We start from the raw sequence: 72,089 nt of genomic DNA, 5'->3' as shown, positions 1-72,089 counted from the left end.
AATATTGTCATGCATGAACGATATTGTATAAATATAAGAAATATCTACACTAAAAAACTACAGAATCTAAAAAAATCGAGAAAATCTCCAGCAAAATGATAAATCGAGCAAAATCAAAAGTGAAATAAGTAATAAACTTCATCCAACCTTTCTTCGATGATGCTTGAGCGTTTTCCTTCGACATATTCCAGAATCGGATGATTTTTCCTTCGATTCGAAGGCTTTGAAACGCGATTTAGAGGGTTTGTTTGTGAGAGAAATTGAATGCAGGGTTTGAGTGTGAGAGAAATTGAATGGAGCGTTTGTGTCAAGTTTCCTTCTTTCCCACCAAATTTTAGAACGAAATGACAATTTTTTCCCTTAATATATCCGAAAATGATATTTTTATTTGATAAAATGATAGTTTTGTTAGATTAAATCTAGACCACATATTTTAAAAATGTGTGGTGGAGATTTAGTTATAGGGTTATCACACAAATTGAGGTTATCATTATAATGCACCCCTATATATATATATATATATATATATAGGGGAGCGTTAGGGTGCCACCATATTTAAAGTGACAACATACCACTTATCATAGCCCTTAGATCTATAAGATGGACGCCTAGGATTGAATTAATGAAATAGAATTCGGATTGCAGTCTTATCTATTGGATATTGCAGGCGTGGGTATTTTAGTCATTCCATAATATTTTGAAATCAAAATTGGGGATATCCCCAACAATTGCGATACTCTTCACATCCCCTCTCTCTCCCCCGATTCACAAATTGAGAGAAAAAGTTCACAAAATCCCGCCGGCTCCGCCTCTACACCGTGAATCAGCGATTTCCGGCCGCCACTACACCGTGAATCAACAATTTCCGGCTAATTTCAGGAATTGCGAACCGTACATTCAAAAATCATCAAACCTGCAACCACTAAACTGTAAATCAGTCCACAACTACAAGATTTTAGGGCTTTTTCATCGACAAGGTACGTTGATCGGAATAGGTTTTAGGTTTCTGTTTGGTGTTGATCAGAATAGGTTTCGAGAATGTTACTGTGTTTGCGTATGTTCCTTGATGTTGCTGCGAGATTTAAGTATTATTCATTCAATTTCTGCCATGTTTAATGTTGATTGGTGTTTGTTTGCTAAATTTATTGTTTTAGATCTAAGGTTTTTGCGAGATTTTGGTTGATGTTTTGGAAAACTTAGAGGAACTGAGATTTTGGTTGGTTGTGATGTGCATTTTGAAGTTCCAGATTCATATATTTCATCTTTTACGAATTTGTATAGTTGCATGCCCAAACAACAACTGAGTTTGCTGGTTATACATGTGATACCGATATTGCAGTATTGCTGATAATATTTTGCAGTGCATCATTTACAATATTGCAGTATTGTTTATCACCAATTGTATAGCGATTTTGCTCGGTGTAATGGTAATTTTGCTATTGTATAGCGATTTTGCTTGGTGTAATGGTAATTTTGCAATTGTATGGCAATTTTGCTCCATGTATTGGTGATTTTTGCAATTGTACAATGATTTCTTATAGTTTTTATTGCGATTTTGTTATGTAAGTTTGCTGGTTATATATGTGATACTGATATTGCAGTATTGCTGATAATATTTTGCAGTGCACCATTTACAATATTGCAGTATTGTTGATCGCCAATTGTATAACGAAATGGTAATTTTGCAATTGTATGATGATTTCTTCTAGTTTTTATCGCGATTTTGTTATGTGGATCTGAGGTTTTTCCAAAATTTTGGTTGATGTTTTGGAAAACTTAGATGAAGCTCGGTTAGGAAACCCTAGATCAGTGAGCTAAGCTATTGTAACCAAGCCAAGTGAGATCGTTTTTTTGGTTGATTTGGGTGATTTGTGGATGATTTGGTTGTATCTGCTTCATTTTGGATGTTGCTTTATTGTATCTGATTCATTTTTTTGAATGTTGCTTGATTGGTGGACAATATTGATTGATATTCTTGGTTTAATGCAGTGTCAGATAAATTAAAATGGCACAAAAAAAGAACAACATCACAGGCACAGGCAGAAGAAGAGTTTGAACGAAACTCTAGAAGGGAGATACATGAAGAAGAAGCTGAAACCAACACTAGTCATCAAAATATGAATGAGGAGGAAGCTGAAACACAGGCAGTAGAATAAAGGATCGGGAGGTTTAGGTATTGTGATACATCTTGCAGTTTTGCATGTTATATATTGCAGTATTGCTGATTATATATTGCAGTGCATCATTTATAATATTGCATTATTGTTTATCACCAAATATTGCAGTGCATCATTTATAATATTGTAGTATTGATTATCATGATGGAAATACTCTTTTTTTTTGTAGGGGGTGAAGGCCCTGAACGAAGCCGGAATTGTTTGCGAATGTCATGGATACTTAAACTTGAAGCAGAAGAAGGATATTATAGAAATGGGCTTTGGTACCCATCTCAACTTCAAAATGAACTACATACCTCGAAGAGGGGAAAAAGAAGGGACCAATAGATGTGGAGAAGATGGTTGTGGACTACCACAAACCGTGACCAATGAATAAACTCTTGGTGTTTTGAACATGAATTCTGATTTGGTTGATGTTTTTCTGGGTAGCTTCTTGTACTGAAACATAGTTGTATTATTTTGGCGTAGACAATGTTGATGACGTAATTTGAATTGATTTTTTTTTCTGTAGTTGTTTTGATGTCTTTTACTTATAAAATATTTGCATGCTTATGTTAAATCTAGCTAAGGAATACGTCGTAAAGTTATACAACAATTAATTATTGGGTGCACTGCAACTCATATAGCGGTGTACTGAAATCTCGACACAAATAAAATTATTCTCGTCAACAAACACTAATTATTGAAATGGAATGCAACCTGAGAACAATAGTATACAATTAATAATTAATCCTACTGCAGTGTGAAATTAGTAACGTAATAGATTGAAACAAATAGTGTGGTCTGCAATCGTTTCATTAAACTACATCAGGAATAAAAATTAGTAAATTAAATGTAAACTGCAATATCGTCATGGTAACACTGCAATATACAATGAATAACACTGCAAAAAATTTGTGAATTAAAACTGAAACCAACAACGAAATTTATGAAATTAGCAGCAAAGAAGGAAGAAGCAAGAAGAGATTCACAGAAATGAAAGGGGAAAATACGAAGTAGACTGCTACAAATCGGAGAGTTCAATTACTTAGTAAATTCACGGAGTTCAGTCACATATTAAAATTCATGGAATTCAATTACAGATCACGACTTGCAGAATGAAATTCACGAAATTCATGGATTTCAATTAACAATAAGCTCTAAAATTATGCACAAAATTACAGATAAAACTGAGAATGGAGTCGTCGGCCATATCAGATGAACGAGATTCAGTAAATCAAAAATTGAGTGAAATTGGAATGGATTGAGCAATAGTAAGCAATACCGTGAGAACAAATATGCAATCGTTTCAATAAACTACATCATGAACAAATTTAATAAAGTAATATGTCAAATGCACACACTACGTGTTAACAATGCATCATTCATGACTTTAATTTGCAATCTGGTAAAGGTAAAAAAAATATGCGACTACAATCTTCAAGTACTTCAAAACGAACTAAGTGATCTCTTATTCATTTTGTCTGCCAAAATTTGTAGAGTCACAGGGACACATTTCTCCGCATTTTCCACACTAACACAATGTTTTTATCATCAACTTCACGACCTTCTCCTTCATGGACACCAATCAGCTTGCAGAACTGCTTTCCGAATCTGCAATTGACCATATGTTGGACTGCAACATGTACCACATAATGCAGCAATCTTGTAAGAAACAGAGTATGACCATAAGAACTTAATCATAAGCGAATCAAAACAAATTTGAACAGCAATCAGTAGGTTTATAAACGAAGCAAAACGAATTTGAACAGCAATATTCACCCGATGCAATTGTAATATAGATATGCAATTGCAAGTTCAGAGAAATGCAATTCTTAATACATAACGAAGCAATCTGAAATTAATAAAACATGCTACACTAAAAATTAATCGAATAAACAAATAAGAATGAATAATAATCATAAATCAAATTCAGATCAACAAAGCTGGATAAAAACATGAAGTCGTGAATTCAACAAACATGCAATAATCGATGAATATGCAGATTATCAAATAATCACTAATAAAAAACATGAAGTTTACATATTATCAAAGGAGCAACAATGACTTGCATCAAGTGGAATTCATGAATTTCAATTATAGAATAAATTACGGCCTTATGATTTTCTTACCCCCTTAATAATTGACTCATCTCCATGACAGCGGGATCGTCAAACTCCTTGCAATTCAGAGTTGATTGAGAACGAATTACACTTATGAATTTACAAATTGCAAAAGAGTGGGATCGTCAATCTTCGCACCAATTGAAGTTCAATCAAGGATCCGTTCTAGATTTGATTCGAATTGCACTTCTGGATTCGATTTGATCATCAGAATAGAGAGTTCAATTCGTTCTGGATTTAGAGAACGAACTGAGACATAACTCACTAGTTTTGTTGCTTTGAAGATTGAAAGTGATGAATGAATTGATTGACACAACAATTGCGTGAAATCTTCGTTCCAAATTGAACTCGATTTCGTGAGGGATGCGATCAATGTCGAACCCTTCTTAAAGACCGAACTAGAGACCAAATCTCAACCATGCATTAATAACATCTAATGGTTATTAATAATTTCTGATTTTTTTACTCAATTAAATTGGTAAAGGGTAGTTTAGGAATGTGCAGCTCATCCTCACTTCCCAATTCCAACCAACTTCTCTCTCTACAATTCTTTCTCATCGTAGAGAAGGCGCCACCATATCCTCTTCTCTAGCTCTCTTTCTCTCCCTCATCAGTGCTTCTACGACCACCGCTCCCTCCGCCTCGCTACTTCGCTTCCCACTTGCCACCGCCAGCTTGGCCGCTTCGCTGTTGGAATTCTCATCGGATGCATCCTTGCCTCCGCTCAATAGCTTGGTGAAGGAAGCAACATAAGAAGATTTCTCTTTCTCATTTTCCTAAACCGCCTTCTCAGATCTGGCAATCGAGGTCTCGAAGCTGTTGCTACCACCGACCGCCGCCGGAAAGGGAGAATTGATCGGCGGCAGCTCTGCAATCGAGCTAGCTGCTGTCGCGAGCAGCCACTCCACCGCCTTCCTCGGCTGATCGTAGCCTAATCGGTCCTGCAAATCATAGAATTCGATCGTGGTGTTAACCGCTAATCGAACGCAGCGGTCTCTTAGCCCTCGCGATGTCAGGACCTTGCTGTGGCGGTCCTTCCCGCCGGTGGCTCGAGAAACCCTAACTATCCGCGACGATAGCCAGCCTCCTGGATCGGCCGCGCCTCGCCGCCGATCCTCCCCTTGCTCATGGTTTATTTTGTTTTTGTCTCTCTTAGTAGCAATCGGTTAAGCATAGCCGCCATTGCTGATTTTGAGGAATTAACACGGGATGTGATCCACCTCCATTTATAGTTTGAGTCTCATACTAGTTTTGTGAGTCCCATTTATACAGGAATTTACTTCATTCAACAAGTATACCACTTCATCACAATAGGATTTTACTTTAATGTACTTCAATTGGATTATTACTTTAATCCATTACCTTATTAAATAAGGTTATAATTTCATCAACATTGATATACATCATAATAGAAAACAAATACTTCATTTTGAAAACACTTCACACAGTTTTTACGCTTTAAATTTTATAAAAAGGTTAAACAAATTCAAATTCAAAGTGGAATGAAGTAATTAACTATTGGAATGAAGTAATAAACTATTGGAATGAAGTAATAAATCTACTGAATGAAGTAATAAACTATAAATATAATTTGACAAAAATGACCCTCGGTTGAAGTAATTTGGCTACCTAATGAATGCGAAAATTTTCACTACATCATCTCATCTCATCCTTTAAAAATTAGATCTAAGGGCCCTAATTTGGTTTCTAGTAATAGCATGACTGAATGAAGTAATAAACTAATGGAATGAATTAATAAACTAATGGGATGAAGTAATAGCATGACTGAATGAAGTAATAAGTTCATTACTACTACTTGACGTTTAACACGGTTAACATTGTATTTCAATAAAATGTCATATTTACTTCATAGAATAATGAACTAAATGAACATTTGTTATGAAGTAATTTTTCGCATTCATTATTATAACGAATTTGCTTCAACTGAAAGATAATTATGTCATAACACATTATGAAGTAATAAACTAATGGAATTGAGTAATAAACTAATGGAATGAAGTAATAGCGAAGTAATAAACCAATGGAATGGAGTAATAGCATTACTTTGAGTTGGCATAAATCAAGACAAGAACTATTGATAAATGATTGTCCAACAGAAAATTTAGCACGGTAATCATAATAATATACTATATATTTTATTTAGTAAGAGAGTGAAAGATTCGTACATAATGAAACAAAAAATAAAAAATACTTCATTAGTAGAGTTATTTTGTGCTTTTGAAATGAGATTTTATTTAATGTCCAAATATTTGAAAAGACAATAAACTATACCAATACATCATAATGAATACCGTGAATATGAAAATACCTAAATAATACAGGCACGTGTGGTCCTTCTTACAAATAAATAGGTTCAACATTGACACAAGAATACATCTTAATAAAGAAGCAATACTTTATTCTGAAACACTTTCACATAGTCTATTCGCTTTAAAGTTTGCAAAAAGTTTAAACTAATTTAAATTCAAAGTGGAATAAAGTTATAATCTACTAGAATGAAGTAATTAAGTATTAAAATGAAGTAATAATATACAAGAATGAGGTAATAATTTACAAAGAAATAACACTAGCAAAATGAAGTAGAAAACCTACTAGAAAAATGAAGTAATTAACTAGTTGAATGAAGTAATAAACCTACTAGAATGAAGTAATGAACTAAAAAGAAATAACACTAACAAAGCGAATATCGGCAAAAAAAATGGACTGAAGTAATAAACTATCGGAATGAAGTAATTAACTACTGGAATGAAGTATCAAAACTACAGGAATGAAGTAATAAATTACAAACAAATAAATGTATCACAACATTCTTCTTCTTCTTCTTCTTCTTCTTCTTCTTCTTCTTCTTCTTCTTCTTCTTCTTCTTCTTCTTCTTCTTCTTCTTCTATTTAGTCGCAATTCCTAGAATCATGCCGACAACCATGTGGCATTTGGCAAATCGACTACCAGGCTTGGGCAACTCCTTTATTTCTTCATTTGGCTCATAAAACAAGGCAGTGGTGTATAACATAAAACCTTACTTTTGCTAGTCAAAAATCATAGCAAATATAAACAGTCCACTATGTAATAAACTGAAAAAGAATAAGTTTTTACTTCATTCTAGTAGGTTTTTAGTTCATTCTAGTAGGTTTATTACTTCATTCCAATATGTAATGAACATATTTTTACTTCATTCCTTAATTGTAGTAGGTTTATTATTTCATTCAAATGTGTTTGTAATTCATTCCAATACGTAATAAATTGAAAATGAACATATTTTTACTTCATTCCTTAATTCCAGTAGGTTTATTATTTCATTCAAATATGTTTGTAGTTCATTCCAGTGGGTTTTTCACATATTTCGTTCGAATTCATTGAATTAGGTTTTTAATTTATTAACTGTAAATATACAATTCATTCCAGTGAGTTTATTACTTCATTCTAAACTGTTGTTACTTCATTGGACTAGGTTTTTACTTCATTTTAGTATTTGATTAAACAAATGCAATATACATTCAAAAAAACCAAGTTTTCCTACGTTTTCATGATCCATGAATTAATTACAATGATCGGTTTCAGATTAGACCATCTGTTGTAGCTTTGGTTGAGCAAGCAAATTCATTAAAATGCCCCTGGTTGAAGTAAATTTTGTACCTAATGAAGGAGAAATTTGAGTATAACATCAGCTCATCTCATCCATTAAAATCTGGATCTAATGGCCCTAATTTGGTCTCTAGTTTGGCCTTTAAGAATGGATTTGACAATGATCACAACTCTCTCTCTCTCTCTCTCTCTCTCTATATATATATATATATATATATATATATATATATATATATATAGGGTTTTGATCTATGAAGACCAGATTTAAATACAGAAACGCAGAACACGGTCATACGTAAGGCATTTTTAGGTCATAGTTAGTTTATTTTTAGGTCATGCTAACAAAGCATGACCTAAAATGATCTTAACATGACATAAACCCAAATATTATAATATGACCTAAAACTACTTAATTATGACCTTCCGTGTTTTGGGTTAATTATTGACCATTAGATCATCTAATCCTAGGGTCAAGATTTGGGCTGCATTTCTGAATTTAAATGCATTCTTATTTTGATCATCTCCCTAAATATATATATATATAGTCCTATTAACCACAAATCCACCCTTAAAGATCGAACTAGAGACCAAATTAGGGCCACTCATTTTTCTTAATCTTATGGTTGTGATTAATTTACAATTAATTTAATATTTTATTAAATAAAAATATATATATTTTAATTTTTTTAATTTTTTTTTTTAATTTTTTTTTAATTTTTTTTAATTTTTTTTAATTTTTTTTATTCGATAAAAACTTGATGGAGTACCCACTACATAATGAACTAAATGAATGTATGTTATGAACTTATTACTTCATTCAGTCGTACTATTACTTCACTCAATTAGTTTATTACTTCATTTATTAATGCTATTACTTCATTCTATTAGTTTATTACTTCATAATGTGTTATGACATAATTATCTTTCAGTTGGGTTTAGGGTTATTACTTCATTCCGTTAGTTTATTACTTCATTCAGTCATGTTATTGTTATGAGCATATTACTTCATTCAGTCGTGCTATTACTTCATTCCGTTAGTTTATTACTTCATTTATTCATGTTATTACTTCATTATGTTACATATTACTTTATTCTGTTAGTTTATTACTTCATTCAGTCATGTTATTACTTCATTCCATTAGTTTATTACTATCTTTCAGTTGGGTTTAGGGTTATCACTTCATTCTGTTAGTTTATCACTTCATTCAATCATGTTATTACTTCTATCTATTAGTTTAGCATTTCATTCCGTTAGTTTATTACTTCATTCAGTCATTCTATTACTTCATTCCGTTAGTTTATTACTTCATTCAGTTATGTTATTACTTCATTTCATTAGTTTACTACTTCATTTCATTATTTTATTACTTCATAATGTGTTATGACATAATTATCTTTCAGTTGAAGTAAATTCAGTATATAATGAATGCGAAAAATTACTTCATAACATACATTCATTTAGTTCATTATGTAGTGAATATAATTCATTATTTACTCCAGCAAGTTTTTATCGATTTTTTTTTTTAATTAAAAAGAAAAATTAAATTTTTTTTTAATTTTTTTTTAAAAAAAAAAATTAATTTTTTTTATTTAATAAAATATTAAATAAATTCTAAATTAATCATAACCATAAGATTAAAAAAAATGAGTAGTCCAAATTTGGTCTCCAGTTCGGTCTTTAAGAAGGGTTCGACATTGATCACAACTCTATATATATATATATATAGAGAGAGTTGCGTTAGTGTGCTAACTAATTTACAGTAATAAGTAATAACTTTCAATATTGTGTATTAAAAATATCAACACAAACACATAATTATATCAATACAACATGTAAAATTTAAATATCAACACAAAGACATAAGTTTATCAGCACAACAAGATTGATAAATTTATGTCTCTGTGTTGATATTTTTAATATACAAAGTTGATATTAGTTATTAGTTATTACTGTAACTTAGTTAGTATTTATCACGCACCCTATATATATATATATATATATATATATATAGGGGTGTGTTAGGGTCCTTACAAAGATCTTAGTGTAAAACACAGCACTAATCACAGCCCTTGGATCATTAGATTGGATGGTTGTGATTAGTTACATTATCATACTAAAAATCTACATTATTAGCCGAGGTACATTATTAGACTAGAAATGTGCATTGTAAGACTAAAACTGTACATTATTAAACTAAAATGCTACATTATTATCCGAGCTACATTATTAGTCTAAAATTCTACATCATTAGATGACACGTGGCATTAATCTAACCGTTAGATCATAAGATCCAATGGACTGCAAGTGTTTTGAGTTTTACTTATACTTAGCGTTGTCATCTTAATACATCCACATATATATATATATATATATATATATATATATATATATATATATATATATATATATATATATATATATATATATAACTTAAAAGAAATGTAAAGGACGGTGCAGATCATGAATTTATTATCAATCTAATAGTAACACCTAATATATGGAGTATATGTTTTATCCGGCAGGATTCATTCGTGTACATAATTGGAGTTCATTTTGTTTATTTGGAAAGGAATCTAATGTTCACTTGGTGGCAGACATATCTTCACATTTAAAGTCAATATTTTATTGCAAAATTAGTTCCCATGTGGTTGGTGTGAGATCATCACCATTATTAACAATATATATGTATATACACAAGCTTAGCCTAATGAACAAAACAAAGTGCCGCAGGCTTATCTAGATCAGATCCCCTCCACTTTCTCTATTTTTCACAAATAATATTCATATGCAAATCAAAATGTGTATTCCAACAATTCATGAAGCACTACAAACTAGATTTTTTTTAAGTAGATTCTGATGTAATATTATGATGCAGAATCATATAAAGAATATTTCAATAGAGAAATGCTTGTTTCTTAAAAATGAAAAGTATTCCTATAAATAAAAAATTGTATTCAAAATAAAATATTTGTTATTTATAACTGTTTAGATTACCATAGGGACTTCAAAAGAAATAAAACAAAAACTATAAAATTAAAAATAAGACCGGAAAAAATAGTACTTTGTCTCTTTTTTTCCCTAAACATTGTCGGACGGCCGAAATCAGTCATCGCTAACAATGATTTGATTCTTCGGTTCGATTCGCACGGACCGTGTGAATCTTAAGTCATTCCAACACATAAAATGTTTTCAGCGCACTACTGTATTGAACATCTTAGGAATGTGGCGAGGACAAATCGATGGACGATGATGGGCTAAGTCTTATCTGCATGTGAGTCTGTGGGACAATGCTTCAATCTAGGGATTCCCATTAGATAATTATCTTAACTAAATTCCAGATAATCTAAATCAATTATGAGAGAGAGAGAGAGCTAAACAAGATTTCTTAAAATTGAAATCCAATTACAATCAACATTGACATCACATAATTAATCAGCAGAGGTGGTAATAACATAGTACATAATTAGCTAGGTATGATAAGATGAAATTTTTTATTACGTCATATTTAGGCTGAGGGCCTGAAATAGCCAAGGCTGGTGGGAAACTGTAGTCTCGGGCCCCCATTTTAATCCCGGGCTTCTCACCCCCTTGCTTGTCGACGATGAAGATAAGCTTGGCCCTGACTTCTTCTCGTAGAAGCTTCTCGGCCCCAAAGTCAGCTCCAGATCATCAAATTCACATTTTCCAACTGACTCCACGGCTCGTTCCGCCTTAGACCCCGGCCCGTTATAAGTAGCCGGGCTATTCCTATCCCGCCCGTTTTTGGCAATGTCTTTCATCAACATTTTCTGTATCCGATACAAGCGATGGAGCTCGTAAACCTACACCCCCCAAAAATAAATAAATTAAAACTTAAATTAATTTAATTAAAAAAAAGAAAAGAAAATATAGAGTGGGAATTAAATTAATGTTGATTTTCACCTGCTCTCGAAATGTTTCCTCGTGCTTGAGCATGGCCATTTTCATGTATTCCTTGTCGTACTGATTCAGAAGCCTCTCCATTACTTTCAAATATTCATACAATCTGTAATTTCTTCCTAAAATATTCAATATTAATTGTTAAAAATCGGCACATGATGAAAGCTGTGTATCGTGCTAGTGAGGCCATAAATACATGTGAAAACCCACATGTTTTTATTTTATTTTATTTGATTATGAGTTATGATAATGTTAAATTGGGCCATAGTAATTATTGGCAAACGAAAAATATCTATAAGCATGGCTGGGCATCGTTTTCATAGATTCATCAAGAAAAGTACTTGATGAGTCATAGTGAATCCATCTCCCCTAGTCCACATATTTCACTATTTTAGATATTTTCTTGGGAATAATTGGACTACATTTCTTTGTTGTTATATAAAATCGTGAATATTACATTTTGTATTTTTGTATAGTAACAGATAGATTATAAGTACCATTACCCCACCAATAATACTAAGCAATTTACTAATTTCATAAAATCCGAAAAAAAGGTGATTTTCAATTTTCATGCTATGTAACGATTGATAAAAGAAGAAATCCAAGGATTAATTTAATTCTAGTCAAGGACAGTAAAACTGAAACATGAAGCCTCCAAAATCTGTTAAATTGCAGAATTTTTTATGAAAAGTGGAGAAAAAGGGAACTGTTTAACTTTGAAGATGTGTGGAAAAGGGTAGTTAATTTAGGCTGAAAACCTCAGGAAAAGGTGATGAATCTTTCTGTAAATTCTGTAATGATCTAAAAAAGAAACTAACAAAACCCATCAGTTTAAGAAAAAAATCTAGAACAAAGAATATTGACCAAAAAAGGAACCAAATCTTGTTTTTAATTTAGACACATGAAGGAAATGAAGGAATTTTCTTACCAGTGTCATGAACTTGAAAAAATCAGATCTTTCTCTCTCTGATCTGATCTGATTTGGCTTCAACAACTTGTGCTTCTTTTCCCCTCGCAAATGTTGTTACCCTTTTGGCATATAAATATATATACTCGAAGTGCTTGGACAGATAGAGAGAGAGAGAGGAGATGGTGCATAAGAATTTGAGGAATCTGTGTTAATTTGTTGTCACAGAAATCAAAGTAATTGTTTGTTGGTATGGGTATTAGGAAATGGGGGGTTTGATGTGAATGATGAGAGGCATGCCAATAAATCCCACTGCTATGTGTATTTCAAGCTTTGTGGAGAGATGCTCCGACCATCTCCACCACACCAATTATTTTTTTATTTACTATTCCAACGTTATTTTATTTAAATACAATATATATGTTGTACTACTGCTACTACCAAATACTACATCGGGCTTGAGTTATCACAGGATAAATATGGAACAATTAATTTTCTTTCAAAAAATAATCGTTGAAAATACATTTATGCGCCCCGTAAAAAATTCGTAAAATTGAAAGATATCGATGATAGTTAAGATAACCAATTTTCCTCTTCTAAAAATATCTGAAAACTTTAAATTTCACTTACTCTCTCAATTTAAACACTTAATGAGAAATCTAACAAAATTCGAATTGTATATGTCCAAATCAAGAAATTCAAGTATTTTGTACCATGTTCATATATTTTTAGAAATGATCAAATATCAGTTAATATATTTTTTTATATGTCAATACACTACTCATATTACTTTTTATACGTCAGTACTTCAGTAGTATGCATGTATAATATAGTATCACTTTATGCACACACAATAGTACTAGTATGCATGTATATATGGTAACAATAACAACCAAATATAGAAGGAACAAAATGTAATTAGAAAATCGAGTAATTCAACTGTATTAAAGTATTATGTGATGGCACTATAATTGTTTTAATTGCGAATCTTTGGTACAGTATTATCTATACTACATGAATGGATTTTGTATTAGAGCATCACAAGGGCCCCGTTGCGACAAATCATCAAAATAACAGCGCAGCCTGACAAAGTGATGCACATGCACCCCAAGAACTAAATACTCCATAATTTAGTACTGATAATGTATAAATTGTCTAATGAGATTACGGTATGTGCCGACTTCTATTTGTTAGACAACCAATTATGAGAATTTTTGTTCTATATATTTCATAGATAAATACATGTAATAGTAGTACACATGACTAATTAAGGTACCATGTAGCACACCGACACTTGGATTTCAGCCGTACATACCTTAGGGTACCTCCACGAAATCAAAAGTCATGGTTATTGTCCGATTATTAGGAGATTAAAATATGCCAATCTTACAATATTAGTATTTTATACAGAGTAATTATGTGGTGATTGTGAAAAATACTACTATTATATCATGAAAAATATACTCCTATAATATGGAGTAATTATGTGGTGATAGTGAAAAATATTCCTTCTTGTTTTTTGAGTCTTGATGAAAAATAAAAATCAAAATGAAGAAATCAGAAAAAAATGGGGGGCTTAGAGCATCCAAAACGGGCTCAAAATGCCTTGGACGCACCGCACCACCAGGCGGCCCCGCAACGGGGTGGGCGGGAGACAAGAGGCGCTCAGAGTGGTGCAAGCCGCTCGGCCACTATAACATAAGATTCTTCTTCTTTTAATTTTTAATTCAAATGTAACTAGGTTAGTAATCTACTCGAAATGTTGTTAATTGTTAATTGTTTGATGAAACTATTATAAATATATTGTTTAAGACTAAATGCTATTGCATGTAATGTATAGGTCCAAAATATATTTTGGGAAAATATGTAAGATAAATTTTGTACTTTTAGTCTAAAAAAAATATAAAATAAAAAGAAGAAGACGGGATCAAATCCATGATCACTCCACCATATAAAATTATAATGCAGGTTTGTTCGGATGAGCTGGATTGTGATAATGTTGTTATGCTAATGAACCTTTAATGAATCCGATTATGATATATGATGTATATTAAATATAAAATGATTAAGGAGTTGAATCTAACCTGAGCAAACTTATTCTTACATCCAAAATTAAAATATCCAACATGAGATAAGCACTATCCCCTGAATTATTGCAGGTGAGGTCATTTTAATTTTATGGTTATTGACCAAAATGATTTAGAATGATCTCCATAATTACAAAGATATGAAACATAAAAAATTAATGAAAAATGTTTGATTGTATATGGAATTTCACAAACTAATATTTTCCATCATATACTGCTTAATATAATACAAATGCAGAAATATATATGTTGGAATGTATACTTTAAGGATTCGTTTGATAAAAAAAAAAGATATGAGAAGATATGTAAAATAAGATAAGAACTACGAGTTTCATGTCAAGATATGCAACGATATGATTTTTTTATTGTTGTTTGATAGAACAAAAATTATCTAAATTTGTATAGTATATTAAATAACATGGCTTAACTTGACAAATTGGTGGGTTACCTAAACATGATTAAAGTTATAATTTTTGTATAATTGGGGAGGGCCCTTGTCTTATATTGGGCTTTGAGTTAAGTTTAACTATAATATCAAACAATTAGAAATGTCCATATATAATTCTCTATCTTAGTATTACTAATTATCAAACACGCCCTAAGTATGTTTTAATTAAAATTTTTATATTTGTTTGTATTTTATTATGCTTTCACTTTGATTGATTTGAAGGTGATTACTTCATTCTTAATAGAGTATTTACAGTAAGAAGTTTAATAGTTCATATGTTCGAATCTCAACTTCTTGGTTTAATAATGACAATTTCAAATTTAGTTATGTTTGAAAAGAAAATCAATCTGCTAGAATATGAGAAATATATTGGATAAATGATGTAGTTTGGAGGAAATATATAAGAGGATAATCGATGGATATATGACAAATTATTTAGGAGATGTTAGTGATTTGGACAAACTAAGAAAAACTTACTTAATCTACAATATTTCTCTACTCTATTTCATTTATATTTTTTATATATAAATTTTTCTCTATAAAAATCCAGATATTTGATTAGATATATCTATTGGGATATACTAATATGCTAACTAATTTTAAAGTGCTAATATACATCCAATCACGTGCTGCCACTTGACACAAAAAATGCAATATACATTTGTAGAAGCTACAGATAAATTCCGGCAGATTACATTTTTGTTATGTGCAGATTGCATTTTTTATTGTTGAGTTTTGCATTTTAGATATAGATTGTTTATTTGCATTTTATGTATAGACGGATTGCATTTATATATAGTTTACTTTGCATTGTGGACAATTTATGTTAAAATGAAAAACTTAATAATATAAAATGCAATTTGTCTATAATAAAAATGCAATATGCGGAAATGCATGTACAACTTCACAAATGTGTATTGCATTTTTGTGTTTACAATATTGCATTTTTTCGTGCCATGTGGCATTATGTGATTGGATGTACGTTAGTACTCTAATTAAGGATGCACCCTAGTGCTCCCCTATATCTATATCCAGAAAGAATTGTGATATAGGCGGAACCAATTCATTTTATATTTAGATATTCTACTAAAAGTATAGATATCTTATAGTACTATCTAATTATAGAGATTTCTATTAATAATACTCCCTCCGTTCCACAGTTATAATAAATGCATTTTATATTCTGCACTCGTTTTGAAAAAATAATAAATAAATAGTTAAAATGGAGAGAGAGTAAAGTAAGAGAAAGAATAATGTAGAGAAGAGTCTTATCTACAATATTCTCCCTCTTACTTTACTTTTTCTCCACTTTAATTATTTTGTAATGATTTTTTCAAAACGAGTGCGCAAAATGAAATGTTTCTATTACTATGGAACGGAGGGAGTACTATCTAGATATTTTTCCCATATAATATTGGGATATTATTAATAAAAAATTAATTATTTTTTATTATTCCAACACAACCAAAAAAGGAAAAGAAAGGAAAAGTACCATGTGTCTCAACTTTGCTACTTAAATCAATTATGAGATATTTAACTTATAGTCAATTGATATAGTTCATTAGTGTATTATATGACTATTCTTAAAGTTATTATGGAGTAACACATTATATTAAATAAAATGCACAAATATAATATAGAAATACAAAATTGACAGGCGAATGACGACTCTTTAGCTCGTTTCACGAGTTTCATTTATTATTAGATCAAAATTTATAATTGAAGTACAAACAAAAGACAAAGTTTGATATAGTACATACTTGACAACCAATAATCTAAAGGGAGTAATTATATAGTGTTTATGTACATTAAAATAAAATTCTTCTTACATGTTGGGTGCAGTATTTTGTCCTATGATGAATCAGTTGTTTGGATTTTGTGGAATTATTATATATTGATTGCAATAAATAACTATACTATATTTGGAAAGATCGAAACACCACCAACATGGAGACGATGTTCATCTCAATTAATTAATTAATATTACTACATATATATAGGGGGTGCAAACGGAAAAGGGACATGCTAAAATAAGAAAATGAATATTATGTGTGCTCGTGCCAATCTAAAGAAAGTATAAGGATGATAGTCACATATGGTTGTCGGATGATCTCATTTTCTTTTATTCTCCTGTCTTTCTCTGCGTTATGATTAACTTGTGTCACACACTGTTTTTTCTTTTATTTTGTCTTTCTATTTTTTTCTTGGCCTTTGGAAATGGAGAGAATAGTTATTCATATGCAGAATATGGTACACCAAATATAGTTCAGCTTTCATTTCCCCCTAGAATTTTGAACCATGAGCAATTATTTTATAGTATATCTTACTATCAATTTATTTTATACCATGGACTCTACAAACCGGGTTTGACACTGTTTTCACTATTTTTTTTATCTATTTTATTTTATTTTATTTTTTTTAAATTTTATTAGTTATGTAGTATTAAAGTTCATGACGTTTCAAAGTGCTCTATTTTTTTAAAACTAAGGTAGTATGAGAAGGAAGAAATGATTTTCTGATAAATAACAATATTAGCTACTGTATGGAGTAGAATTTTTAGTGAGGAGATTGAAAATAACGATCATTTACTAATTACTAACATTGAGTAATGATAAATATAATACTACTACAACTTAAAAAAATTTCAAATTCTAACAAAATAAAATATAAATTCGAGAAATGAGTGATAATTTGATGAATGATAGAGGTAGGAATTGGGACATGGAAGCACGCGTTGCCGGTGCAGGAAGGTGGTGTGGGGGCCACTTGATGTAGTACCATTCTTCAACTTTTTATCCTTATTTTTGACACCCTATGTTTTATTTGCATGTTTCTAATTTCCATATCCTCAAAATAAGTGCCCCACCATACACAATTCTAATTTCAAAGATTCAAGTTCCAATTATCCTGTGAATTTACTTAATTTAAATCGTATCGTGTGAGACTATAATTAAATGATGAAATAACCCCGAGGAAAAATTGGCATCAATGATATTGATATATGTACAATCAGCATAAATTAACGTTTTATTTGTGGACAAAAAAAGTAAGTTAGAGATGACAAAATAAAGCTTTAAATCTATGTATTAAGAGGTATTAAAATAAAACTCCATCCGTCCATTGACACAAGTCACTTTTTGTCATTTCAAACTATTCACTAAAAGCTTGATTTAAATTTGACTATGAATAATAGGTCATACATTTTACTATATCATTTTACTTATAGTATATTATAAAATTAATATATAAAAATAAGATATATATTCTACTAATTTAATTGCATTGTATTATTAATTGATATATAAAAATGAAATACTGTATTATACTAATTTTGCAATTCATATTTTTTAAAATATATGAAATTTCCTGTCGAAAAAAGAGGAATACAAATTGTGAACCTGATGGAGAATTATTCATGTAGGGTTAATATTTTGATGTAAGTCGATAGTTTGAGTTAGTACTTAGTGCAGATAAGTTAGCCTTAATGTACCGTATTAATTTAATAGATACTGTTCTCTTTTATTTACCATCGAATACGAAAACTGAGTATCGTGTAGCTACTATAGTTCAATATATTTGTGAAAATGATTTTTTAATAGTAGGAGTATATTTTAAGCAATAAAGACAAGAGGATGACGGGTAGGCTATTATGGTAAATACACTGTAGTTAATTAGGCGTGATCACGATTCACGGATTAATTAAGTAGTCAGTTTAGTTAATCTAACTTAGGATAATGCTATTAATAATAATAATAATTATTATTATTAGTGGAATCTCTAATCCATCCAAATAAACCACTACTATTTCACTTTCTAATCCATTATCCATCCAAATAATCTACCATTTCACTTTCTGCGGCCATTCTATCAAAATATCAAATTTGAACAAAATGACAACTCATACAAAACAATTATTTGTACCTTTTACTATACTTTATTGCTGCTCCTGAAATATATTTACATGTTATCATGTATGATGAATAATAAATATTGAAAATTAAAATGTTGTAATACTATATATGTTACTTTCGAAAATTTTAAATCAACTATTAGAGGAAAGGATTCAAAAATTGGAAAATAAATTGAAACATAACTGTTAATTATGTAAAACTAGGATGAAATTAGGCGCAAACTTATAATTGGCTATTCATATAGTTAGGCTTTCGATGAATATGCCTAAGATTTTTTATAAAAAAGGTGGAGACATTTTTTTTGCTTTCGCAGTATATAAAAATTCAATTTAGTCAGAGGCATCAGACTCCATTCACAGCACACACAGCCTGATCTAAATTTCGAGAACAATGCCTTCTATTCTTTCCTTGATTTCCATGAAAATAAATATATAAAAAATGGAAGTATTCATGCAAAATAATTGAAGAATGCAAGACTACTGAAATTAAAAGAAAAAAGAAAAATAGAAAAAAAAGTGTTGATTGCATGTAGTGCCTGGAGTATGTGATTCACTTGTCTTGTTAGTCTTGAGATTTGAAATTAAATGATTGTTTTTGTGAGATTTTGATAATGGAGGACATATGCTGACACAATTACCATGCTTTCTTGTGTTATTACCAAGCTAATCAGTCTATTACTTTTAACAAAGATGCAAAACCAGATGTTTGTAATGATGCACTATTCATCAAATCGCACAATTATATTCCTACTCCAAACAATCATAAGATCAAACACATAACTTCATGATTATGTATGTCGAATTTAGTAAACACTCGTTAGTTTATTGTACTTTGAAATACCACTAAGAGATAATCCAGATACAATTGAGTCTAAGGTGCCAAAATTTTGAACCCCTTGTGTTGCTCATAATTTTTTATTTTTATTTTATTTACGTTAACCCCAATCTGTATATAGGATGAATGAGAAACGTCTTATCATATGTTGCTTCAAAGATTGATTAATGAAATTTTATGACGATCGATATTCATAAATTGTCAAGCCGATCCCATTTGGATTCAAATCCAGATGATGTAAAATAAAATTATTATGACCTTACATTTTGGCATACTCTAACTACACTCGTCACCAATTACACAACGAATAATTAGAACAATAGCTAGTAAATAAAATATTGATCTGGAAGAGAAAGATACATCGAATGAGTACTGTTTGCATTGCGAAAAGATTAAAAATTGGGGCTTCGAACATTAAAGTCCAACGAAAAGATTATTGATATATATATTGACATCCACTATATAATGGCCCCACTATAACATTGGCAGTCCAATCTATCATAGCATAAAAGTTATGGCACAAGTCTGTGTGGCCACTTATTCTAGAGGCCCATTATCTTTTAAATATTAATAATAATTTCTTTTGATGTTATCGGAATCTCATTTGTAAATATTACTAATATCACAGTCAATTTCAATAGCTGATGATGTGAATGTTCTTCCCATAGGTGATACTTGTATTCTTTCCAAAAAAAGAGTATAAATAAGCAATTCACAAAAATATCTGATGTCCCGTCTCTGATTTAAAAATTAGTTTTTACCCAACAAATATATTGTATAGCTGCTCTATGCTATTTAGGTATTTTCAAAAAAAATATCAATGATGATTCTTTATTTATTTTTATAATAACGTAAATTTTCAATCTATAATTGAATAAAGATGGAAAGATACGTTGGACTAGCTAAACTGCATTTTCATCATCTATAAGTATTTTTTTCAACTGCTTCCTCCGTCTCCTGAAAATACAATTTTTTTCCTTTTTGATTCGTCCCCTAAAAATTAAAATTCTTACCTTTTTAGTCCGTCTCGTGATAATAGTAGCTTTTCTTTTTAGAAAATTTCTCTCTCTAATGAGGTGGATCGTGGGACCTATTTTTCATTAGGGTTTTAGCCTATATATACATGAACTTTGAGTATTTTCTTGTTTTTCCCCTAAATTTTAAAATTTGAATATAAATGCATGAACTTTTGATGGTTTTGATTTTTCCTCGGAATCTAAAATCAAAACATATGTGGCAAGTTAAACCTTATGTGGCAATCAAAACAATACCAACATATTTATATTAATTAAAAAATAATAAATTTGAAGTCCACATCAGCCATCTTTCATGAGCCTCTGCTCTTGTCATCGGAATAAAGCCGGAGTCTCAAGTTCCAACCTGATGCCTCTCTCATCTCTGTGGAAGATTACATCTATGGCGGAAGGTAAAGACATCACGTCGTGGAAATTCCAGTGATGAACGAGGAGCAGCGCCACAGATCAGCTTGTATAGATGAGGAGCCATCCGCCGGCGGAGATCTCGCACAGCCCGGGGGCACTTCCTCCTTCTAAGTGCTAAAGCTGTGGCAGAGGGAAGAGGATCTGTTTGTTAATGTCGAAAAAGGGATCGCGAATGGACTCGATGAGGCGAGAGATCTTCCACCTCTGCACACAATTCTTCCTCTTCCACGGAGAATTCTTCACGATCCTCTTCGCATCGTCATCCCGCTGAGGCAAGTGGTGGTTTCCGTAGATGCTGTCATGGTGCGCGTCGGCGGCGATCGCGTTCATGGCGCATTGCAATTGTGGACGTTTTGGAAGGTGAGGGGCATATGCAGAGGGAGCTTGGGGAGGAGCGTGCGCTCACGCGGTGCGAGCTTCAATCTGAGCAAGGAGACGGCTGATGGAGATGCAAACATCTCCGGCGCTATCCCGACGTAGCGGGGTAGAGTCTTCCTCAAGAGCTCGACAAGAAAGGGTAGGAAGGGACTAGGGAGTGTTCCATAAGAGATTGGCTGATGTGGACTTCAAATTTATTATTTTTTAATTAATATAAATATGTTGGTATTGTTTCGATTGCCACATGTGTTTTGATTTTAGATTTTGGGAAAAAATCTAAAACATCAAAAAGTTCATGCATTTATATTCAAATTTTAAAATTTAGGGGAAAAACAAGAAAATACTCAAAGTTCATGTATTTATAGGCTAAAAACCCTTTTCATTAACACACTTTTTTTTTCTACATCTTCCTTACTTTATTTATTTTACATTAAAATTCGTGTCATTTTTAAAAGTTACTATTTTTAGGGTGCGAAGAGAATATTTTATTTCTTGGATATGAAAGGTCATTGCCCCAACTGAATTTGGATATTTTTAATAAACAATAAATAAATTGAGTTGATAGTTTTTTTAGCTTAATCGGACAATTTTAGAGAAGATGTTCACATTCATAGTTACAAAAGTTATTTGACAATTTTATGAGAAGATTTATTAGCTTGAATTGTTTCTAATTAATATTAGGCAAAATATGTATACACACAGCGACTAATTAAGAAAAAGGAAAAAATGTATGTCCTCGTTTCTATGGCCCATACAAATCTGGGCAGAAATTTGTTTGGGCCGACTCAAGCATAGACCAAGCTTTCCTCCACAATTTATTTAATCAATGGATCACTAGTTTGACCCATCGAGCTAGCTTAATGGATCCTTTTGCTGAAAAAAAAAAATACTATATCGATATTAAACAAGCGAATAAAGAAAATGTTATGGAGAAAATTCATGTTTTATTAGGTTTCCAAATTATTGAGGATACACTCTCAAAAGTGAGCTGCAACAAATTTTGATAATATCTGAGAATCTATTAAAGATACGATTCAATAAAATACTAGTTTCTCTATTATAAAGTTGTAGATCTCTTGATCGCTTATTGTTAATGCAAACAAACGAACTGGTGGCTTGAGCCACAAACTAAGGGTTTTCGGCCTTAATTCGCCTTCACGCATGCGTGCACACACTCGTGGCAAGTGTGCTAGTGTGTGTCACACAACCCCTTCACATAATTTCTTCAATTTTCGTCTGATTTTTATCTTATAATATAATATTTTATAAATAAAAAATGGTTGTTTGGCTAACGGCACACCTCATTGCACACCATTAACTTTATTTTCTTATCACTTTTCTTCTTCAATTTCTTTCCTAATTTTGATCATGTCCAACACTCTCAACCTCCGAGGCCTTGATGTAACATCCTTTATCATAAGAGATCGTTCTAAAAACACTGCGTTTTCTAAAAGTAAATTGTGCTATCTTTAGTTTAGTGTAAAATATTAATAGCTTTTTAGAGAAATATTGTACTTTTGGGGGAAAAATTACTATTTCTAATATTTTTTGGCACATTCCTAAGAAAGGTATTTGCTCAATTCCTTCCTAATGTTTTATCACATGTACTTATTAAAAAGCACCATATTCCTTTATCTTTTGGTCCTTCTTATCTCCTCTCTTGTTTTTTCTTCTTAAGGAAATTATGTTAAAAAATATCAAGAATCATAGCGTAAAAAGAAAACGTTAAGAATATAAGGTGAGTTGGCCAAGATAAAATTGATACAAACTTGCAATTTTCGTGAAAGTGAAATTTTTTTTGCAGTATTTTTATTTCCACCAATCGTGTACACTTAGAACATCTTAAAAGTGTGTACATTTAAATTTTATTCAAATATATATATATATATACTCCTTGTTTGATGAATATATAGTACTTGAGTTCAAACCATGGAATGAGTGATAATTTTATTTTTGTGTGCAACTAATTTTCATTGTTTAATGTAATAACAAGATTTAACCCCATGCCATTTTCTTGAAATTATGTGATATTATTTCATTTGTTTTTTTTTTTCACTTGCCACACACACTCATTAAACTTCTTTTGTGTTTGCTACCCTGAAGTTTCAAATGGTTGTCGTGCAAAACGGTAGGAATGTAATGTTGAGTGAGACGTGAATGGGTTATTAAATAGAGTTCGTGGAATTCCACATAGGAGTATTATGTAATTTGGACTTTTCCAATAGGGGTGCACATTTTATTAGAGACAAGAACGTGCCACCAAACTCACATAATTTACCTCCTTGTATTCTTCTTAATACCATTCTCATTAATATTGATTGTTCAAAATATATCTAAACAGGCGAAAATGGAGAAGACTTGGAAAGACGTGACGTGACTACTAGAAAAATGGCACTACTAGCTAGATTGAGATTGACGTATATAATGGAATATCCATGCTATTTAAGCCACTATTTATTTTTGTCAATAAAAGCATAAGTATGCTAAAAATTATCCCTTAAACTTAATTTAATCAATCAATCGGTTTACCAAATAAATATAGTTTTTATTTTTTTAGTGAAACTTTTAATAGACCTTTAAATTACAATGAACGTTCAAATAAGAAGGGGGAGGTAATTCAATTTGTTAATGGAATTATTGCATTTACATCAAGACCATGTCTGATTCTTAGTTATTTAAACAGAAAGAAAGAATCTAGTGGTCTTATTTATTTTCCGCATAATCCGATCTCTAAATATTGTGTTCACATATTACTAATACCATTATTCATCTCTATTATTATTAGGGTTGCTATATATTATAATTCTAAATTATAGTAGTGCACACTGCAGAAACTATCATCATCCTAGTGATCATATTCTATAACAAAGAACAATTATTGGTCGGAATATATCTTTCCTCAAACCATATATATTAACCAAATCTAAGTTGAGTGGGTTGCATGAAATATGTAAATCACATGATCGTGGGGTTTGTTAACTATAAGTCATTACCACATAAAGATTTTGGAGATTTCCTAATTACTAATTCTGATACAAGTAGCATTTTTAAAACTATGATCAAGAGAGACTGATTCCATGTGTTCTCTCTCTTCTGCCACAGCAAAAGGAAACAATAAAACTGTGCAAATTAATACTATACTTAAATCTACTCTGGCATGGTAATTAGGATATTATAAGGCGAGTTTGCATTTTAATTTTTACTATTAGGTAGAAAAGTTTAAATCCCCTCACACTTTGTTTGGTCGTTTCGAAAATCAGCCTATGATCATGACAAGAGCTAAATGTTAAATTAGTAAGAATTTCTATAACAAACATATGTTCTTTTAAAATTTTAAACGGAAAATCTTTTTTTTCGTCCAAGGGTGGTTTCAATTCCTGGACACTAGTGATGTGAGGGCATGGGATTATGATAATTCAGATACTTTCTTCATTTCAATTTCTTTTTGCAATATAATCAACTCATAGAGAAAATCCAAAAATACACAAATTAATTAGTTACTAAACATATAAATTAGTTTTGAAAAAAATCCAAAAATAAATGATAATGATACACGTTTCTGAACTAACTTATAGTGATAATATGTATGTGTAATACTCCATCCATCCCCCCAAAACAAAAACTTTTGAAATAGTGTGTTTTAATTTAAAATTAGTAAAGCAAGAGAGATATAAAAGAAAAGTGTGTTATTGAAAAATGGGTCCCACCACGTTAGAGAAAAAGAAATTTCTTACCTGTTCTATTTTCAGGGGACGAATCAAAAAAAAAAAGTTTCTAATTTAGGAGACATAAGTAGTATAGTTAAAGTTCAAATAGGTGGGTCCCGAAGGCTCCCATGCCCCAACGTGGCTGGGCCATTGACAATTTGTCTAGAGGAACTTAGCCTGGTTTATACTTTGGTTCATCATCCAAAAAATATATACCCTCCGTTCCATAGAAATAGGACGGATTTCCTTTTTCATCCGTTCCACATATATAGTCCATATCCATTTATGAAAACATTTTTCTCTTTTTTTTAATTTTATTTTATCATTTATGGGTCCCGTCATCTACTACTCTATTTCAACTACTCCCTCCGTCCCGCTTAAGATGATACGTTTTCCTTTTTAGTTTGTCCCAACTAAGATAACACATTTCCTTTTTTGGTAACTTTCTCTCTCCAATTAATACATTCAACCACTTTTTTTCACTCCTATTAAAATATTCATCTTTCTTTATCTCTCTACTTTAATACTTACACCCACCTTCTCTCTCTCCAATTAAACACTTTAACCAATAACTCCTAAAATCCCGTGCCGGCTAAGCAATGTGTCATTTTAGCTGGGACGGAGGGAGTATTTTTTTTCTTATTTTTACTTTACCAATTATGCATTAAACCCGTATCATCCCCATTTAGCATATTTTTATGAGAGTATTTAACACCAAATACTGTTAAAATTCTAATATCTTGTCCCACACCGGCTTGGTGATGATCCTAGCTTCTCTATATAAGTGTGGATAACCCTATCCCTTATGAGGCCTTTTAAGGGGTGAGTGGCCTATTTCTAATATGGTATCAGAGCAGGGCCCAAGTCGATGATGGTTTATCTCTTTATCTCTTCTCTTGCCTACCCACGTGATGGAAGTCCGATGTGTCATTCCGGCCCACACGTGAGGGGGCGTGTTAAAATTCTAATATCTTGTCCCACATCAGCTTGGTGATGATCCTAGCTTCTCTATATAAGTGTGGATAACCCTCCCCCTTATAAGGCTTTTTAAGGGGTGAGTGACCCATTTCTAATATACTCTCGGAATGAGCATCCTAGGAGTATAGGACAACAGATTTGTTTTATACAAAGATGATTTGAAAACCAATGAGCATAATTTTTATTGTGGATTCTCTACAGCTGACAAAAGTCCAGTAATTCAGTGGACAGGGAGAGCAGTTTCAAAGTAGTAGCACTAACAAACATCAACATGGCTACTTAATAATATGGCATAAGCCGCCTTAGACTAATCATAAAACTCAAATGTCACCATCATCATATTAAATGCTTTTCTCGTTGTTGAAATATTTTCCGCCAACTGGCACACCAATTCACCTCTCCCTAAATCAAATAATTCCACCAATTATCTACCTGTCTATATATACATGCCATGTAATCACAAAAAAAAAAAATCAAAACATCACCCAAAAATCAAAATGGCTCCACCTCAAATCACAACCCTGTCCCTTTCCCTCATTCTAATCCTCCTCTGCGGCTCCGCCTCCGCCCAGCTCCGCCAGAACTACTACAGCAACACCTGCCCCGACGTCGAAAACATCGTGTTCAAGGCCGTCTCCGCCAAGTTCAAACAGACCTTCGTCACCGTCCCCGCCACCATCCGCCTCTTCTTCCACGACTGCTTCGTCTCCGTACGCAATTCATCACAATTTCACTCACATTATTAGCAATTTCAATTTCATTTGATGTTCATTTCTAACTAACTATTCCATTTGTTGCAGGGCTGCGATGCCTCGGTGATCGTGGCGTCGACTCCAGGCAACGAGGCGGAGAAGGATCACCCCGATAACCTCTCCCTCGCCGGAGATGGATTCGACACCGTGATCAAGGCCAAAGCCGCAGTCGACGCCGTCCCCAGGTGCCGGAACAGGGTCTCCTGCGCGGATATTCTCGCCTTGGCAACTCGCGATGTCATTAAACTGGTAATTCATATCGACAAAATGATGATCCTGACTCTTCTAAATATTTAAATTTCAAACTTTAATTTGATGAAAAATTAAAAAAAAATTATTGTCGCAGTCTGGTGGGCCAACGTATCCAGTGGAATTGGGGAGGCTGGATGGATTGCGTTCAGCTCGCTCTGATGTTGAAGGAAATCTGCCAAAGCCAACTTTCAATTTGAATCAATTGAATTCCATGTTTGCTAAAAGAGGCCTCTCTCAAGCTGACATGATTGCTCTTTCAGGTAGTAATATTTTATTAAGGTCTTTTAAAGGATGAGTGACTCGTTTTTAATAATAACTTTATATGTCTGGTGCAGCATGCCACACTGTGGGATTCTCGCACTGCGACAAATTCTCGAACCGAATCTACAACTTCAGCCCGAGAAACCCGGTCGACCCGACCCTGAACAAGGCCTACGCGACCCAACTACAAGGCATGTGCCCGAGAAATGTGGACCCGAGGATCGCCATTGATATGGACCCAGCAACTCCTCGGAAATTCGACAATGCCTACTTCAAAAATTTAATTGAGGGGAAGGGACTCTTCACGTCGGACCAGGTACTCTTCACCGACTCGAGATCCAGGAACACGGTCAATCTATGGGCTTCGAACGTGAAAGCATTTAACGAATCTTTTATCACGGCCATGACCAAGTTGGGCCGGGTCGGGGTCAAGACCGGGAGGAACGGTAACATCCGGTTTGACTGTGGGAGATTTAATTAATTTGAGTTTAATAACACAAAGCTTGCCTAAATTGGTTGGCTTGGTTGGTTTCATTTTGTGGGATGGCCACGTTGTGGAGAAATATTTATTAGATTCGTTTCCAAACAAGACATGCTTGTTGATGATCTGCATGTGCAGAGTTTGATGTTTGCAATAATAATTGTGATATTCCATCTTTATAACTTTGATTTTTTGTGACATGTTATGTACGTTGTACAAGTTGTATATGGGTGCTTTCCTTGAATCGATCGAGTGTATAAGTGTTTTGCTCGACTAAGGTCATCCATAACGTTAAAAGAAAATTTTGTTAAACCTTAACCATTCACGCGTCAAGTCACGTCAACATCTCAAATATTATCACGAACACTAAATGACTCAATACAGGTGGGACGTCCCAAGAAAGAATACAAATCGTTTATAGTGGGATGAATGAGTATTAAATTATGTATCATCCACTATTGAAACTATTTTTTATAGTAAAAAGTGAAAATATTGTCAACGTTAGAAGGTTGAAAGAACCAAGACTCCGAGAAAAAGCATAAATCACTGACATTTTTGAGGTGGTCGTGGTACGTCTTCACGTTTCACTTTTTTTGGTTCATGAGTAGCTTTGTTTGTCTCGGTCTTGGTGGTCTTGTTTTTTTGTGGTGTTTTTGTTGCTTTAGGCCGTCTCTTGTCCTTGTTGGTTGGACTTCTTTTTGCGGCATGTGTTTTTGCTGCTCTTTGTGCTTTCTGCTCTGTTTTGTGAGGACCGTGTGGTGTTTGTGGCAGCTTGCTTTTCGTAGTTTTTTTCAAATGTAATGTCTTTGGTTGTTTGTATTCTTGGACTCTTAGCTCACCATCTTTTCTTGATTTGAGCACGCTACATACTATAAAAAAACCAACTGTGCATTGATCAATATAAAAACCTGATTGTTAATGTAAATAGATTATAGGTCCATGTTTTTATAATATCCAATTAGTTTTATGTATTTTGTCGATTACTCTGTCAACACGTATTTCATTTTATTTGTTTGGATTGAGTTTGAATCTTGATAAAAAAATCACTTGTATATGAATTTTAACTCGCTAATACGAAATGAATGTTCTTAACACATTCTGTATAGCTAGTGGAATATTAGTAATTTAGGACTGCCTAGGATGATGTTTATATGTACAAATCATTTCTAAAAGTTAGGATTCCCTTTATATTAAGATTGACTATGTTATTTATTTATAAATCATGTAGAATTGCTCCTGAACAAGTTAATAGAAATTTGGGTATTAATTACGGTTAATTAATTATTTATTTATAGCATGTTACTATCTAGTTTAGGGTTGTCTTTCGATTATTAATTGTTTTATGTAGGACGGTATTACCGTAGTCCGTAGGTCTTTTTTTCATCAATCGCTTTTGGTATCATACATTATTATCTCATTGGAGTATTGAAATCTTGAATCTATATCCCTGTTATTTATCTACATTAATTAGCTGGAAAATTTTAATCTACTGCATAATTGACAAGTCAAATCAAACTATAGAAATGGATAAACACATTAAAGCTAGTGGTAAGGAACAAAGAGTTGAAAAGTCTCTCGTTGAATAACTTGTACGCCATCTATTATTGAAATATTGTTACTTAATGCAAAAAAAATCAATATTAATTAGTTATGACAAGATGAATAGTAGTATGCCTTTTCCGACTAATATATACTATACATAATAAAAACCATGACATAAATAACTCGGATAAATGATGTAGAAAAATGTGCCAATTATTGCTTTGTGAGGAGGGAATCTAATTATAGCTACTATTAATCAAGTTATCGATAAAATTTGATTAGACGTTCAAACTACAATGTCAAATAGGTTTACTTTTGAGTTTTGATATAATTAGTAATTTAGGTGGGTAGAGAACAATAGAAAAATAGAGGAATTGTGGCGCAACGCGACAGCCAATTATTGAATGGCCATATAAAATCAAGGTGCTATTTGATGACCGATATAATTAATCATATGAGACAACTATATTGGACAGTGACAGTCTGATTAAAAAGTAATTAGAATAAAGAGAGTCGATGAGTCATGAAATATTTAAAAAATTACTAATTGTGTGCGTGTGGTTTTTCTATATTCCCCTTCAAAAAAAATAATTGAGTGATGTAGAAGTCAACTATTTAGAGGAGAATGATATTATCGAAACTTGATCAAGACACCTAGGTTAGCCATGAGATTTGGTAGCATATAATCTTTGACTATAACAAAAATTTATCGTTTTCACAATCGACAATTGCCGATTTTAATGGAGTATAAAATTGATAATAATAAAAAAATTATCGTTTTCACGGTAGAAAATTGTCAATTTTAATATAAAATTTTTAAAATTGAAAAGAATAAAATAAAATTAGATGATCATTAAATAAAAAAAAATATAAGAAAAAAAATTGTGCATTAAATTGGAAAAGTTTAGTACAAGTAGCCCAGTCAAATCTATTTGATCTAAACCGTCAATAGGCCCAATTAACAGTGCGTTAAATATAATATACAGAGAAATGGGCCCAATTGATTTAAGCTAATTGAATACGGTATTGTATTACTAGTAAAAGTAAATGGAAAGAATAACTTGCATTTCCAAAATTATGTTACAGTTTTACATTATTTTTTATCTGTGAAAACAAATATATTTATCTTGTCAATGTTTCATTTTTCTAAAATATATCAGTTTTTACCTTATAATTTCTGATGCCGAAAAAATGACAATCGGGACATTTGTTAAATGTTTCTTTAAATCGGGTAATAAATGTGCATAAGTTAGGGTCGGGTCAATTCTGTTAATTAAAAGTCGCATATGCCTTGCGATTAAACAGCAATTTATTATACAACTAAAATTTTAGTATGTAATCTATTGTAGGCACAATAGAATTTAAGTCGAGTAGTGTATAATATTTTCTTTGTAAGATTTTGTTTTAATTTGGCTTGTGAAACATTTTCGAGTACTACTATTAATTTATCTATCTGCCTACCTATAATTTCCTTTAGAATTCCGTTTATATTATTGATAGTAACATTATCTTTTAAAGAATAAAACAATCAGTGTATATTCTTCGAAGAGTGAACTACATAAATGGTATCTGATTTTTAACTTTCGCACGTAAATGGTATATGATCTTTATTTTATATCGTTTTTGGTACTTATAAATCACATTTTTGATACCTGATGCAATTTTCTTCCCAAAATGTCCTTTAAACAAATATATTTTCCCATTTATGTAACAGAGGGTATTTTGGGCATACATAAAATTAGTACCAAAAGTGATAGTATAATATCTTTTCTCATTCTCTTAATTCTTTATACTATTATTATTAATCAATATTAATATTATTATTTTGATGTTATAAATTAATAATTAATTCATTTTTAATACCATTCAAATATACTTAAATATAGTTATATTTAATTATTATTGTTATAAAACTGAAAACTGATAGTAATTAATAATTTATTATATAAATTATGAATCACATAATATTAGGTAATAATAACAATTATTATTATTATTATTATTATTATTATTATTATTATTATTATTTTATATTAAATTTGTAAATAATCTATATAGCCTTAATAAAAATTTAACATTATGAATTGTATCCATAATGATATAAAAAGTTGAATATTTTTAGTTAGGTGTTTCAACCTTGAGTATAAAATAATTTAATAAAAAATATTCGATTGATTTTATTACTTTAAATAATTAATTTAATTAGGTATTTTTTATTTATATTATGAATGCAATTAGATGTAGGTACAAAACACTAAAAAGAAAGAAGAAAAAAGATAAAAAAGAAGGAAGAAGAAACTTAAACTAAGGAGAAAAATGAAAAAAAATAGGAAGATAAAATATTAAAAAGAAAGAAGAAAATGAAGAAAAAATAAAGAAGAAGAAATTAAAGAAGAAAAACAGAAATGAGAAAGGAAGAAAAAATAATCACATATTTGGTACTATTTAATTGAAATTTCCAAAAATATCCTCCATGAAAAAAAAATCACATATTTGGTACCTAGGGTTATTTTTGTCACTGGGTACCAAAAACGATATAAAATAAAGATCAGGTACCATTTACGTGCGAAAGTGAAAGATCAGGTACCGTTTATGTAGTTCACTCTTCTTTAAAATGTTGAGACAGTGGTATAGAATTAGTCATAGGAGATGATAACGGGTTATCACGGATTAGCAGCCTACTATGGTCGTCGATCAAACCTTTTTAATCTATTATATTATTATCATTTACTTTTCATATATTATTTTCTTGTTCAATAAGTTAAGACTAGTCTTATAAATATGAGACATTGTATTATTCTCAAGGAATCCAGAAATACAATTATCCTTATTTTACTTTCACGCGTTTATTTCAATTTCGTACCCTTTTGGTTTGAACAACTGGCAAGCTCCCGCAAATGCCTTTTATCTCTTCGCTGATTGCAATCACATCGCCGAAATCTTGTTAAAGGAAATTATCCATTAACAAATATTGAATACAAAATTATCTTTCAAAACTTTGTGCCCAATCTATAGATTATGAAAAATTATCAGAAAGTGTTTGAGAATCTAGATAACTTGATGCCCAAATTTCCCTTCTCTTCGTGGCAAACTAGTTATGAGATGCGTTAGAAAGTGAGTGAAAAAAATGATGATTCAAAGTGGCAAACTAGTTATGAGATGCGTTAGAAAGTGAGTGAAAAAAATAATGATTCAAAGAGTTAATAAGTGTGCACTAGATATGTAAGATAATCCATATAAGATGAATTATGCAGAGTATCTGGTATTGTAGGTTTAATTATGTAATTTGGTTGTTTGGTGTTTTTCTCTTGCAATTTTAATTGTTGGTGATTTTGCATATTCATGTGGTTGTTGATATGCAATATTCGTAAGCTGTCATGCAGGTTTAAGATGTTGGTCTTTCTTTTGTCGATGAGTTTTGTACACTGAACTTGCTCATATAGTTCTAAAAACTCGTGTCAAATCTAGGGGTGGGGAAACGGTTCTCGGTTCTTGGTTAACCGAGAAGCGAATCTTATTTTTTCGGTTATCGGTTAACCGAGAACCGGAAAAATAAGGTTAAGGTTCGGTCCCGGTTAATGGGTTTAGGATTTAGGCTGTTCTCATTTAGAACCGAAGAACCGATTAATGCGTTTAATTTTGATTTTTTATAGATTCATTTTAATTTCATTAACTCTGTCTTTCAAATTTCAAAGAACTTGATAGAAACCAAACACTATGTCCCTATAATTTGTATGCATTTTAGACATGAGAATACACAAATCAGAGAGATAACCAATATCATGACAACTACTTTGTTTAATAAAATTTAGAACATAATGTATTAGATAAATATGGAGCATTAGCAAATAACTTAAATATCCCATAATGATATAGGTACATTGACTTATCTTCATCTCTCATCTAAATTCTCGTAGCACGCCGACACCGTTGCTCTCTCCCACACCGGCGACGACGAGACTGCTGCTTTCTCCTCGTTGCGCTGCTCTCTCTCGCGCAGGGGACGACGAGGCTACTGCCCTCTCCACACCGCTGTTCTCTGCGACGAGGCTGTTGTCCAACTCCCCACGTCGATATTCTTTCATTCGGTTCCTTTGGTGGAACCGAAGTACCAGTCGGTTAGGACCGATCGGTTCCTCAAGGAACCGAACCGACAAAGAGTGCAGTTCCGGTTCTAGAGTTTGGAAAAAATGGGATTCGTTTAACCGACTAATCGGTTCAGTCGGAACCGAATTGACCAAATCCCCATCCCTAGTCAAATCAAACAGTGCCAATTATTAGGGGACGGAGGGAGTACAATTATCTAAAATTATCTCGTAGAATATCTATATAATTTATAGTAGAATTATTCTATATCCAGAGAAACTAATCTAAGTAATTACTAAACAGTTTTAAAAAATGTCTAATTTGGAGATGAGCCGACTACATTGCTTTTTTTTATAGAGAAATTATACAACGGTTTCGGTTGTTCCCGCCTTGACTTACTACGACAACCAAGGACATATCCTACAACAGCAGCAACAGCCATTGCATAGCTATGAGCGACAAATCATAACTGATCATAACCGGCAAATCATAACTTGGAGGCTTTTACATGTTGTATCTTCAAGAATCAAGGGTAACTGCAAACATGGTGCGAATGTGAGCCTCAGCCGCTGTGGCAGCAGATGGTGATGGATTCAGTTGATGGATTCAGACGAAACTAATACTCCCTCCGTCCCGCTTTAGCAGTCCCATTGACTTTTCTGCACTCGTTTTGTAAAAATGATAATAAATAATTAAAGTGGAGAAATAATAAAGTAAAAAAGAGAATAATATAGAGAAGAGTCTTATCTACATTATTCTCTTTTTTACTTTATTATTTCTCTACTTTAACTATTTATTATCATTTTTACAAAATGAATGCAGAAAAGTCAATGGAACTGCTAAAGCGGGACGGAGGGAGTACTAGTTAGAACAATTCTTATTTTTCAGGGGAAGGTAATGTCAAAAGAAAAGTGACGTCTCAGTTGTTGAGGTAAAGTAGGAACTCAATTGCTTAGTATCTTTAATTGGAAATGAATCGAGCTAATGTAATTGACATCAACATTTTTAACTGTTTCAACCAATTTCGTGGATAAACATGGCATGTTTAGGTTTCTCATAAAAATGTTTATGAAATTGATCTTAATTTGTTTCAATTTTGTACTATTAATCTCACAGTTTATAGCAGACAAGATTGTTATGTGGAGCAATAAAAAGAAAACTCTAGATTATAGAATACTAAACAATAGAGAAGAAAATTCTAGAATATAAAAAAAGGGCCCTAAAATATACTCTAGAATTTAGATGCGAAGAACACCATGAGATTTTTGATAGGCTAGGTTTGTCACTCGCTCAAAGTCTTTGTTATATATTTAGTTGATTAAAATTAACATTTAAGATGACTATATTGCAATGAATGGAGGTTTGCATAAGCTGGAAGAATGATGAGAAAGTAACTTTTGGAGCTCAAGCCACCCAATTTAACCCCACCTCATCAAAGATTAAATAGTTGATCTATTTTGTTACAACACTCCAACATGTCTCTTAGGCTTTAGAAAGCTGGATCAACCTTTATTGAAAAAAAGAAGCCCACAACTCAAAAGGTGAAGACTTGGAGAAAAATAAATCCTTTTACTACTTTTTTTCACCTAATCCTTTCCATTTACCAATTCCAACTCTTAGATCAGTTTAGTTTTCTCTCTCCAGGATGGTTTTATCTTCCGTTGAAGATAATATCGTGCTTAGACTGCAAACATTTATACCCCATGGGATGAAATAGATTTAGAATTTTAAGTCTTTATTGCTTTAGTTTGTTCTTTACTCTTGATTGGTACTCCTACGTACCTTTTTCTCTACATCTTAACTTCATACTCCCTCCGTTTCTTCATAGTTGAAGCGGAACTTTTCGGCATGGAGTTTTAGAAATGAATGTTGGGTGTATTAAATAAATAGATAAAAAAGTAAGAGAAAGAAAAAGGTAGAGAGAATAAAGTATAAAGTGAATAAAGTAGAGAGAATAAAGTAAGAAAGAGTAAAGTAAGAAAGAGAAAAAAGTTACCATATATAGAAACGACTATGAAGAAACTTTACGAAATGGAAAAATGACTCAACTACGAAGAAACGGAGGGAATAGTAGTTAATGGTGTAGGGCATGCTTTAGCCTATAAATTTCATGCATTTATTGTTCCAAGTGTTCAAGCATTTACTTTAGTTGTTCTTGTTAACTTTTCGAAAACCTTTGTTGATAAGCATCCTTAATGTTCTTGTTTGACTCGTTTATTTAGTTTTTTTGTTTAAACTTATTTCAAGCTTGTTGAATGTTCTTGATCTTATTTGAATCTTGTTTAGAAGTTTAATTTTCAGCTTTTAAAATTGTGATTTTAAGACATATATTGATAGTGCGTTTGTTGATTTTGTGTTATGTCCTTGATGACTTGTATAGATAATTGATTGTACATTTCTGTTACCTTCTCATGCTTGTCATAATCATTAATTTAGTTGAGGATCGGATTTGATCTTATGCCTTTTATCTATCATTCACTTTTAGTCACGTCTCTTTGCCTTTTCACCTAATGAGTATTTAAAATTCTGATCACACTTACTACCTTTAGATTTCAAGAATCCTAGCTAGATAACTTTAATTAGTTAGTTTTTGGGATACACCCCTTAGTCATTTTCGTACACTCTGAATTTCTTTGATGGATAGTGGCTTTAATGTTTTACTTTCTTCGTCTCAACTAAGTTGAGTAGTATTTCTTTTTGGGATGTCACAACTAGGTTGGGTCATTTTCTTTTTATATAAACAAAACATTCAATCAACTAGTCCTACTCTTTATTTCATCATCTTCTTTGCTCTCTTTATCTCTTTCCTACTTTATTCATCCCTTGTACTTTTAAATACAATTTCTTAATCTTCATGTCGAAGAGTTTTGACTCAACTTAGTTGGGGAGTACTTATTTTTTCTTTTCAAAATATTTTAATTCTTGCTACTACTATTCTGATTTCCGTTCAAGTTACCTAGTTTGTTAATTTGTGCGGTCTGTACTTGCTTATTTTAAGTTCTTTTGTTTTCCTTTCTAAGTTCCCACGTTAGTTTTAATGTTGTTTAGGTTCGTATTTGTTTGCTCGCCCCCAATTAAGAGTGAGGCGGCATCGCCAAACCTTCTAAGTGTATTGTCGTTCCTAGTAAGATTGACATTAGCACTTGCCTTATACTACTAATTAAAATTTCTTCGTTCCAAAAAAAAAGGACATTTGGAACGCATTTAGGATTAGGGTTGGCACGGTACGGTATACCGCACCGAGAATGCCATACCCCATACCTTACCGCAAATTGCGGTATGACTAAATGTCATACCTATACCTTACCGAATTTTTCGGTATACCGCATTGCGGTATACCGAAAATTCGGTATGTCAATATTTGAAAACCTTTACCTTACCGATATTTCGGTATGCCGTACCGTGTTGCGGTATACCATACCTGTTTGATATAAATTAGAATTAATGATGGTTGCTACTGATTTACGAATTATGCCTCTAATCTTTCTTTAGTTTTAAAAATATAAATATTATAATTTTATAAATAATATATATATATTAAAAAAATATATTTATTAACGGTATATACCGTAATTTTGCAGTACATACCGTAATTGCGGTATGATGCGGTATACCGCGGTATATGCAAAATCCATACCTTTACCGTACCTTAATCTACCGGTAAGGTATCATACCGTACCGAAAAGTGCGGTATACCGAAAATTCGGTATTTTCGGTATTTTTTCGGTATGGTAAGTGCGGTATTTCGGTATGTTTTGCCAGCCCTATTTAGGACGACACATGAATTAATGTATAATTTGTAATGTAAGAGAAACTAGGAAAAAAATAGTTAAAATAGTGTTAGTGGATAGTGGAACCTGCATTTATTATTAGTGTTTAATGAGTTATAATGGTGATATAAGTTGTAAATAAATTGATGTATAGTCAATATCAATTCATGAATATCAGGTCATGGCTGGATATCAAGAACTAATATATTTTATGATGCCAACTGATATTAATGTACTCCCTCTATCCCATGTTATTTGAGTCATTTCTTTTTTGCACTCGTTTTGAAAAAATTATACTCCCTCCGTCCCACGTTACTTGAGGCGTTTCTGTTCGGCTAGGGATTTAAGAAAGTTGTGTTTAGTGAGTTAAATAAAATAGAATAGAGAATAAAGTAAGATCATGAGGAAGGGTAAAGTAAAAGAAAGAATAAAGTAAGTGTGATTAGATGTTTTATTTTTAGCCAAAAAGAGAAATGATTCAAGTAACTTGGGACAACCCAAAATAGAATACCACTCAAGTAACTTGAGACGAAGGGAGTAATAGATTGAAAGAGTAAAGTAAGAGAAAGAATACGAACGAGAAGACTCTTCTATACATTATGCTATCTTTTACTTTTACTAAGGCCTACTACTTTGTGAATCAAATAAATAACTCAATGAGAAAAATTTCATGAGTTGAAACGCTCTTAATTCTTCCATATCTCCTAAAGTTTCACCGTCAACTTCACCAACGTCTTCTTATAATCCTAACCAATTAACACATTACACACGTAACACATTACACACATGCATATTGTTTCATTTTCAAATATGCTAATCAATCTTCCAAAATATAATTAACAGTCATGTGAGCAAAGCTCATACATAATCCATGCTAACTAGCTAATACTAATCAAATCAAGAAAGAAGAAGAAGATAGATAGTGTTGGCACATTAAATTAGAAGAAACTAATGAGGATTCAAGCAGGCAACCAAGCAGTTGCAAACACTACATTATGCCCTTTCCAAGTAAGCACAAGATCTTGCTCCTCCCTCTTCATCCCCCACCCGGCCGCATGCTCATCCAGCATGCTCTTCACCTCCCCCACCGCCTCCTCGCTAAACCCGACCCCCCGAAACCCGGCCCCCCTCATCCTCTGCACCCACTTCCCCTTCGGCTCGAGCCGCTCCACCCTCTGCTGCCCCTCCTGCGCCACCACGTTCTCGATCTTCCAGCACATGTCCGCCTCGTACCACTGCCTCTGCCTGCTCTCCCGCGGCAGGAACGTCTCCACCGTGTCGTACGGTATCCACAGATAGTTGTACGCGGATCTCAGCCTCGTCACCAGATTCTCTGACGTGAAATCCGCGTCCTCGTCCACCAGCAGAACTGTGCAGGGATTCAGTTCCCGCACAGCCTTCAGGAACATCGCGCGTGGCGAATTATGTGAATTCACATTCGCCACGCGGGATGCTCCTAGGGTTTCTGAATCGGGGATGTAGTGGAGAAGCATCTGGCAGTTTACGATGAGTGCTTCGCCGTTGCTGTCGCCTGCGCCGGTGATTTTGAGGTGGTCGATTAGGGAGGAGAAGCCGTCGGAGGAGGAGGAGGGGACGACTCTGAACTCCATCGCTACGTTTCGGGATCTGGCGAAATTGATGAGCTTCGCGCCGAGGTCCTCGTAGGAGAGGTCGAGCATCGGGGGGAAATCCTCGGTGGCGCCGGCGACGGTGAGCTTGAGGAACGGCGGGCCCTCGGGGCGGGTGGAGAAGGAGTCGATGAGCGTCGGGATCTGCATGCAGTGGGTGAGGCTGAGGTCGACGATGTGGACGACGGAGCGGCCTTCCGCGGCCTCCATCACGGCGGCGTTGGCGGCGGTGAAGCCGAAGCGGTGCCAGGGGGTGAGATCAACAAAACCGGCGAGCTCGATGATGGAGAATTTGTGGTTGGGGATGGAGACAGCGACGTCGGGGAGGAGCTTGCAGCTGCCGCTCCTCGCGGCGCGGGAGACGAGGGCGCGGAGGAAGCCGCAGGTGAGGCGCTGGCCGGAGTCTCCATCGGGCGGGGCGATATTATTTAGCACCCAAAGGATCTGCTGCGCCAGCGTCGCGTCGTTGGTCTCGATGGCGTTGGCGCAGTGGACGAGAAGCTGCTCCATGCAGTTGGCGTCTCCGAAGCTGCCCTGCAGCTTCGGAGACGGGAGGCCCGGCCAGCGCCGGGCGGCCTTGTTTGGGATGATTTGGTGAGGCAGAGGCGGAGGCGGAAGCGGAGGCAGAGGAGGGAAGCTCTCACTGAATTGCATCATGAATGTTGATACAATACAAGTTGTGTGTTGGAATATAAAAGATATATTGTGAAATTTTAGAGGGACAGAAGGGAGAGAAAAGGACTAGACTAGTAGTGGTACCTGGCCATTGGGAAACGACCACACAAAATGTCTGCAAAATAGAAATGGACGCTTCATCTTTTATTCATCAAGATTGCAAAATTATTATTCCTTTTTTCCATACAGAGAGAAAAGGGACTGGTGAATGCAGCAATCTTGGGGTGCAGTCAAAATTAGGAAGGAATAGGCAATTTCGTGAGTGAGGTGGCCGGCGAATTTGTAAGGATGTGGGAGTTGAATTTTGTCTTTTAATGGTGAAGGAATGAAGGCAGTTCTGGTTTGGCTTACTCATGGGATATATCTATATATCATCATGTTCAAATCATTTTATGTTAATTAATCATTATGAGTATTATGTATTTTTGTCTGCATGCAACACTAAATTCAGTATGAAATTACTTGCTTACATAAATATGTGCTCCAATAATTGCTTTTTTTACTGTTTCTATCAAGTGTGGGGACAAACGAGATCACTTATTTAACAATAATTACACCTTTATTAGTTAGGGTTTTCTTTTAATGTTTACTTAATTTGATTCATGTTTGATACAGATGGGATATTATATATATGGACGGGAAAAATATAATAGGTAACATCAAGTTGTTAATAACGACCATGATGTATATATAGTCGAGAAAAGGTAAAACTGAAATTCTTATGGTCCTCTTCATGTTTATGGAATTTTATTTTCTTTTTGGTGATGCCACTAGCATAAAGTGTTAGGCCTTAGCTTTGACAAATTTCTCGCTTAATTAGTTTATTTCCATAATAAGTCTTTTGTGAAGACTATTTTTATCAATTAGTACTATTTTAAAAAAACTAATATTCTCTTCATTCCAACTAAGTTTGGTCCATTTTTTTATACGGAGATGAATAAATTGTGTTGAATGAGTTAAATGATAATAAAATAAAATAGGAAAGAGAAAAAAAGTAGGAGAGTAAAATAGGTGATGTAGTAAAGTAAAAATGATTAGTTGTTTTGTTTTTTTAAAAAAAAAAAATGATTCAACTTTGTTGAAACGTCCTTATAAGGAATATGACTCAACTTGTTGGAACGTAGGAAGCTTGTTTCTTTGAATTACATGTCACCACTACACCAAATTTATCTTATAAGGACACAAAATTATAGATGCTGAAAATTTTGCAAATTGACCAATATTGAGGGCACCGAGCGTGCTTAAGTAGGACATAAAATTCGAGACACAATTACTTGTTTGAAATTATTTTATTTGTAGCGCTTTCATTTGCGTCCCTTGATTTTAGTTGAGACACCAAAATTGAAAACACTAATTAATGACCTTAATTTACTTAAAATGTCTTTAGACATTTTTTCCCCATTGTGTTGTGTGTATGTATCAAAACCCAGACATGATCACTACACCATCAACCAAACTTTTTTGAACTTAAGCCTTATAATTGGCAATAAATTATGAGTTGTTACATTTAAAGGATTTATGACAAACATCCTCGAAATAAAATCTATGGCGGATAATAAATTTATAGTAAGTTCCTAGAAAATGAGAATGAGAACGATAATGATGTATAAAGAGAGTAGCATGTTAGGTTATCGTAATCAAGGGCCCCTCAAAGAAAGCAGCAGCAGCCATACGATTTGGGCATGCATAATATATTTACTAACAAACAAAAATGTCATTTTCCAATCCAATAACCGATAACAAATTAGCCTATTTCATCAATTACTACTATTAACTATTACCCATTTTCTCTTAATTTACATTGCACTAGTGAATCTTAAAGCATGTAATAGTTTAAATTAAATTGTTGATATTTTTAGTTTTTTTTATAAGAATGGGTAGTTTTTACTTTGGTGTCGCAAAGAGGGTATATATGTGCGGTCCAATTTGCCAATAATGTATATTTAAGGTGGAATTATTTGTGATGGTGAGACAAAAATGTCATGTGTGCACATCCAACTAAGCTTATGGGTGATGTTGCCAAACTTAGGCAAATTTATTTGTTTTTGACGACCCTACACATCACAACACTTCAATTTCATAAATTATTGGGACACCCCTTTTACTCATTATGTAACATGTAAAGCATGTAATGATATATAAATCTATTAAATGGTCCAGCAGTCGTAGAGAGAGACAGAGAGGGAATGAATATAGAAAAAGCTTATCCAATAGCAATTGTTGACATCCACCAGAAGGAGGGAAGAAACCTGTCATGTAATAGACAGATGAGAATGTAAATCAACAATAACATGTGACCATGCACAATATAGCTTAAGTTCACAATTAATTTGTATACAATTTATGTTGCTTGATTCATATCCAATTGAAAGGAGTAGGATTAAAGAAATTATATTGATGGAGATTAATTATACACCCAATTTTGTATATAGTCAATTAAAATTATAAATAACAACACCCAAATATTTCAACTTCTTTAATGGTATGTGCATGTATATCTCATACTCCCCCCGTCCCTCTGTAGTAGAGGCATTTCTTTTCGGCACGATATTTAAGAATTTTTTTTTTAAATGAGTTAAGTAAAAAGAGAATAAAGTAGAAAGGAAAAAGTTAGAGAGATGAAGAGAGAGTCTAGTAAGAGAGATTAAAGTACTTTTTGCCAAAAAAGCAAATGACTCAGTTACAATAGGACAACCCAAAAGGAATATGACTCAGCTTCAGAGGGACGGAGGGAGTACATTGGATGCATTAGTTCAGATGATTCTCAATCATAACATGTTAAGAATCTTTAATTGGTCATGTGTATTTGTGGAACCTAACTTGTTTACATTTTTTCCAAAAACAAGCATTTCAAATATGAATTACTAGAATAAGTATATCTATTAATGATACTATATCTTCTCTAAGTTAAAAAAAACTCAAATTTTATTATTTAATTTGAAACATAACTGTACTCTATTTTTATGAAAAGAAGGCAAGGTAACATGAGTGTTAACAAACAAATAGAAAAAAACATACTAGTTGAAGTGATGGCAAATACTTGTCCCAAGAAGATAGGCAATAAAAGCTTACTGGCATATAACAACACATTGGAAAACAACGTTACCATAAAAGTCCACTGGATTCAAAGTTTAAACCTTATATTCGAAATAAAAAGGGTATGTATATATGTTCACCCTGAAAAAGACTACTCCATGCATTTCTCAATTTTTTTTTTCAAATTGCACCTAATACCTTTGAAATTTGGTCCCCACTAATATAAAAACTATCAATTTGTTTCGATATGTAATGAATGTTATAAACATAACTCAATATCAATCCATAAGATTATGAGATTAGTTAGGTCTAAGTCCCTTTCTATGTAAGCAAAGATGTTTAGGGATCAAATGTCATTTGCTTCTGTACTAATTCCACAATTGGAATGCATCACCGATTCACAATTACAAGTGCATCATCATTCATCCATATTAGTCCATCAATATATCGCAATAAATTTCATATAATGCTCCCATTTACAAAATAAATGCATCATCAAGTTAAACATCTATGCATAAGATCATGTCAAACCCTTCAATTTAGGTTATATGATAAATTAACAAATCAATGCATTATTGTTTAGCTGGTGTTGTTTTGTTGTGTCCTGATCATGGGTGGCTTTTTGGCTATTCTAGACACCTGTTCGTTAGCTGCTTTGATTGGCTTGAGCCTTTCTTTTCAACGCTAATTCAATTAAGTAGAAAACCCTAGAAATGCAATCCTACTTTTTGGGTTATCCGCGTTAGTAATTTTTAATCTCTATGATTAATATTAGTAAGACCAAACATATAGAATGGTCTATATACATTTCTCATATAATGTGTGGTTAGAAGTTTATTTGTGTGTTTGAGTATATGCATGAACTAACAAATTTATATCATAAAAAACGAAAATTTAGTTTAGGGAAGGCAAAAGCACGAGGAGAAAAGCTGACTATCTTTTTGTCACATCTTGTCTTTTGTAAGTGTCCAACTAATAATAGAATTAAACATTTTGGAAATGGAATGAGAGTATTAGAAGAATCTTGAGGGAAGCACATAGGGAGAATCAAGTAATGTCAAAATTCTTTAGTTTTAATATACTCTTGTCAGTTAAATATTATTGCGATAACTTTGACAAAAACAAATACTAGATGACACCATCTCTACATATTTTTTAGCTCAAATTTGGAATTTCTCTTCATGGGAAATTCTCTATCACCAAAACTCATGTAATTACAAACATAATTCCTTGAGACAACACGCAAAACAAAGGGCATCAATTCACCATCAAAGTAAGGACTGTAACCACGTGGTTTAAGATGCTGTTAACCCACAAGATTTCTCCACATTTGATCCACAAAACACAGCACGAAAATTAAGGTTCTTCAACTTCTCAATAATTAATTAATGATTATGTGTGTTGAAGCCAAATGTATGAAGACATTTTGCTTTTTCGTATATATGGCTAACACGGAAAAATATGACTTTCTTGATTTCGTGTAATTTCTTGAAAGATGTTATTTAATTTGTCTGCTTGGATTTTGGTGGATTATATTCCGTGAGTAAGACTTGTATTATCCAATCATTACTAATTTATGGAGTATTAGGATACTCGAAGTCACATGACTTTTTAAATTTCTTGTTTTAGTTCTTTATAATTAGTTATTCTAACGATTATTATAACTTGTACTACTAGTATGCATTGAAGAAAAAAATTTTCTACTCAAATTCTTGTTTTGATTTAGAATTGCCTTGAGAGGTTTATGGTGACACCACTAGTCTATTACTCCATGTTTTTGACATGTGACTTCCACGAGCTTTTAAGATTTTGAACCCTTTTATTAATTAATTCTTGCTGTAATTGTAATATTAATTAAATTTAAAGATCATATTCTGATAATTAAATTGGATCTAAGACGTCTGCTTATGCATTTATCTCTTACCGACTAGGCCAACATAGACACTTTTTTTTCCCACAATTGCAACACTAAATTTAAAAATCATATCATAATAAACACAAATCTCAATTTTTAACTTTGGAGTATGGATACTAACCATTCTCCTGCTAGACACTACACTTTTTTGCGTGCGTTATTATATTTGGTTCCATAGTAAAGCTAAATGATTGCAAGTTTCACATTAATTTAACACCAAAACTTAATGTTGATCAGTTATTCTTCCACATGAAATCTAACTTATCGTTTTATTTCAATAGCTATTTAGTGTTGGCAAATTCTACTCCCAGTCTACCATTTAAATACACATTTTGAATCAACACAAATTTTAATAAACTTGTTGATATAATTGAAAAAGTTAATGATATATGAGACTCATTTTTATTCATTAATATCATAATAGAATGTGAGCATAATGAATTAGTAAAATATACGAGGTCCATTTACTAAAATTGAAAAAAAAAAGTAAGTGTTCCTTTAATCACGAAAATCTCAAAATGATAAAATGTCTCAGATTTTGGCAGAGGGATGAAGTATTTCTTAAACTTGAAATATCTAATAAGGAAAATACTTAAAAAAATAAAAATCTAAATAAAATAATTCTTAAACTTGACATATCCAATAAGGAAAGAGGTGCATGTGCAGGGATGAGAGGGACACGACGGTGACGATGAACGGAGAAAGTCAAACATAACATATGCAATTATTTACTTTTTAGTTCGAAATAAGAGATAGCAGGGGAGAGGTCTCGCCAAACAATCGGTCTCGTCAAATAATTGGGCCTAACTAAATTAAACATTGGAATTTAATTTGTTTTAAGTTAGTAGGGTTTGAATTTAATTCATCACAGGCTACTAAATTAATTAGAATATGGGCTTTTTGTGAACCATGACTTAATTTAAAGATTGAATTACAAAAATGGTTGGATTTATTTTGCTCATAGTCCATAGAATTTAAAAATATCGTCAAAGATTCTTGGACTAGGAGTTTATTTCAAAATTGGTTCTTTTGGCTATTTTTCACCCGAAAATGCCCTTTTGGACTGCTGGGCAATTTTGTCTTTACACATTTTTAACTTTTTCAATCTTATATTATTTCAGTGCAGTCTAAATCTGATATTATTTCTAAATTATCTTTTTCCTTCCTTTTTTCACCATTCACTTTGTTTCTTTATTTCAATATTAGATTTAATTTTATAAATTAAAATTTAAAATTTTGACTTTTAAATACAGATAAATTATTTTAAATAAAATTCTTAATTTTGTCTTTGATTTTCAACCTTTCTCTCAATTGAATGTATTACTTTGATTTTCATTCTTTCAATTATTTGATAGTACTTTTAGAATCTTTGTTTTCTCATTTTTTATTACAAATAAAAGCCATGTACGGTTGGATATTTATTTATGATTTCTAATTATGCTTATATTAAAAATTAGTATATTATTATATATGATGTACAGGTTTTTTGTTTTATTTAAAATAGTGAAATATTTCAAGCAATAACACTAAAAATAATCTGTTTTTTAATATAAAATTATGAAATGAGACAAGAATTCAATTCCTCTATTATGACATACTAGTAATTAATAGGAACTCTCTCTTTTCAGGTGAAACATGGAGTATCTTTTTATCGTACTGAAGAATACATATATACAAATAAGAGAGAAAGAAGATACTGAATAATAAACATGGATTCAGAGGATGATGCTTCTCTAGAAGTGCAAGTTCGAAACTTGCAACCTTGTCTTCATGAAATCTTTGATTTGGGATCTGAAAAATTATCAAAGCCAACTCCTCTCAATTTCTGCTAATTATCATGAAAGATGGAACAAATTAGAAAGACAATGATCTTGAGATTATAAATACATGAGTTGCCTAATAAAGGGCGATCTAAATGAAGTTAGCTAACCTTATAATTCTCGAACTTGAAGGCCACGTTCCTTCTGGATGTCTTGGACACACTTGAGAAGAGATAGGTTTGCCTGATCAACCTCAATTATTTCAAGTCGCTTTTTGTATCCTATGGCATTCGGAATCTCATTTAGCTTAGCACAACCTTTGAGCACTAGGCGTTTCAGTGCTGGGAAGTGGTGTTTTTCAGTAGCCCACTTCTCTAAATCAGATTCCTCAATCAGCAAATATTCCAACTTAACAAATTCATGATCTCTATCAATCTCAAAGCCACACTCTTCATCACTCTCATGGCCATTCTCTTGATTACTCTCATCGTCATACTCTACGTCACTCAAAACGCCATACTCTTCATTACTCTCATCGCCATACTCTTCACCACTCTCATCGCCATACTCTTCATCACTCTCATAGGCACACTTTTCATCACTCTCTTCGCCATACTCATTATCTTGTTCGCCGCTATACTCTTTATCACTCTCATTGCCACACTCTTTATCACTCTCTTCGCCATACACTTCATCACTCTCACCGCCACACTCTTTATCACTCTCTTCTCCATACTCTTTATCTCGCTCATCGACATACTCTCTATCACACTCTTCGTCATACTCATTATCTCGCTCACCGCCATACTCTTTATCACACTCCTCGTCACTCCCTGCAATGGTGTTCCACGTGTGTCCTTCAAAGGCATGATCTCTCAATTTGAGCACTTGAAGAAAGAAAAGATCAGCAATAGCCTTCATATCTTCCCAAGGAAATCGCCAACCACTCAAAGTTAACTTTTTCAGTCTCCTTGGGAAAACAGGCTTTGCTTTTAACTGAAGAAGTGAGCCTTTTTTCACAACTAGTGTCAGCTTCTCAAGTTGACTCAAAAGAACAAGATTCTGAAGCTGATAGTCTTGTTGGTATCTTTCTCCAAAATAAGTGATTGCCAGCTTTTCCACATTGCAAATCAGTTTCATCATCTCTTTTGTACATATCAACTTCTTCACCACAGACAATGTGAGCAGCTCCTCCAAAGCAGAAGCTACTCCTTCCGGATTTGGCAAAAGATCAAAAAAGGAGACAAGATGCATCAAAAGTGGCATCATCCAAATCTCTAAGGGTAGATATACCTCATCCCTTGAGTGTTTGTATTTCTTTGACCTCTTGCTGGGACGAATGATCAAAGATTGAAGATTCTGAAGTTGGGATATGGATGATGGAACCTCCATTGGACATCCGAAAGCAAGGAACCTCAAGTGAAAGAGTTCAAACACTGAAGCTGGGAGGGAGTATGCATTTGTGTCCACCACATCCAACACCCTTAGCAATTTGAACTTGTGCAGACCATGTAATGAGCTTTCATAAGGATGGAAGCTTATAACCGAGTGCATGGTCGAGGCGTATGCTCTTGCAACCTCCCTGAGATCATGATGAGAATTACTGAACCGTCGCTCATAGTTCTCATCTATCGCCTTTATTTTGTACAAGTCACGTACCAAATCATGGACAATGCAACTTTTGATTTTTCCATTAGACTTCATTGCCGTAATGGTAGCTAGATTTTTGCTCACGATATCGGTCACATATTCTTCAGCGTCCTCTTGATTATATACAAATCCTTCAGCCATCCATAACTTGACAAGCATGGAGACTCGAATTTCATACTCATCATGGAAGCCACAGATGTATAAGAAACAAGACCTCAAAGGATGGGACAATTCGGCATAGCTCAAATACAATATAGATTGAAACTGTGCGTCTTCCACGATAAGTGAACGTATATTTTGAGCAACTTCCTCCCATGAGGATTGAGTCTGAATTCTTTGAGACAATATACGAGCAGCTACAACAATTGCAAGGGGCAGCCCCTTACATCCTTTTGCAATATCCTTTCCAATCTTCTCCAACTCAGACGGACATTCTTTGCTTGGAAACACCTTTTGCTTCAGCAGATACCAACTTAAAGGCTCATCCATGAGAACCATCTTGTGAGGTTTAATGAAAAAGCTGGCATCATCATGGATAATCACATCCTCATCCCTTGTGGTTATCATAATCCGACTCCCGTCAAACTTTTCTTTGTTGGCAAATACCTTGCTTATGTCGCACCAAGCTTCAAAACTCCATAGATCATCTAGCACAATCAGGTACTTGTTCTTCCTCAAGATTCGGCGTAATTTGCGTTCCGTTGTGTCACAATCATTCACAAGTCCTTGTTGGACTTGTTTCTCCAAGGAAAATAAGAGCTCTTCAAAGACATTTTTGGTTTGATAATTCTGGGAAACAGTGATCCAGGCGCGAACTGGAAAGTGGTTGACAACTTGCTCATCTTCAAAAACAGCTCTGGCAAGAGTTGTCTTCCCAATACCACCCATCCCTGTGATCGGGATGATGTGCTTTGGAATGTGGTACTCGTTTCTTTTGTATCGGAAGAGCAAAACTCTTAATTTGTCGATGTGCTCCTCCAGACCAACATCGACAGCAGGTGTGGGCGTTGGAGATGACTGAAGCATCCCATCGACAGCAGGTGTGGGCGTTGGAGACGACTGAAGCATCCCGTCGACAGCTGCTGTGGCCGTTGGAGATGACTGAAGCATCCCGTCGACAGCTGCTGTGGCCGTTGGAGATGACTGAAGCATGCCGTCGACAGCTGCTGTGGCCGTTGGAGATGACCGCATCTTCACTCTGATTTGCTGGATGAGCTCCTCCACCTCTTGAGTAATGGAATTAATTTCCTCCATAGCCATTTTCAGCTCGCCAAAATCATACTCCATATCGGTGGCAAGTCCAGCAGCAGATGATCGGATATGCTCGTGCATCCAATGCTCGATAACATCTTCTGCTTCATTGGCTGCAACCCTAATTCTTATTTCCAAGCTGCTGCCTTCATATGAAAACATTTCTGGAAATGTTCGCAAGGTAATTACATTATCACGGAGCTTGCGAATCTCTTCTTTTGCATTGACAGAAATGGGGTATTCATCGTGACCAAGGATGTGGTCTATTGTTTGAACTAGAGAATAGACAACAGCATAAGCCATCTCTTAAAGAAACAGTTTGTGTTTTTTGTTGAGCAGGTAAACAAGAACTGAATCAATTTGGATAAGAATATCAAATGCTGGGTTTTTGATGAGTGGACTCAAACAATTTGGAAGTGAAACAGTTTGGAAGATTATAGTAGTATGATATGAAGTGTTGGGGTTTTTTGGATTGCAGTATGGAGTAGCTTTTACCAGTTCGATTTATATAATGCTCAGTGGAAGGAATTCCCCATATGACCAATTTTTATTATTATTTTTTTTTATCGTAGTGGTTATGGAACTAGTCAGTTGTAATTGTTTGTTTCTCCATTGACTTTATAATAGTTTATATTATTTTTATTCCATTTACCGTTTGTGAACGTGCTAGTCCCTAATTTTAGGATCGCCCCGGTTTGTTTAAAACTGAGCATTATTACACTGTATAAAATGGAATATAAAAACTACTAACTACTCCCTCCGCCCCTCCGTCCACGAAAATTCGTCCCGGTTTGACCGGGCACGGGTTTTAAGAAATGTAATGGAAAGTGAGTTGAAAAAGTTAGTGGATTGTGGGTCCTACTTTAAAAGTATTAGTTTTATAATAAAATGTGAGTAGGAATGAGTTAGTGGAATATGTGGTCCACTACCAAAAATGGTAAAATTGAAATGGGACAAATTTTCGTGGACGGAGGGAGTATTATCAAGTCAATGGAGAAACAAACAATAAATAATTATATTTATTCTCTCCGTCGAATAGAAATTGGCACTTTAGGGTTGGCATGGATTTTAATGCGTAATTTGGTAAAGTAAGAGGGAATGAGAAAAAGTAGTTGAAATTGTGCAGTGGATCGTGCAACCATAAATGAAAAAGTAAAAAAGAAGGTGAAAAAAGTTACCATAAATGGATATGGGACTATTTCTTTGAGACAGACGAAAAAGAAAATATGACCAATTTCTATGGGACGGAGGGAGCATATTTTATGAAGTCAATGAACGTGCTAGTCCCTGTTGTGAAGTCAATGAACATGCTAGTCCCTAATTCGAAGGGCAAAAATCTATAATGCATTTGCACCCCACCAACAGAGTTTTAAATTCGATTCATCAGCCGATGTCACAAGTCTCATGTAGAGGTTATTTAACTCATGTTAAGATCGTGATTTTTACAGCTTTTCGATTATTAGAGCACTCATTATGGATGGGCCGATCTCTAGGCCTTGAGATCGGCCCTTATCAGCCAACCATGGCAGAAGAAGGGCCCAAGAACGGCCATTGCTTCTCTTTCCCTTTTGGTAGATGAGTGATGGCCGATAACAGGCCCCCCATTGTGGAAGAAGGGCCGATTATTAGCCCTTACACGTATCTTCCTTTGTTTTTTATATTCCATACTTTCTACACTATAAATACTCTATAATATTTTAAATTAATTTTGGTTATCGTTGTATACTTTTTTCCAATATTGTAATACAACGGAGATTTGCGTATTAATTTTTTTAGGTTTTAAATTTATTTAATTTGATAATATATTAAATATGGAAGTCTAAAAAAATTAAAATAAAATAGTGATGATGTGAAAATGAAATGGAAGTGGGATAGACCCTTTAGAAGGGCCCTTCTACTGCTGAGAGATATGCACATGAATAAAATGCTGGCGTGGAATGGATCCTCTTGGAGGGTCATTCTATTGTGAATGTTCTTACTGCACATCTAGATTATTATTATGTGACCTTTTTTTTTTGGCCCGATAAACCGGCAAATGATATTTTATCTTTACTTTTTAAAGAAAATGCTTAAGTTGACGAAAGCGAGCCCATAATCCTCTAAATTGTTTGATTTTATAAAAGATATAAGTGAAAAGGTTAATGGGATATCAGACTATTTTTATAAATTAGTATAAAATTAGTTAATGTCATAGTAGAATGCGAGCATAATGAATTAATATAATATGAGTTTCAATTACTAAAATTTAGAAAAATAAATAAATATGGCCTTAAATGACAGAAATTTCAAAGTAACAAAACTGTCTCAGATTTTGCTTATGTGTAACATATGTTGCGTAGTGTGTGACGTCACATCAGCTTCCATATGGCAAATACTTAAACATAAATCTACATAAAAATAAAATCTTGAACATAACAATTCCAGTAGAGGTGCATGTGCCGGGATGAAAGGACGCGACGGTGAAAGTCAAATATAACATACTCCCTCCGTTTCGCGACAGTTGAGGCGGAACTTTTGAGCACAGAATTTTAGAAATGAATGTTGGGTGTGTAAAATAAATAGATAAAAAAGTAAAAGAGAGGAAAAGGTAGAGAGAATAAAGTATAAAGTGAATAAAGTAAGAGAGAGTAAAGTAAGAGAGAGAAAAAAGTTACCAAATATGAAAATGACTCAACTATGAAGAAACTTTTCGAAATGGTAAAATGACTCAATTATGACGAAACGGAAGGAGTATATTGCTAGCATGGAGTTGAGACAGAGCGTTGAAAGATAATTGGGCTTTAATCGTATAGGTTACATTATTAAAATTGGGCCTAACTAAATTAAACCAGATAAATGGGCTTCGAATCAAAAGTGATCTCATTATTCAAGTTGGGCCTAATAAAATTAAACGTTGGAGTTTTAATTATTTTAAGTTAATAGGTTCTGAATTAAGTACATCCCAGGCAACTGGATTAATAGGTTATGGGCTTTCTAGAAACAAAGTGAAATATTGACTTAATTTAATAAATGAGCTATCAGTTAAGTAATCAGCAACTTCAATAATTTAGAATTTTAGATACTGACCTTCGTTTTGGGCCTCCATTAATTTCAAGAGATAGATTTCTATTTAATTATAGGACTGGGCTTCAAATATTAATAATTATGAATTTAGCAGAATTGATGAGTATTAATTGTATATATTTAATTCGTGAAAGCACTCTTATATCGTAAAGAAATAATTCCAGGTAGCATAAACACGTAATCTCTTCATTTGCCATAAATTATCTTAATTTATCATTTTCGTCCGTCCATAAACAGTTGCTCCTTTTAATTTTTTGGTATTTTTTGTGCCACCAAAAGTAATTGTAGGCGAGAACCGAGCTATGCAATGCTTCTATATGCGAACTAGAATGCTTGAGATCTTAGAGAGAAGAGAGAATGATTGATGGTATGTTCTCCTCTCCCAAACTCCACCTATTTATAGGATATGGGAGACCACCTCAAAGGTCTTGACATTAAGGCATACTATAATTAATGCATTTGGAGATTACCAAAAGATGAAAGGTCAAAGGCCTAGCCTTTTCAAATTTCCCACATGTTCCATGTTTTCCTACAATCCCCCACATTGGTTAGAGCGCCGCAAGCTCAAACCAACACCAGACACAAATGCATGTATGCAGACTCTTTGCTCAGTTCTCGAGAAACGATACTGTCTTTGGAGAGGTAACTTGTGGTTTTGAACCTTCCATAGTCAACACTATCGGACATACTGGCGGGTTAGTGGACGAGATGCCTTGAACTATTCTTCCTTGGTGTATGCCTAGTCAATAGCATCAACACAATATTGTCCCAACTCCATCATTTCTCACGTTTGTGTCCGTTTCGGCCGTGGAACACCTCTTTGAAATTCATAAGTGACTCACCCACACGAAGCGGCCCCACTTCTCACTTACATAGGTGATTCTTTCATGAGTATCCTGTCATACTTCATCTCCCCGAGATTTCAAGAATCATTAAAAGTCAAAAGACTTAGCCTCTTACCACGTGCATGTTACAACACTCAATGCTTTCTGAAGAATGAGCGAAGACTAAAATCTTCTGAGTGTTACAACTATATTTATATAGCTTTGTGTCACGACCGCACTTTGCTAAGGATAGCGAAAGCGGGTAAATCGCGACTAATGGAGGGATTAAAGAAACGGGGAAAGAAAAGGGGAAAGAACTTGTGAATATGCCCGAAGGCCAAGTCGATCATATCATAGAATAGAAGTCAAATGTACCATGACATGATCTTAGAACTAGAATAAACATTACATCAATAAATCAGAGTTCGAAGGTGAGATTCTAAGATGTCTCACTTCACAAAAGAGCAGCGGAATAAGTCCATACTAGACGACTTCGTGTATGAAGACACGAATCGTGAAAAAGATCCACTGGATTATTTAGTAGCATCGACTCCGATCATATCTCCATCCTCTTGACGTTCAACCTGCACATTTATAAATACATGCAGGGCTGAGTACAGGAGTACTCAGTGGACACATGCCGAAAACAAAACATACAGTATATAGTTGTCATCCATCTACAGTATCGCACGGGGTTTTTCTCAAAAGGCCCGAGCATACTAAATTCTCTGTGATCTTAAAAGTCTGATTGCAGTCTAAGTTCTTTTGGATCCTCGCCTTATCTGAGAATCGTGTACCGTGAAGGTGGCCACCTTCAGCGGACACATCGCCGGCCAACCGCTGATGGCTCACGGCTCTCGTGCACGTTATTCCGAACAAGATTTGTGGTCCTATTGGGAACCGAATTCGTTAAACTCGGGCTGGCATCGCCAAAACCCGCGGGCTATTACCCCAACAGATAGGCCTCAAAACAAACATTTTATGGCATGACAACAACTTTAAAACAATCACTGCTTCATTTTGAGAAAAGATGATTTTTCATAATTTCACAAATATTTGCTTTATATCCACACTATAGTGCTGGATATTAAAAGAAAGCCCACCTAATATGCTTATGTCTCAACTCAATTACTCGCTTTGGCCTCACTCGCCCTCGAGCAATTTATCCCTTGAAAATAAATAACGTAGCACGCTAATTAATACTTGAATTATTTCTCTTTAGAAAGAATGCATGCATCCTATTGGATAGCACCTATATCTCAGTCTCGGCTTATAGGATTGTTCTTAATCCTACCTCAGCTTCACTACTCTGCAAAGTTTATTTATTCTCTTTATTAACTTGGAGAAATTCTATTCTCTAAACAAATACTCGGCCCTTATTTACAAGAATAGGAATTCTTGGAAAGTTTCTTCTAAAATTCTTTTCTTCGGATTTTTCTTAAGGCCGCCCATGGCGTCACGGGGCGACGCCGGTCGGCTTTTGCGTCTCCCACTGTACTACTTTATTTTCCCGGAATCTATATAAATTATTTGAAAATTAATTCCTCGGCTTTTGAGCTCCAACTCAAATATTTTCCATCTCCGGAACTTAGTAGATTATTCGGGAATTAAATTATTGAGTTCCATCTCAATTTCTTAAATTAATTCCAACCTTTCTTAATTAAGTTCTTGGCCCGAAGCCCACTGCATTCACTTTCTTAACTACTAGAGCCCCACTTAATAAATTAAAGTGGCCCAAGAATAGACAAAAAAAACAACCTCATCCTATTTAAATTATTCGAGCCCATACTTTTAATTTCCTCCGGCCCAGCTACTCAATTCAAGTGGCCCAATTTTAATTAAAGTCAGCCCAATACTCCTTCCATTTGTCGGCTACTTCCCCTCTTCTACCAACATCTCCAAAAATTAACTTCCTTAGATTGATGAACAGAGATGCAGGCGGCGGTTTCTCTCCTCGGCTCGGCGCCGCCTCCGGCAAGATTGGCGCTGCTCCGCATCGCCGGAGCTCGCCCCCTTCTCTTTCTCCATTCCTCTTTTCTTCCGATCCTCCAATTTAGCTCTTGACTCCTAATTGAAGATTCAAAATTATAGTTTAGGGGAAATGTCTATGGCGGCTCCTCTCCTAATTCGCCGCCGCCGCTGTTCCAAGCTCGCGGCTGCTCCTCCTCGGCGGCCTTGACTCCGTCGGTTCTCCATTCGGTGAAGTCCCGGTTAGGGAGAAGGCGTCGCCTCTCCCTCCGTCGGCTTCTCTCTCTCGCTCGGTGGCCTCACCGCACCGCCGCCGACGTCGCTCGCCGTCGGCCTCGGCAAGGATGCCGCCGTCTGCCTCGCCCCTGCTGCCGCCGTGATCCGCAGCTTCTCCGCGGAAGTTCTTCGGCTCCGTCGACACTCGCCGTCGCCCGGTCGCCCCTCCGCCTAAGCTAAGTCCTCTCCCCCTACCCCTTACTCCTTTTTCGAGTTATGGCAGTAGCTTATTTTTGGAAAAAAAGTTCTCCATTGGAGTCTTGTGTGGCTTATGGTGATATATTGCTCAATTTCAAGATCTTGCTATATTTTTGCTTATGATACTATGCCACTGAATTCATAGGGAGGGGGTATCATGCGGCTATCTCTAATTTGCATAGCTCTAAGCTCTTGAGCTTCAACTTAGTGTTACATGATTGCTATTGTTTTCATCCTTGCTGTGAGGATCCTATGAAAATTCTAAGTTCTTGTGCTATCTATTGTTGTCCTACATGATGCGAAGATTATTGGTGTTGAGGTTGTTTACCTCGCTTGGTGATTTCGGTTCGGTGGTGGCGGTCTCTCGCCTTCGCCGCCGCTTCCTCTCCTCTCCGTCGCCCCGCGCTTAGTGTCGTGAGTGGGGTGGCGGAGGTGAAGGGGAAGGTGGCTCTTATATGGTGCTAATCTATTGGAAGCTAGGTTTGAGACTTGGAGCCAAAGGCTCCTATTTTGGGCTTGTTAGCTCTCTCACTTTCGAGCTTGATGATTGTGAGATTCTTGCCGTTTTGGTGATGGTGGCTGATCTTCTTGGCTGATTTCTCGGCCTTGATCGACGGGGAGATGAGAGTTTGTCTCATCTTCTACTTTTGGGCTTGTGTAGGAGCTCTTTCTTCTATGCCTTCTTTGTCTTGAATCTCTTTTGATGTTAGATGAAGTGGTGACAAAATTTGGCTTACCTCATGCTCTATCTTGTAGCTCTTCTAGCTGCACTATTCACCTACTTGCTCTATCTCTTATTTAGCTTGTGCTTCCCTCCCTCTTTACTTGTGTGTAACTTTCTAACCCCCAATTTGGTGTAAACTTTGTAGGTACATGGAGGCATTCTTGGAGCTTGTGGAGGGAAGCAAAATCGAGATTAAGAAAGAGAGGGAAAGAAAGGAGATGCTCCTCTTGAGCTCATTTGGTTCTATTCCCAATTTAGTTTGCTTCCAAACTTGAGAATTAAAGAAGTAGGATAGATAGCGTAGAATAGGTGCATGTTGATTTTTATCACACTTGCAGGCATGTACTATTTCCATCATCCATGTATTTCTATTTCTTCACAGTGTATCCACATTTCTCTAATAAAAGTATTTTCTCCATTTTTATTCTTGAACTTAAATTTTCCTTGCATTTTATTTCCTCCAACGAAGATACTTAAATTACTCCAAAGTCGAATACAACGAGGAAAGTACGATTACACATCTTCTAAAAGAAATTAATTAAGCTAATAAATCTGATTTATCTCGAAAGAAGGGAACGAAATTCCGGGGCGTCACACTTTGTTTCCCATTGAACCAATCCCATCGGATCTCCATTCGTATGGTTGGGTTACCACTATACTCATCTTTTAAGATGTGGTTTTCAGTCTCATTCGTTTTAGCAATTTATGCATTTGATCACGGTTTAAACCTTTTGTTAATGGATCCGCTATGTTATCCACCGACTTAACATAGTCAACTGCGATAACACCACTTGTGATCAACTGCCTTACGGTATTATGTCGTCGACGAATGTGTCAAGACTTACCATTATAGAAGCCACTATGTGCTCTACCTATAGCTGCTTTACTATCACAGTGTATCACTACTGTGGGCACTGGCTTCTTCCAACATGGAATACATTCAAGGAAATTTTTGACCCACTCGGCTTCTTCCCCTGCTTTATCTAAAGCGATAAACTCAGATTCCATGGTGGAGCGAGAAATACACGTCTGTTTCGTTGACTTCCACGAAACAACACCACCCCCCACAGTGAACACATACCCACTCGTCGAAAATGAGTCTTTTGAATCAGAGATCCAATTTGCGTCACAGTACCCTTCAAGTACTTGAGGATATCTTGTGTAGTGCAGTCCAATGTCAATAGTATACTTCAAGTATCTCAAAACTCTACACAGAGCTTTCCAATGTTCCTTGCTTGGATTGCTCGTGAATCGGCTCAACTTGTTCACCGTACAAGCAAGATCTGGTCTAGTACAGTTCGTGATAAACATCAGATTTCCTATACCCATAATAATATCAAAACTTGTGTATGAATGAGAGAATCAATATCCGCTGACAGCTCAATTGAATTAACTCGCAACAAGTTCTCTAGAAAATCGTGTATATTGAAATAATGACAGCTCATAATCAACAACTTCTCTGCATTTATTTAGCATTGAGTTCTCCAGAAAAATCGTCTGAACGGAATACCAAAGGTTGTATCATAGCTTGTGGGACTGTTTCCCACTAAGAGTAAGTATTGCTTCAAAGAAGAGATACCCTATAATAAAAACCTTCTTCTGAGATACAACTCATCTGATTGAACACCGGTTCTATCACTTTTAAATATATCCCAACCTCAGTCAGATTAGTCCTATAAAATCAACAACTTCTACTTTTCTAAGCTCTTTAAATTTTCTACCTCTTTACCTCATCATTGGTCCATGTACTCTTTGTTCTAAAAGTCTGGGTAATCCCCATATGATGCAACATATATACGAAATGCACTCTATAATTAATGGACAATGTAGGGCGGCTAACCCTTCTCTCCTCGATGACAAATGTTCATGATAATTCAAATGCATGTAACTTATAACTATGTATCGTGTGATATTTATGAATGTCATGTCCCAGCGGGATTCTATCCCCGCTCTGATACCACCTAAACTGTCACACCCCAACCCCTATGACGTATACACTTACTATATATAAATCCAAAATTTAAAATAATAACCCCAGTTCAAGTACATAAAGCACACATTATATAATTTCAAAAACCACTATTTATCAAGTACATATTTCAAAACATTCTGAAATGCAGTGGAAACCTCTCACCACTCTATATATTATACATTTGTCTACATGCAAAAATAATGAGGAGGGGAAGGTTGCCAAAATACGTCAGCCGTCGACCCTGATAACATATGGAGTTCCTATGACTCTCGTTGACCCAAAAAAGTTCACTGATATCTTTTTCCTGAAAAATATTAGTGGTTTATATGAGCCACAACTCAGTGTGTATAAACCTTACCTTTAATTCCACATCTCAGAATCAAACATATTCTTTAATCAATATATATATATAACAATAACCAACAAATATTAGAAACAATTTCATATACATATGCATATGCCACTCTGTTCAATTTATTATTCTGTGACAAATCAAGCCTGACATCTGCCCGGGATTCCATTGTATCATGGCCCGAAGGCCTCATTGCCATTGTACATATATATATGACCCGAAGGTCCATTGCCATTGTATATATGACCCGTAGGTCTCATTGCCATTGTATACATATATATGCCCCGAAGGTCCATTGCCATTGTATATATGACCCGTAGATCCATTGCCATTGTATATGACCCGTAGGTCCATTGCCATTGATATCAGACCCAGTGCATGACTGTCACAGATCCTCTTTAATCCAATGATTCAAATAATTCCAAAACCATGTGCAAACATTTCAATTGCATTAATTCCATATTTCTATCATATAATTCATTTACAATATATAAAATATATCAATTGCATCAATCACATATTCATACCATATTCCACCATCTATATCAAATAACACATAACTATATCAGAGTCACATCATATAATCAAATTATTCACTTTATTTAACACCTGCAAAAAAGCACATAAAACATGTAAAATTAAAAGTGTGATTTATACGCACCTGATCACGATGGATGAACTACTCAGAAGCTCGATCCCTTCTCTTCGTTTACCACTCTCATATATAGTTGTTACTTCTAAAGCCTAAATAATTTTCTCCTTATTGTTTTGTTTTTCTACTATTCATATTTTGTTTTAATAGCTTTCGATCCTTCTGCAATATATGTATATATACTTGTTTTTCTACTATTCATATTTTGTTTTAATAGCTTTCGATCCTTCTGCAATATATGTATACTTGTTTTTCTACTATTCATATTTTGTTTTAATAGCTTTCGATCCTTATGCAATATATGTATACTGAAGCTTACTCCCTTCTTCCTTTCTAATTCTACTCCTCAAAATAAAGAATAAAAATATTCTATAATCATATATATTGGCGGCAAAACTAGGTGACTCACCTTATACTTTGTTTTGTATTTTATAATAAAAACACGTATAAAATAAATTTTAGTAACGTGTAACTTGATAAAAATTTAGGCTACAAAGTAATCCATAAAAATGCTCAGCTCTGCCACGTACACACATTACGTATAAAATAAATTTTAGTAACATGTAACTTGATAAAAGTTTAGGCTACAAAGTAATCCATAAAAATGCTCAGCTATGCCACGTACACACATTTATTTATTAAGTAACTTTAGTCTATCTATAAACATGCAAATATCTAAATTTATATATATAATATGTTGATAAGAATACGTACACGAACACTATTACTATATCATCCCATGCACATATACACATGTTACCACCATTATTTATTTATATTATGTTGATTTAGAAACTCTCTGATTTGTAATATATATATATATATATATATATATGGTTTTCATCTACCAAAAGAAGTCCCTAAGTATAGAAATACAGACCATATATAAATCGTCAGATTTGGAGATTAATGACCACGATCTAGAATGACTCCTCATTTTTGTTGGGTCATAATAAGACGGATTTGTGTCATGTGAGGGGTAAATTAGGAACCGTCACCTACCGTTTTAGTGAGCGGATTTTATGGGATTTATTAATATTGACAGCAAAATACATTTTCATTTCCTACGCTAGATATTAGGTGAGAGACAAAAGGTTTATCATTTCTTCAAAGCAAAACACAAAATCATTCACTCCTAAACCAAAAAAACCCTTGTAATTTATTTCACACGCTTCAGCAAAATCGGCGATATCTCTCAACAGCGACGCTTCTTTAGCAACGACGACCGCTCGCTCTGCCGGAGCAGGGATCGTGGACGGTAAAGGTTAACAAAACTTTCTAATAACTTCTATTTTTAGTTTTTGGGTCAAAATTGATTCACAATTTCTGGCATTTTTATTCGCTATCCACAAGTTTATGAAAGGATGAAGGTGAACAAGAAAGAAGCACAAAACCAACCTCCGAAAAATGGTATTTGGCCGCCTAGTTGTGGTCATTTCGGTGTCGATTGTTTGGATTTCTAAATTTAGCCCTAATTTTCTAACCTTGGTTGTGTTTCGAATAGCCGCTCAATCTAGTTGGAGAACTTTGAAGAACAATTGAGAGGGAATCATTGATGGCAAAGGCGAGGCCTAAGCAAATATGAATGGTCCCAAAAAAGGTACTTACCGAGATGTCTTTTTCAGTAATGGAGAAATGTGAACTAAACTTTAATATTTTTTTTTGAAAATGGGTAACGGATTTACAGAAAAAACTAAGAATGTCTCTCAGAATTTCATTTTATATACAAGAAACGTATTAGGTCATATATGTAACAGTTTTGTGTCATGTTTACAAACTGTTATTGTTTATATAAGTTGCGTTCAATTTGGAATCACCTAAAATAAATGTATGGTCACTGATTAGCACTGAAATAGTTTTATGGGTTATGAAGTAGCAATATATGAATTAGGTCATGTTTGTATCACTTTTATGTCATAAGTGACTGTAATGTTTATTTTCTCTGATGGAAGTTAACATGGGTGAGAGAAGGCCATTGGAATTGTGGACTATCGACTAGATATAATGGTGTGCTTCAGTATTTAAGAGCTAAAAACTATTGTGTTGAAGTTGGCCAAAAATAATCACAGCTCCCTTTTCATAAAACATCGACATCCAAACATTATGCAACGGACAACAAGAAAATGATGATCGGCGTTGAAAAGATGATAGCAAGCTACAGAGCTTCTGTGATGGCCTTGTCATAAATTTTGGATTTAAAGTATGTTTCATTGATATAATTATGTGCGTATTTAACATATGAATTTTCAAACATTTTATTTCTTCAATGGGTGATACTTTAAAATGACATTGGATTTTATTGTTTCTTCAAATTAGATTTTAATATGAATTATTTTCTGACTCTATGACCAAGGTAAAATATGTTGGTTGTTTGATCTCTTCTGAAAAGTAAAAACACAGTATAAGATGACTCTATGCCATACTTCGTAGATGTTAGAGTCATTTTGAGCAAAAAAGATAAAAAATAAAATCATTAATTTGTTGTGGGAATTTTTGTACAGTAACTAAGCAACTTGTGAGAAAAATTTGATTATGTAAATTAACAGTTCATGACTTCATGTCATAATATATGCATGTAAGAGTCATAATGAGCATAATCAGACAAAAAAAAATAGTATCTGAGAATTCATACATTGGGTCATAATAAATTAATATCTGGGTCATAACATCGTATGGTTAATTTGTGTCATAATAAACCAACATTTGGGTTATTATATAACACTAAGGAGTATCAAAATGCGTCATACAAATCTGATCGAAATATTCGTATCAAACAAACTGAAATAAAATACAAGATTATTCTCATGTTTTTGACATATTAAAAAAAACTCAATATTAATACGGCCAAAGAATACACAAACAATAACCCAAACATCAGCCATTCTTTGGGTCATACTAAACAAATATTTGGGTCATGTCAACTTATGGGTAAATTGGGTCATAATAATCCAATATTCGAGTCATTACATAAAACTACCGAGTACCAGGATGCCTCATACAAATCTGAACGAACTGAGTAATTTTAAACAACTTGACAATGCAAATAAAATGGAGTCCAATAAAAAACTTAAACTGATGTTACTTCAAAAAGGAGAATACATGGTATCAAAGTTCATAATTTCTTCTAGACTGCCGCTTTTCTTTCCATTTATGGAGAAACGGTGCAATATATCTATGCCACAAAAAAACAACTAAAATGAAAATTGATATTGTTAAACAGAATCAGAAAAAATTACGAAAACTAATTTACATATTAAACAATGAAAACCGACTAAAGAAATTAATTATGATATAAAAAACTGATATGAACCTAAATTACCGATGAAACAATCGGTGACGGAGTGTAGAATAATATTAATAAAACATACGAATCGGACAAGAAAATTATTGCATATGAAACAATAATAATGGCAGATTTGTTGAAGAAGATGTAAAATCTGCAAGATATGAAGACGATGAAAATTAACTCCCCAATCACGGAAGGAATTGTTAATGGAAAGAGAGACGTGCATCATTATAGGAATTGGAATAACAATCTAATGAACTAGAATGACACTATTAACCTTTTGGGATTATAAGTGAATAAAAATAAGAAACTTGCAAAAATGTTTAAGCCATTAGATCTTCTCATCTCAAGATTAAAACACCTAATCCTATGGTCTAAATTCGGCCTTCATTTCTGGATTTAAAGTGATACTTATTTGGATCATTTCCCTATGGTTGATAAGATGCCACATGGCAGCTCATTTTATTTTTATTTAATCAAATTAAAATGATTAAGAGTAAATTAGGAAACCTTTTTTCTCATCAACTGTGGAAACACAAAATTCACGCCCCTTTTCTTACTATTCTCAACTCCACTAATCTCAATTCATCGCTGATTCTGCAAATATAATCTCAATCTCAATTGATCTCAATTTGATTCATCTCAATACACGATCGGTTCAATTTGTCTCAATCTTGATTCTGCAATATTCTTTTCAATTCGAGCTATTCGTTCACCCGATCGATTCAATTTATTTCAGTTTGATTCCTCCAGAATTGAGCTATTCGGTCTATTCAATCGTTGATTCCTCCAAAATCGTTGATTTCTCTGCAATCATACCACAAATTCGAGCTATTCAATTGCAGCTTTCTCTGCAATCAGAATTGAGCTATTCCTCTTCAATCAACGATTTCTCTACAATCGCACCACAAATTCGGTCGAATATGGATGAATCGAAAATCAACTTTGACTTGGATATTTTTCCAGAAGGTGAGCTTTGTTAGATTATCAATTCTCAATCGATTTTTTATGTATTGTCGTGCTATGGATTATTGTCTGATTCAGTGATGGATTGTTTGCTGATTTTGTCAAATTGTAGCGAGTTTTTCTATTTAGGTTCAGATTGTTTTGATTATGATTGGTTGGTGGGGTTTTTTTTTGTTGAAGTGTAGTTTGTGATTTTGATTGATGAGAAGCTTTTGGTTGAGTATTGTTCTGTTTCTGTAGATTTAAGGAATTATACATAATATGTAGGCTATGATTATATGGCAATACAATGTTTCTGTTTTATGTATTTTCTATGTACTAATTGTTGTTTTGCTTATTAAATCTTGCTGTTTATTGAATTGTATATTGCAGTCCATATTATCTGAACTAATTCGGCTTATGTTTTGTTAAATGGTTGTGTAGTGTTTTATTTCATAAGGTTTAATGCAGAATATTGACCTATGATTTTATGGCAATGCTATGTTTAAATATTTCGTACTTTTGTATGCAATAAATGTTGATTCATGTATTGCACGCTGCTATTCACCTAATTGTATATTGCGGTCAATTGTATCTGAACTAATTTGTCTCATGTTTTCTCATTTGATCCAATTGCATGTGTGACAGCATGCCCCGACGAACTCCGGCCAAATGTCGGTATGAAATTCCTTACATTAAATTAATCTCAATTCAAAAGCTATTCAATCACACGATCGGCTCAATTCATCAGCAATCAACGATTTCTCTGCAACCAACAATTTCAATCTGCAACGAGCTATTCAAGCGCTATGGATTATTGTCAGATTCAGTGATAGATTGTTTGTCGATTTTGTCAGATTACAACGAGTTTTGATTATGTACAATATTGATTATGATTAGTTGTCGAGTTTTTTTTTTGGTTGAAGAGTAGTTTATGATTTTGATTGACGAGAAGTTTTTGGGTGCATATTGTTCCATTTCTGTTTTTGGGTAGATTTAAGGAATTATGTAGAATATATAGGCTATGATTTTATGGCAATACTATGTTTCTTTTACTTATTTTCTATGTATTAATTGATGTTTTACATTTTGTTGTTTATACAGTTGTATATTGCAGTCCATACCATTGCGTCAGTATATAAAATGTGGAGAATTAGGTCACCATGACTATAGAAACTGTGGCCGACAAAAAGGAAAATAAATTTGTTAGTTCATTTTTTCATTACCAGATTGCTCTCTTATGCATTGTATATTGCAGTATTACTATTGCCATATTGCAGTCTTAATGAACTATTGCAGACCACACTATTTGCTTCAATCTATTACTTCATTAATTTCACAAGACAATAGGATTAATTATTAATTTTATATAATTGATTCCAGGTTGCCTTCCATTTCAGTAATTAGTGTGGCTTCAATCATTTTCAATTACAATTTTTTACATTACCAGATTGTTGTGTTATGCAATGAATGTTGCAGTGTTACCACGATAATATTGCAGTTTATATATTATTCACAAGAACAATTTAGTATGTGTTGCACTACACGGATATATGAGTTGCAGTGCACCTAATAATAATATGTGTATAATGTTGAGATATATTCTTTGCCTATATTTAATCTCAAGCATGCAAGCAATTTATAATTAACTGAAATCAAAACAACTATGGAGAAAAAGTCGAATCAAATTATGTCTCCCACATTGTCTACACCAAAATTACAAAACTACATGTTTCATTCACACAACCAAGATTTCATTCATGTTCAAAAACGCCACGATTTCATTCATTGGTTACAGTTTGTTGTATTCCACGACCATCTTCTCCACATCTATAGGTCCTCTCTTTTTTACCTCCTCGAATTGATGTGAGGCAAGTCTCGACACACAACGAAATGCCCTATGTTGTTGTTATACAACATCACTGTACAATATTTTGCACGAAGAAGCTGCAAAGACTTTGATCTGACCAGCAGGGCATTTACAGGCTTGTTTAATATTAGCCGAACTATAAAAAAAAAGATTATTTCAATACTGCATTATTCAAAATGATAAACTGCAATATATAACATGCAAAACTGCAAGATGATGCATTATCCTAAATGGCCCTCTGCAATATATAACAAACAAGACTGCATTATTCTAAATGTTGCACTGCAATGTATAACAAGCAATACAACAAGATGATGATGCATTATTCTAAATTGCCCAAGGCATTATTCTAAATGGTTTGCAATGTTCTGAATCATGCACAGTCAAATAGAGTTAGCAATGCGCTTGCTTTACTTCAAGTAACATCGCTCTCTGTTTCCATACAGATTTGTTTGCTTCTATCTGCAAAGTGGTTTGTTGATTGTTGTTTTGCTGCAAATGCTCTGCCTATTGTGGCCCCTATTCATTATTTATTTATGAAATTGTTGAAGTTGTAATTGGAGACATTTAACCGCTCTTGCAGCTAATCATGAATACCTATCTGGCTATTTTTTTTCTGATCATCTGATGTATTGGATACTCTAAATAGAATAATGTTATATAATGAAGGAGCATATCTTATGGACCTTCTTAGGCTTACATGCTTTTCACTTTTGTTGCAGTGTGTAGCCTCTCATCCAGATACAAGAATGTTATTTCTCATTGTTAATTTTCATTTTTGTTGCAGGATTCATGATAATGCATTATTCTAAATTTCCCACACAATGAAATATTGTCCACCAAATAAGCAACATCCAAGAAATGAATCATATACAATAAAACAACATACAAAATGAAGTAGATACAAAATGAATCATGCAGTACCATAATTAACACTACTTTTATACATAATACAAGCAAATCAGCAATTGACCCAAATCATACAGTAACATAATTAACACCACTTTTATAATTAACACCTCTTTTATACATTAATACAACCAAATCATCCACAAAATGAATCATACAACCAATCAGAAACTAGCAACCACAGAAGCATAAAATTGACCCAAATTCCATATACTAGAAACCTTGGATGTTTTTGGTCAGATACATTAATACAAGCAAATCAGCAATTCAGCAAATCATCAAATCAGCAATTCACTTCGAGTACAACAACACTTAATCCAATAGAAAAAAAATCACAATAGTCGGTCACAATGTGTCAAAAAAACCTTCATACATGGAGCAAATAGCTATGAAATTTCGAAAATCACCAAAAACAGATTAAAACCTCAGATCCAAAAATCAGCAATTCACTTCAAGTATAGCAACACTTAATTCAATAGACAAAAAATCACAATAGTCGGTCACAATGTGTCAAAAAAACCTTGATACATGTAGCAAATAGCTATAAAATTTTGAAAATCACCAAAAACAGATTAAAACCTCAGATCCAAACATTAAACAAGGCATCAATTGAATGAATAATACACATACATAAATCTGCATACACAAAGTAACATTCCAGAAATTAAACCTATTTCGATCAACCCTAAACGGAATCCAATTAACATACCTTGTGAACTGATTTCACCGTTTAGTTGTTGTAGGCGTTTGGAATTCCAGAAATTAGCCCTAAATCGCGTGATTCACGGTGTAGTCATGGCTGGAAATTGAAGTTACACAATGTAGAGGCGGAGGCGGTGGGATTTAGAGGCAGAGGCGGAGGCGGCGGGATTTAGAGGCGGAGGCGGCGGGATGAGATTTTGGAGAATCGGAGAGTCGGGGAGAGAGAGAGAGACGAATTTGGAGAATGATGGTATTTTTGGGGATATCCCCAATTTGAATCTATTTGAAATGACTAAAATGCCCCCTACAGCAATTTCGTATACACTAGACAGCGATCTCAATTCTGTTCGCGAAATTCAATCTTGAGCGTTGGATTTCCGGATCTAAGGGTGTATTTTGGTGGTATGATGTTATTTTATCTATGGTGGCACCATAGTGCACCCCTATATATATATATAGGGGTGTGTTAGGGTCCTTCAGCATCTTAGCGTAAAACACAGCACAAATCACAGCCCTTGGATTAATAGATTGGATGGCTGTGATTTGTTACATTATGATACTAAAAATCTACATTATTAGGCGAGGTACATTATTAGACTAGAAATGTACATTGTAAGACTAAAACTGTACATTTCTAAACTAAAATGCTACATTATTATCCGAGCTACATTATTAGTCTAAAATTCTACATTATTAGATGACACGTGGCATTAATCTAACCATTAGATCATATGATCCAATGGACTGCAAGTGTTTTGAGTTTTACTTATACTTAGCGTTCTGACCTGAATACATCCCTATATATATATATATATATGGGAATGTATTCATATCCTTTTTTCATTTTTTGTTCTTTTTCATTCTCAATCTTGGCCACACAATTTGAAGATCTAATGGCAAAAAATAGTGCCACATGTATTTAATTAAAATATTTAAAAATTTTAAAAAGGTCATTTTGGGAAGCCATTAGGCATCGGTTATTTCATTCCATAAATCTCTCCCTCTAATATTAACACATGATTATGAAGATTGATTCTAATTTTTTGTTCTAAATTAAACTAGATTTTCTCTCTCATCTATCTCTTCATTGTAGACGCCGGTGTTCTACTTTGTAACAAGAGATCTCGAATCTGGCTCGGCTCCTACTCCACTGAAGTCGCCGCCGCCCGTGCCTAAGGCACCGCCGTCTTCTACCTCAACGGCCCTTACACGCCAATGCTAATCACTCTCTACCAGAATTATCATTGTCTTCTACATTGAATACATCTGCAATTTTTATTTTATCGTCCCATAACAATTTGTTGATAGGTTATATCTCCGAATTATCATTGCAAAACCTCTTTTCCAATGAAGACATCTGCAGTGTTTGATTGTCGTCGCGAATCCTCTTTTCCATTCAACACATCTGCTTTTTTTCATTATTGTCTCCATTTTTCGAGATTTCACTCATTCTCGTTTCATTCATGTCAACAACGGAAGAAGGTTATACATTCAGTTACTTAATTGATTAGTCACCAATTTTGGTAGAAAGTTATTATTAGTCATTTAATTGACATCTATGGTTTTCTGTATTTGTTTGTGATTAGTTCATCCTTGTATACAGATTTATTTTTCATCGATTGTTGTTTTATTTTCATGAAATCATCCATTGCTTACAGATTTTCGTGTTTTCTTTTCGTCAGTTATAGCTTGTAAATTTTCGACAAGTAATGTACTATATTAAGTGTATAATGTAGATTGTATTAATGTACGATTATAGTTGTATAATGTATATGCCAGCTTTGAATAATGTACATTACAATGGGTTTGATGTGTGACATAAATTTAATCCATTCCTCTTTGGGTTTAACAATCCTTGGGGCTAGGGTATAGTAACGACCGAATAACGAAAGCGTCACCAAGGGAAGAGAGTTTGAATCATTCCCCTTGGGTTTAGCAACCCATGGGTCTAGGCTATAGCACCACAACATGAATGAAATTTTGTTTTTTTATGCATTTAAGACTAGGTACAGTAAATAATATACTAATAGTATCTAATAATGTGCACAGATCTGTGAATAATGTACAGATTGAATAGAATAATGTTGAAAGGAAATTAAATTCATGCCCTTTGGGTTTAGCAATCCATGGGGCTAGGTTGTAGTACCCTCTCACAAATGGAACCATCACAAAGGGTAGAGAGTTTGAATCATCCCCCTTGGGTTTAGCAACCCATGGGGCTAGGTTATAGCACCACAACATGAATTAAATTTCATTTTTTAATGCGTTTAAGATTTGGTACAATAAATAATGTACTAATAGTATCTAATAATGTGTACGGATCAGTGAATAATGTACATATCGTCCATTACTACAGGATACAAATCGTCCATTATTGAGTAAATAAAATTCATTACACTGAAATAGTTGTACATTATGTTTATCAGTTAAAACTACTCATAAAATCACAACAAAAACGTCTCCTGAACATATACATTACAGGATACAAATCGTCCATTATTGAGTAAATAAAATCCATTACACTGAATATTTTCACATTATGTTTATAAGTTAAAATACTCATAAAATCATAATAAAAACATCTCAGAAACATATACATTACATGACACAAATCGTCCATTACTGAGTAAATAAAATCCATTACACGAAAATATTTGTACATTTGTACTAGTCTCTGCTTTGTCCTCGGCTAATCTATGCCGAAGCTTCTGGGTTAATGCGATTGGAAGAACATCGTCTACCGCTTTCTCAAAATCAACCCGACGCTGCTTAGTTGTTGTCCAAAATAAGACACAGAGATCTATCACATGAGTATTCTCTAATGCACAAATCTTGCTAATTAATGTTAAAAAATGAGTAAATAATGCATAAATTCAAATTTAACCAATGTATAATATAACTTATATTCTAATGCGTAGACACCATTATTCAATAATGTACAATATCAACCAAATAATGCATAATATGAACCAAATAATGTACATCTGTGAAATGCATACAAACCAAAAATTCAACGTATACTACTTAGAATTGTACAACATCAAGCAAATTTTTCAATATGACACAAATTGGAAATGCAAGAAATTGGTCAATAATGTCCCACAACAAACAAATAATGCATGATCTCAGTGTGAACCAATCGTTTCATATTTGCACAAAATCATGATATACACCACATTGACAATAATGCACAATTTCTCAATGAATACACAGTACAAATGCAAGAAAATGGTCAATAATGTACTGCAACGAACAAATAATGCATCATAATAATGTAGTAACAAAATATTTCACAGAAACACACAACTATGCCCAGCAAATGACCACATTAACTGTATCAAGATTCAAATATGATAAAAGTTGGATCCCAATAACAACCCATTCAATTAAAATTAGCAGTAAGTAGATTTCATCAAAGAATTACTAAAACCTAAATTTAATAGTGTAGCAAACTAAAATTGAAATCCATCACCAAACTAAAATCTGCAAATTGACAGAATATTTGTACGCGCACTAAAAAGAATACCAAAAATTGAATTAACGAACGACATACAGTAGAGAGACCTAATATTGAATTTATGTATTGAAAGAAAGCAACCTCGTATTTTCAAAATACTGGAGATGTTGCGACAATCAGTGGTTGAAAACTTACCGGATTTATCCCCTTGTAGAAATTGTTGACGATGGCTTGCTTGACGTCGCCAAATAAACCGTAGAATGGGGAGAAACCCGAGACGATGGACTAATGTCGAGATCAGAAAATATTTACGGCGTAAAACCACTTGTATTGCGGTTTTTCTGATCGATTTTGGGGCGTCTAGGGTTTTGGAAGATAGGGGAATTGAGGGAGAAGAGAGAGACGAAGTGACAGTGAGAGAGTGGAAGGTTAATGGTCTCTCAAAATTGGAATGATATCATTATGCTGAAATCTCGAATTTTGCAGTTTTGAAATGCATCTATAAAATCTTGTGTTTACTATTCTATCCCCGTAATGCACCAAATCGACTAAATAATGCAACACGGGATCAGATCTGCCCTTTTAATCTAGTCCGTCCATTCTATCAATCTAATTGTTGATATTAAGAAGGAAATAGACACTAAGAGGGCAATAGGACCTTAATGTTCCCCTAGGTTTTTACTTCATTCCAGTACGTAAATATATTACTTCATGTTACGAAGATTTAACTTCGTTCCAGAATATATTACTTCATTCAAGTAGGTTTTTACTTCATTCCAGTACGTAAATGTGGTTTCGTCGTCGCGTGCCGTTCTTTCTCTCTACAATATCTATCACCACCGCCATGGCACTAATATGGTTTAATAAATACATGGAATAATGTAATAAATTATTGGAATGAAGTATGTGTAGAAGCATTTGAAGTCCTACTAGAATGAAGTAAATATCTTATCTAATGAAGTAATAACGTTTCTGAATGAAGTAATAAACTCACTTGAATAAGTGTTTTGATGGTTAGTTGTTCTCTTATTGAAAAAGAAAACTACACGAAAAGAGAGGACGTTACATTTCTAGTTCCATATTAATATATCGAAAGCAAACTAATGGTGCGGGTATTACATACTAGAATGAAGTAAATATCTTATCTAATGAAGAGTAAATGATTACGAATGAAGTAATAAACTCACTTGAATAAATTGCATTTTTAAATGTTAATCAAGCAAAAACCCACGTCAATTAATTTGAATGAAACATATGTTGAATTATTTCAAAACCAAAAAAATGAAGCAAGTAAAAACATGTTGTAGTTTCAAGGTATTAGGTTCGAATGAAGTAATAA

The 72,089-nt window shown here is 33.7% G+C and overlaps 6 protein-coding genes and 3 long non-coding RNA genes across 12 annotated transcripts in view; 5 read left to right on the top strand and 4 right to left on the bottom strand.

Annotated features, from left to right (window-relative positions):
• LOC125187656 overlaps positions 1 to 2,553 on the top strand; it is a 4,681-nt gene extending 2,128 nt beyond the window's left edge. The window contains exons 4-6 of the mRNA XM_048084286.1: positions 1,602 to 1,663; positions 1,990 to 2,144; positions 2,347 to 2,553. Coding sequence (XP_047940243.1) covers positions 1,602 to 1,663; positions 1,990 to 2,144; positions 2,347 to 2,553 — 424 coding nt within the window. The remainder of the gene's footprint in view (positions 1 to 1,601; positions 1,664 to 1,989; positions 2,145 to 2,346) is intronic.
• Positions 2,554 to 4,833: 2,280 nt separating this feature from the next.
• LOC125187647 (transcription factor TCP2-like) lies at positions 4,834 to 5,505 on the bottom strand. Its single transcript, XM_048084279.1, has 3 exons — positions 5,500 to 5,505; positions 5,062 to 5,220; positions 4,834 to 5,010 (listed from the first exon to the last, which is right to left on the bottom strand). Exons 1-3 carry the CDS (start codon positions 5,503 to 5,505, stop codon positions 4,834 to 4,836), a joined length of 342 nt encoding a protein of 113 aa, XP_047940236.1.
• Positions 5,506 to 11,251: 5,746 nt separating this feature from the next.
• LOC125212632 lies at positions 11,252 to 13,072 on the bottom strand. The gene is made up of 3 exons (XM_048112850.1): positions 12,730 to 13,072; positions 11,805 to 11,920; positions 11,252 to 11,704 (listed from the first exon to the last, which is right to left on the bottom strand). Exons 2-3 carry the CDS (start codon positions 11,883 to 11,885, stop codon positions 11,378 to 11,380), a joined length of 408 nt encoding a protein of 135 aa, XP_047968807.1. The 5' UTR covers positions 11,886 to 11,920; positions 12,730 to 13,072; the 3' UTR covers positions 11,252 to 11,377.
• Positions 13,073 to 26,951: 13,879 nt separating this feature from the next.
• On the top strand, positions 26,952 to 28,512 carry LOC125211798 (peroxidase 51-like). The gene is made up of 4 exons (XM_048111736.1): positions 26,952 to 27,203; positions 27,294 to 27,494; positions 27,592 to 27,757; positions 27,833 to 28,512. The coding sequence occupies exons 1-4, from the start codon at positions 26,991 to 26,993 to the stop codon at positions 28,237 to 28,239; spliced, it is 987 nt and encodes a 328-aa protein (XP_047967693.1). The 5' UTR covers positions 26,952 to 26,990; the 3' UTR covers positions 28,240 to 28,512.
• A 9,934-nt stretch (positions 28,513 to 38,446) lies between these two features.
• LOC125207566 (scarecrow-like protein 32) lies at positions 38,447 to 40,260 on the bottom strand. The gene is made up of 2 exons (XM_048106969.1): positions 40,025 to 40,260; positions 38,447 to 39,908 (listed from the first exon to the last, which is right to left on the bottom strand). The coding sequence occupies exons 1-2, from the start codon at positions 40,030 to 40,032 to the stop codon at positions 38,597 to 38,599; spliced, it is 1,320 nt and encodes a 439-aa protein (XP_047962926.1). The 5' UTR covers positions 40,033 to 40,260; the 3' UTR covers positions 38,447 to 38,596.
• Positions 40,261 to 46,463: 6,203 nt separating this feature from the next.
• On the bottom strand, positions 46,464 to 50,019 carry LOC125217233 (disease resistance RPP8-like protein 3). 3 transcript variants are annotated; one of them, XM_048119003.1, is made up of 2 exons: positions 46,822 to 50,019; positions 46,464 to 46,719 (listed from the first exon to the last, which is right to left on the bottom strand). In XM_048119003.1, the coding sequence occupies exon 1, from the start codon at positions 49,853 to 49,855 to the stop codon at positions 46,823 to 46,825; it is 3,033 nt and encodes a 1,010-aa protein (XP_047974960.1). In that variant the 5' UTR covers positions 49,856 to 50,019; the 3' UTR covers positions 46,464 to 46,719; position 46,822. The 3 variants fall into 3 exon arrangements, with proteins under 3 accessions (XP_047974960.1, XP_047974958.1, XP_047974959.1); XM_048119001.1 differs by having other exon boundaries at positions 46,464 to 46,716; XM_048119002.1 differs by having other exon boundaries at positions 46,464 to 46,682.
• Positions 50,020 to 55,384: 5,365 nt separating this feature from the next.
• On the top strand, positions 55,385 to 57,023 carry LOC125202225. The gene is made up of 2 exons (XR_007173064.1): positions 55,385 to 56,538; positions 56,751 to 57,023. It is a non-coding gene; the product is annotated as an uncharacterized LOC125202225 (long non-coding RNA).
• A 3,460-nt stretch (positions 57,024 to 60,483) lies between these two features.
• On the top strand, positions 60,484 to 61,880 carry LOC125202704. Of its 2 annotated transcripts, none has more exons than XR_007173166.1 (4): positions 60,484 to 60,845; positions 60,935 to 60,991; positions 61,086 to 61,181; positions 61,534 to 61,880. It is a non-coding gene; the product is annotated as an uncharacterized LOC125202704 (long non-coding RNA). The 2 variants fall into 2 exon arrangements; XR_007173165.1 differs by having other exon boundaries at positions 60,487 to 60,839.
• A 1,711-nt stretch (positions 61,881 to 63,591) lies between these two features.
• Positions 63,592 to 64,737, top strand: LOC125200798. The gene is made up of 2 exons (XR_007172783.1): positions 63,592 to 63,836; positions 64,461 to 64,737. It is a non-coding gene; the product is annotated as an uncharacterized LOC125200798 (long non-coding RNA).
• Positions 64,738 to 72,089: the final 7,352 nt, after the last annotated feature.

This window comes from Salvia hispanica, chromosome 1, assembly GCF_023119035.1.
Source record: "Salvia hispanica cultivar TCC Black 2014 chromosome 1, UniMelb_Shisp_WGS_1.0, whole genome shotgun sequence".
NCBI lineage: Eukaryota > Viridiplantae > Streptophyta > Magnoliopsida > Lamiales > Lamiaceae > Salvia > Salvia hispanica.
This window is presented reverse-complemented; position numbering and strand designations above follow the sequence as displayed.

Coding starts and splice junctions, on each gene's coding strand:
- LOC125187647 (XM_048084279.1), bottom strand. Junction 5,011..5,061: donor TTGCCAGATCTGAGAAGGCG/GTTTAGGAAAAT, acceptor TCCTTCACCAAG/CTATTGAGCGGAGGCAAGGA.
- LOC125212632 (XM_048112850.1), bottom strand. CDS start 11,885: ATGGAGAGGCTTCTGAATCAGTACGACAAGGAATACATGAAAATGGCC. Junction 11,705..11,804: donor AGGAAACATTTCGAGAGCAG/GTGAAAATCAAC, acceptor TGGGGGGTGTAG/GTTTACGAGCTCCATCGCTT.
- LOC125211798 (XM_048111736.1), top strand. CDS start 26,991: ATGGCTCCACCTCAAATCACAACCCTGTCCCTTTCCCTCATTCTAATC. Junction 27,495..27,591: donor CTCGCGATGTCATTAAACTG/GTAATTCATATC, acceptor TTATTGTCGCAG/TCTGGTGGGCCAACGTATCC. Junction 27,758..27,832: donor TGACATGATTGCTCTTTCAG/GTAGTAATATTT, acceptor TGTCTGGTGCAG/CATGCCACACTGTGGGATTC.
- LOC125217233 (XM_048119003.1), bottom strand. CDS start 49,855: ATGGCTTATGCTGTTGTCTATTCTCTAGTTCAAACAATAGACCACATC.